The 69,998-nt window shown below is 47.9% G+C and overlaps 1 protein-coding gene across 2 annotated transcripts; it reads left to right on the forward strand.

The window, feature by feature from the left end:
• The first annotated feature begins 45,939 nt into the window (after positions 1–45,939).
• On the forward strand, positions 45,940–57,820 carry LPAR4 (lysophosphatidic acid receptor 4). Of its 2 annotated transcripts, none has more exons than XM_066559466.1 (2): positions 45,940–46,246; positions 56,145–57,820. In XM_066559466.1, exon 2 carries the CDS (start codon positions 56,298–56,300, stop codon positions 57,342–57,344), a length of 1,047 nt encoding a protein of 348 aa, XP_066415563.1. In that variant the 5' UTR covers positions 45,940–46,246; positions 56,145–56,297; the 3' UTR covers positions 57,345–57,820. The 2 variants fall into 2 exon arrangements, with proteins under 2 accessions (XP_066415563.1, XP_066415565.1); XM_066559468.1 differs by lacking the exon at positions 45,940–46,246 and adding an exon at positions 46,946–47,219.
• Positions 57,821–69,998: the final 12,178 nt, after the last annotated feature.

The raw sequence follows: 69,998 nt of genomic DNA on the forward strand, positions 1-69,998 counted from the left end.
AGAGGCGCTCCAGCTCTCGGAGCATCTCTGGCCCCAGTAGATTACACTCAATTTAATTACACACCCCAAAAGCACAAAGCCGCTGCTGCCGCTCGTTCCAAGCACAAACGCGAAGCATCCCCATCCCGAGGATCGCTCCGGGCTCTGCATTTCCCATTTGGGGAGGGACGGGAATGCCCCAAAACACCAAACTGCCCCTCACAAGCCCCAGATCCCCGCTGCGAGGGGACGGAGCGGGGACACAGGACGGGAACGGAGCTATCATCAATTAACGCCGCAGCTCATTAGCGGCGCGGCTGCGCTCCGGGGGGGTCCAGCCGCTCAAAGCGGGACACGGCACAAGCGGGGGGCACCGAGGCAAAGCCCCCAACCCTCACCCGGGACCGGGACCCCGGGACCGGGACCCCCGCCCCGGTGCAGCCCTTACCGGAGCGCTGCGGGGTCCGAGCGGGCGCGGATCTGTCCCAGGCGCGCCCTCGCCGCCCTTAAAGCGGGGCGCGCCCCCGCTCCCGCCCCCGGCCCCGCCCCGGCCCCACCGGGACCCCGAAACCTTCAGCTTTTCCAAGGTTTTCCCACCTTCCGAGGAAATAGCACTTGGGAGCTTCCAGGCATGCCCACGCCTCCCGGTCTGGTGGGAACTGCCGGGGTTCCCTCCCTGTGTTTGTTCTGTGAGTATTTTACTCCTGCTTGTAACTGGCAGGGAGCTCACCTCTGACATCAGTGTTAACAACCTTGTTTAGAAATGGCTTTTAGGAGACTCTTTGATGTTGGTGTCATCAAAGGGAAAACAGAATTCTCACGAATCTCCATTCTTCCAGCATCTCAAAATATTCTATATTTGTATATCTGTTTTTAAACAACTGTGGCTTTGTTGAGAAAAAGAAAAAAAAAACAAACCCAAATAAAAAATAAAATATATCCCCCAAACAAAACCAAACAAGCTCCGTGGCTATATCAAATGAAGTATTTTCTCAATTTTGAATATTTTAAGTGTGGGCTGTCCCACTCTGAATTTTCATTTTATTATATTGGCTTTCTTTTGAGGATGTATAATGTGGTGTTCCCACCTTTTTCTAAGGAGTTAAGGAATTCTTCTATTCTCCCATCCCCAGGTTTGACTGGAATGTGGATGGTCACAGGGGGCTGGGTAGTGGGACCCAGCAGCTCTTGGCTTCTCCAAGGCAGTGGGGAATCCTTTGGGGGAAGAAACCTTTATCCATTATGGAAACAGCTCTAAGCAGCACTGGAGCATCTGGAAGTGTCCAGGGCTGGGTTGGACAGGGCTTGGAGCAACCTGCTCCAGTAGAAGATGTCCCTGCCCATGGCAGGAGTGGGACTGGATGGGCTTTAAGGTCCCTTCCCACCCAAAACTATTCTATGATTAAAGCCAGCCCTGCTGAGCTCACCACGTGGGTCACTGTCTTCATGGACATCTCCCTGTCCTCATGGGCATCCTCGGTTCCCACCTTGTGCTGATGTCCCTGGGCTCAGCCTGTCCAGCTCTGTTCCAGGTGCTGGCAGCAGTGGCCCCACGTTTCTGTGAAGCTGAGAAGCCCCACCAGCACAGCTCTCCCACTGTGCTGCTGTTGTGTGACTTCCTGGGAGAATTCCCAGCCATTTTTCCTGCCCCAGCTCCATTTTCATGACTGCTTTTGGGGTTTCCAAAGCCATGGTGCTGTGGACATGGCAGTTTCTCTTTGACCTCACTCTCCATGAACAATGAAGGTGTGTGGGAAGGAACTGCACCTTTTCCCTGTGCCCTTCCCAAGAGCTTCCCACCCTTCCTCACCCACCCGTGCTCAGGAAGCCTGTCCAGCTCCCAAGAACTGCTTGGCAGCATATTGGGAACAGTCAAATGGCAGGATCATGGGATAATTCAGGCTGAAGGGGACCTCAGGAGATCTCCAGTGCAACTTGAGTTGATCCAGGCCAGGATTCTCAGGGCTTGTCCCACCTGAATTTGAAGATTTTCAAGGATGGAGGTCCAAGAGCCTCCAAGACTGGACAATTCCTTGCACTGCCTGCAATCTCCTGTGCTGGGAGCTGCCTCTCGAGTTTGTTTTAATTGTGGTGCACATTCTGCTGTTATTAAGCCATTCTTCTGGTTTTTTTGCTACCATTTCTGGCCATTCCTTCTGCTTTTTGCCACTCAGTTATTCCTTCTCATTTTCTTTTCCTTTTCTTTATATTTTTTTTCTGTTCCTTTTTCTTTTCTGGCTTTCACTCTCAAGAACAGGAAGATTTCTAGTTACAAAGTCAGACTGAGGTTGGTGTGGGATTGAGGAAGCTGCTGCTGCTCCAGATGTGCTGGGATTGCAGCCAGAGTTTTGGTGGGAAAGGTTTTCATGCTGAATCCAGGAGGAGCTCAGACTGCAGCTCTGACATGATGTGGCAAAGATGACATGTGGAATTTGGGGGGAAGGACAACATTACCTCCCTGATATATCAATATATGAGGAGATCCAGAGGACAGGAAGGGGAGGGGAGGACTCCTAAAAGGAGTCTTGGATGAATTCCCAGAGGAATGAGGGTGAAGAAGAGCCCAACAAAGTGATCTCCTTCAGGTCTGATAGGAGCAATTTGAAGCTGGGGCTGTAATTCCTCTGATTCCCTTTCCAAAGGACAATGGGATAAGGAATAAAGACACAAATGAGGCTTTGGAAATCTGTCTGGGACCATGTGGTTACTAATTGTTGAGGTGTTGTTGTGGGTCCCAGGATGAGGTGAGAGATCAGAATTGACTCCAAGTTCTTAGAAGGTTGATTTATTATATTATGATATTATATTAAAAGAAAATGATATACTAAAAGTATACTAAAGAAAGAGAAAGGAGACATCAGAAGGCTGGAAAGGAATGATAATAAAAACTCGTGACTGACCAGAGTCCCAACGCAGCTGGACTGGGATTGCATTAAGTTCACATGGAACCAATCAAAGATGCACCTGTTGGTAAACAATCTCCAGAGCACATTCCAAGCAATCAGATAGTTCTTGTTTACATTTCCTTTCTGAGGCTTCTCAGGAGAAAAATCCTGGCAAAGGGATTTTTCATAAAATATCACAGTGACAGGACCATCCAAATCTGGGAAAAGCCTGACCATGCTTTGGGGTTGTCACTTAGCACTGATTGATCCTCCATTGCCTTCTCCCCCTAGACCTCAAATTCCTGCAACTCCTGCCAGGAAGTTTCCAATGGCACCACGTTCCAAGTGTCCTGAATGCCACTGATCCAGCACACTGCTTATCTCTTTACTGCAGGATTTCCAGACAACTTCCTAAAAGCCTAAATACTTCCCAGAGAGAATGAAAAAGCCCTCTAGCACTGGCAACTTCTTCCACTCTGGCTGTTTAAGATGGGGAGAGCAGAAAGGTGGGGTTTCGTGAGGAAATAAGCATCTTAACAATGTTGCATTCTCTTTCCTCTCCTGTGACTTCCCAAAACAATTCCTTTCTCTTGGAATCTCATGGGAAAAGGATGGTGTCCCAGCTTCAGACTTGCCCCAAGATATTTGGAGTGGGCTGGGCTGTGTGACACTGGCAGGGAACTCCCAGGGGCAGTGTCAGCTGCAGGATTTCTCCAGAAAAGCAGAATTTTGGTGATGCCTGAAATCAGGCATGGAGACTTGGGAATTCTCTGCCTGCCCTGATCAGCTGGACTCAGCCAGCCACACCTGGAATGTGCATGGCTTCAGTCATCATCCCAGGAATGTCCCTCCTGGAAGTGAATGAAGCACAGGAGGAAGGCAGAAGGGGAAAAAATGTGAGGGAAGGAGGATGGAAAGCTCTTGGTAGGGGAGTGCACTGGAACAGAGCCCTGGAACAGACATGAGCTTCCACTGCTCAAGGGCGGGAAAGCAGAGGGAAGGGGAGGTTTGGAGGTGTCCCCCCAGTGTGAGTGGAGATGAAGAGCCTTTCAACGCAATAAATTCTGTGCCCTGAGGGCTGGCAGCCCACAGTCATTCTGAAAGAGGTGGGTTGTGCCCCTGGAAGTGCTGGGTCAGGGCCGTCCCTGAGCGGGGTCAGCCCCGGGCTGGCTGAGTCGCTGTTCGGGTGACACAAAACCACAGGAGGAACAGTGCTGTCAGCAGCTGCTGGGGGATGGCTTCAGCTCCCTCCTCCTCTGCTTCCTCTTGTTTGGAGAAGTCATTTCTGCTGCTTGCCAAGGGTGGGGAACCCCTTTGCTGTATCAGCTCCTTTCCCTCAATGGGAGCTGCATCTCCAGGGGATCACCCCCTATTCTCACCTGAACTTGGGTCTGTTTATTCCCTGGACTCAACACAGGGAATTCATAGAATCACAGAATATGCTGAGCTGTAAGGGACCCAAAAGGATCATCAAGTCCAACTTTCAAGGGAATGGCTTATCCAGGGGTCGGATCCTTGGTGTTATCAGCACCCAGCTCAAACAGAGGGAATCTGAGTTGTTGTCACACTTCCAACACTGCCTCCACCTCCCCTTGGTTTTTAGGGATTGATATTAATGAGTGACCTGCACTGGCAGCTGTAAGAAGCTGCTCCATCCCAAGCCATAAGGCCAACAAAGTTCCCATTCCCTGTTTTTTGTGGGAAACCAGAGCTGTGGAACCTCCTATGAAGGAAACTTCAGCCCTTATCACTCAGCCCATCAAATCCTACTGCAAATACAACTTTTTGAGTGGCTGCTGAGAAAAGAAGACTGAGGGAAGATGGGGAGATAGTTGGACACTTTCAGCATGGTCTCCAGTCAGCATTTTTTGGGATAAAGCACTTGCTCTGCTGAGATGAATAAAATAAATTACTGCCAGGACTGAGCACATGGACCACATTCAACCTTTGTTATCCCAAACATTTGGAGAATGATGCTGATCTCTCCCCAGAAAAAGAGGTGGAGATGGAGATGGATGACAAATCTAGGAAGGACCAGAGGCATCAGCCAGGGATAACTGATTGTTTCTGTTTTGCTGACAGGATTTCCTGTCAAAAACCCAACAGGGAGAGTTACGTGGCCTTTTCTGGGAAGTGGAGCTGCCATGGGGTGGGGACAGGGACAGGGCTGTCCCCACTGCCACAGCTCCTGGTGCTGCAGTTCTACTCCTCCCTAAAATGATCCACACTGGATTTGGAGGGATCTTTGGGACAGAGGACAGACATTTCAGGTTCTTCTGACAAAGAAAACTTCTGGAAAGGATGTTTCAATCAAAGGATGATTTGTGAGGCCAAACCTCCAGACAAGGACTCTGAGCCACCCTTCTGCTGTGGTTTGGTGGGTGAAAGACCCAGCAGGACCTGGCCCATGTGCAATCAGCTGGTCACACTCTGCATGTGGTTTTATGAAAGAGAGGGCTTGAACTTGTACGTTTCCAGAGTCATTATGGGGTGGGCTCCACCAGGCACTGAACATCCCCAAGTGCCAGGAAAGGCATTCTGAGTGCCTGAGGTGATCAAGCACCTCAGAAAAAAGTTAAAGCCATCATCATTAAAAACCATTGAACTGCTGACTTGAAAAGCTGCATTTCCTTGGTTGGGTTTTTTTTCACAGTTCCAACTTTCAACCTGTGAGAACAAAGAGCCACTCTGGCTGGAGATGCTGTTCTGATAGAGCCAATTGCTGCTTCCCCTTCCTGTTTTGTATGTGGAACATGAGGGCTGCAGCAGATGGGGCAGATAGGGCTGGGTTTGAGCTCTGCCTCTGGTATTTCACACGTCCCATCACAGAGAAAACACTCAGGGAATGTGCAACGTCCCTTTCAGATGAAACATTGTCAGGGAAAAACAGCCTGAAAACATTTCCCCATCCCTCATGGTTCACTTATGAGAAGCTGGGAATTCTATGAATTCTCCTGGTTTTGTAGAACCAATGGGAAATCTGTATTATAACCAAATCTCTCCACATGATCTTTTCATCCTAATATTTTTCCCAGAATGGGGCAGACCAGAAGGTGCATTATAGACCCTCAGGCTGGAACTGGATGTGAGGGTCCTTGCAAGCCACCAGTGACTTTAACCCTCCCAAGTGGGGCTATTGGGAGCCTTTCTCACCCACAAAACAAACATTTTAACTCTCTGATGATCATTTTTTGACAGCAGAGCTTTCTCACAACAAAATCCACCAGACTTCTTTCTTGCTGGAAGATGAGAAAACAAATTTCCCAGAAAACTCAACAGCACAAAGGCAAAAATTCCTCATGATTAAATTTTGCTCTAATCTTTTGGAAAGTAAACTGAAAAGCCAGAAATAGCCTGTGCAAATTGGCATTCTCTTTTGGGAAAGGGATTGGAATAAACAGCATGAAAATAAGTGGATTTTTGGCACCAATATTATTTTTAGGGCTTATAGCTCTTGGAAATTTGTTCAAATCTAAACAGAGGGGCAAATTCATGTGAATTAATGAATCATAAAATAACCAAGATTGGAAAAGAGTTCAAAGATCCCCCAGTTCAACTGTCATGGGTGGCAGCTGGAGCCTGAATTTATTGAGTGTATCTTGCGATGTTGAAGCGATGCTCAGGATTTGAGGATGGCTGGAGAATTATCTGGGACACAGCACACATTCAGTATTTTCCACAGAATCCCAGAGATCTTGTTCAGAATCTTGTGTTGGAATTAAGCTGCAGCCCCTGCCAGACACTTTTCTCAGGAAAAATCCATCAGGATGCAAAACCTGCTTTGCATTTGAACAGCTCCATTTTAATTGTGGAGTTACAGCCTTGTGAAAGTCAGATTTTACTTAAAAGCTATTAAGAAGAAATGCCAGGTCAATTAAACCTCCATAATTAATCTTTGATGATCAAACATACTTTGCCATGGGATTAACCTTTTAATTATTCCCATTTTATTTTATTTGCACCTGTGCTCTCTGTTCTCATTCACAGTTTTGCCCTGGGAAGACATGAGGAACACAAGGCCAAGATCAACTTCCCAGGAGAAACCTCATTTTGCAGGTGCTACACATTAACCACCAGGGGAACTGGAATCATTGGAATGATTTAGGTTGGAAAAGACCCTGAAGATCATTTATCCAACAATGACCCAGCACTGCCAAGCCAAGACCATGGGCCCAAGTACCATTTTACTTCTTTTTAGGATAATATTCCTGGATTTCTGAGCTATATTTGGGTGGTAAGGTGATCTGTACCAGGAGGATGATTCTGTTACTGAGTGACAGAGAAAGCCCCACATCCAAACTGAGATCACTTGGAGCAGCCTTGGAGCTCAGTCCTGGGCTTTTAATTCCCAAAGGAATACAACAGGGATCAGATGGACCCTGCATGAACAGGGAGAGAGGTAAGACCTTGGAGGGACATAATTAAAAACCAGCCAAAGTAACATGGGAAAAGCCTAATCAAGCTGTTAGAGAGAGGAAAAGGCCGGATGGAACCTGGGGTTGGACACGCCTGGGCTCTTCGGCCAAGGGAAACATCAGGGAGGCCAAGGCCAACCCAAAAATTCAACTGTGGAACAGAATAAATTGGAGCACACAGTGGAAAAAACACTCTGGTTCCTCTTCAAGGAATTCCTCATTCCCAGAGGAATCCTTGAGGATTCCCAGAGGAATCATTGAGGAACCCTCCCTTCTTCAAGAGCAAGGTTTGCAATTGCAGCACGAGAACTGGAGACAACAAGAACTGAGCCCTCCAGAGTGAGGGATCTGGAGCACCAGATATGCAAAGTGTTTGGTTAAAAACACCACAGGAAAGAGTGTCAGAAACTTCCTGTTCTTTGAGCACTCAGGTTCTCATCTTGAGAGCTTTTTTCTTTGTTTTCTTGTTGACTTGAAAGGAAAAATGCAAAGAGAAAGCCCCTGATAAGTGATGATTTAATCAGGCCCTTTGTGCAGAGTTGAGGGCAGATAAGGACACCCCAAGTACGAAGAATTTGTGAAAAGATGTTCCTACACCACCAGTGCCCATCTCCAGCCCTCCTGCAGCTCTGCTTCTACAGCAGATTGCAGCAGATATCACCAGAAATCTTTATGAAATCACAGTTTTGGTTTTAATCGTTACAACCTCTCATTTCCTGAATGTCACTGTTAGATCTGCCTGACAATAATTCACATTTTCCATCAGGGTGAGCAGTTGTGTGGTCTGTACCACCCTTCACCACCACTCTGGGCTGCTTTTGCTCCCACTGTTTGCATCAAAACCTCCCATCCTTTCTGCTTGGATTTGATGACATGTGCTCTCAGGCCAGGGCAGCTATCAGCTCCTGATCAGCCCAAAAATGCTTCCCCTGAGCTCTGAATCATCCCTCAATTATATAACTACCTGCTCTTATCTCATGTGCTGAGAATGGCTCTTTCAGGTTCTTTTAATGCTCACTGGAGAAGGTTTTTACTCTTTTTCTGCCATGATTCAGCTGCTCTGTGCAGCCCAGGCCCATAAAATGCCAGGAATTTGGTTTTAAATGGAATATTTACCTAGGTTGGGAAAGGACAGGGGAGCAGCCAAGGAAACCAGTGGGAAAGCTTTCTTCCTAAAAAAAATAATAAAAATTATTTCACAGAAAGATCACCTGCCTTGTGATCAGTGATGTCTCAGTGGTGCTCCAGGAGGTGATGGAGCCTGGGGACCATCCCAGGCCAGGCTGGTGGCCCTTGTCAATCCCTGCTGGGGACAGTCAGGACTGGGATCAACATTCCAAAAGTGATTTGTGAGTGTTGATCTCCAGCTCAAACCAGCTATTAAATGCATAACTTAATATTAATAACTCAAGTATTTCTATATAAATATATTATCTTAGAGACTTATGACCATATTGAGGCTGAGTTTGGGAAATTTCAAGGCCAAAGGAGACTTGGCTATTTCCATCCATCTGGACATCCCACAAAACACAAAAATACTGCTGGTAAAGAAAAACTCTGATGGGGGGATGAAAAATAGCTCTGATATCAGTGGAGATTTTGCAAAACTGGGACATGATTCTGTTGGAATTAATGACTTTTTCACCCTTTCCAATGGATTTCCAGGTGCTGAGAAGCAAGGAGGTGAAAGATTCCTGTAATTACCACCTGGTACAGCCTGAAGTTCATCACCTGTTGCAAAAAATCCCCTGAAACCCCTGTTTGTGCTGGTTCTGAGCCATCATTTTGTGAGTTAGAGAGGTGCAGCTCGCTCCAGTCAGTGTCACTGGTGGATTTGGGTCTTTTCCCAATTTTCTTTGAGCTCCCTGAAATAATTTCTGAGAGATTTTGTTCCCATTTTGTCACAGTCTGAGGAACCAGAGATATAAATCACCTCAGCACAGCTCTGTTTAGTCTGTGTTTGTCTGTGCATCAGACCCTGCTGCCTTTGCAAGGTCAGGCTTGGGAATGACCTTGAACTGACCCCAACCCCAGCCCCTTCTGGGCAGAACTGGGATTTCTGTGCAAACTCTCTCTGATCTCAGAGAATTCTGGCTGACTCCAGCTCCCTGCAGACCCTACATCATTAACATTGGCCCTTTTTTGGCCATCTGAGGCTCTCTGAGTCACATCAGCTCTGCTTCTGTTGAGCTTCCAGGCTGACAACTGATTTCTGCATTATCTTATAATTAATCCATCCACAATCAAGTCTCTCTATTGCTTCAAAAATCAAATTTCAGCCTCTCATCCCTGCCTTTAAATATTGGAACAGAATTATAAAAGCATCAGGCAGCTGTTTTCCCAGATCCCAACCTTTCCCTGCAGGAACCACAAGCCATTAGTTCAGCAGAGGCTTGCTTTGCCTCGTTATTTATTTAGTTGTGCTTTATTCCCATTATTCTTTCTATGCTCTGTTTTCCCTCTGATTTTTCCCAAAGTCCTTTTTCCTGAGGTGCAGCAGGACTCCATGGAAGAGGAGCAGCAGTATTTAGCTTTTATTTTTGTTTTCCAGACAGGTTTGGGAAGGCGTAGCTGGTCCACAGCAAATCCATTGGGCTGTGTGAGCACAAGCACCTGGCTCATCCCTTCCATGGACCAGCTCCAGAGCTTCTGGCTCTCCACAACCACTGCCAGGAACAGCAGGTGGCTCACAGGTCCTATTTTCCATGTCCCATTGCTCTCTTCAAAAGAGAGGGAAGAACAAATCCCAAAAAGCTACAGAAATCTGGGAATCCCTCAGCCTTCCCTGTGCAGGTTGTGGTGGTGACCACTTGCACTGTCCTGGGTTTGTGGGGACACAGGTGACACCTGTGGAGCTTCAGCTGCCAGGGAAAGGCAATTTCTTCTGAAAAACCCTCATGAGGCCCTAAAAAACCCCACCAAAATTTGTGGCAATGCTCCATTTATCAGATGTCTCCTCCCCCTGCCCCCAGATCTTTTATCAGCTTCAGCAGAGTTTGTGATCTGCCAAGTGATAAGGCCCGGAAATCCTGATAACAACTTGCACTGATGACCAGAATTTCTTTGAGCAGAAACCAAAATTTTCCTCTATCTCCTCCCATTCCCCTGGACCACAGGAGCTACAGCTGTCCCACCTCTTTGGGAGCTCTCCCAGCTGTCAACCCTAATTGGCCTTTGCCATAAAAAACCCAAACCCTAGTTGGCCTTTGCAGGGAATTGGGGATTTTCACAATCCAAAAGGATTTTCCCAGGCTGGCAGCTCAGATCTCCCAAAATTTTGCAGCAGCCCACTTGAGTCACTTTCTTAATTAGGTGATTTTCTATAGAAGTTATTTTTATCTATCTGTGTGGTCCCACTAGGAAACATTTTCCTAATTCCTGTCGTCTGTCCAAAGCAAACATATTTGCTGATACGGGAATTGCATGAACATAGCACAGAATTGGTTTCCTCTTTTATTCTCTTATGCAACAATAACACCCAAAATAGCTCCTAGAATTGTTTGTTAAAGAAATAATAAATTCTTCTTTCTGACAACTTTGCCCTTGCCAGCTGAAGACAACCAGTGTTCGTACAGGAGAGATTTCTGGGAGCAGTAATTCCTCAGGCACTGCTTTCCTCCTGTGGAGGAAGGGTTGCTTTGTGTGATGATCCAGGTGGAGATGGATCATGGCTTTGGAGCTGCCCCTGGTGGTTTGGGATTCCCAGCTGGGCTCTGAGGGAGCTCTCAGAGATCCCAGCTCAGCACAGGCTCCACCTGCTCCAATCCTGCCACGCTCCAGCCATTCCTTCACGGTCCTTTTCCAATCCCAAAAGCTCCTTTGGGCTTTTCCAATGACTTTACATTTACCCCTCGCCACTGCAATGAGTGTTTGCTCTGCTCTCACTTTACAACACGGTGTAAAAGTTGGAGAAACCCTACTCCAGGTAAATCTTCTTTGGAAGAGCCATGGGGTGACATCACTTCTGCTTGATCCCCTCTGGGCTGGTACCTCCTTGTGGAAGGTGTGGCCCTGGCACCATGTCCTGGATTAATCCCAGCACCACACTGCCTCTGCCTCCCTCCTGGTGGGATGGGGGAGAGCACTGGAATGGCAAAAGTGGCAAAATTTGTGGCTGAGGAAAACCCTGTATGGAAATAATTTCCTGCTATGGGTCCGTGGTGGGGATGGAGACAGCCCGGCCAGGATGGGGGGAGTATCAGGATGGGGAAGGTGGGTGAGTTCAGCAGAAAACAGAGGAAATCTGTGGCTTCCAGGGAAATTCCTGCCAGCCTCATCCCTGGGGATGAGCTGAGCAGTGGAATGTTGTGACTCAAAGGGAAGCACAGAGTTTAACTGGAACCAGACTGATCTGAGCAGACTGAGAGAAGCCCCGCAGAGGTCTGACCTGGCACAGCACAGGGGAAACCCAGCAGCTCCATGGATTTCCTGGGAGGCGCTGGAGCAGGCAGGGGCAGAGCTCTGCAGGATGAGGGCCCTGAGGAGCTGAGCAGGGCTGGGGAAGCTCAGCCCTCCCTGCACGATTCCTTAGAAGAGCTGAGAACTTCCAGACTTCTTCAAGCTATTCCCGAAATTTCAGCTAAGGGCAGCTGTGGGAATTTCCACCTCAGCTCCTGGAAGAAGGACGTGTCCCAAAGTGCTGTTCCACGATTATTTCTGCACTGGAAATGGGAATTAGTGAGGAAGGAAGGCAGAGCCCACTGAGATTTGCATTAAATGTCTTGCACCATGTCCTTCCTCCCAGTTCTATGAATCACCAGCACTTTATGCATTTTTTCTGTTATCTTGATCCATTCTACACCTTCACAAAAAAGGATTGTGCCATCAACCTGGTCCCTGTCTCCCTGTAAGGAAATCTTTCCTGCCAGCTCTTGAGAAGGGGCTGATGAAATCCTGTTTTTTGTCTGGAATTGCTGTCCACAAGGCACAAACATTCCATTAGTAATGCTTTATCCCTCATTTGCTCTCGTTAAAAGGTAATTTCCTTTTCTGCCCTGAAAATGGAGAATAATGGCAATAAAACAAGCAAGATGATGATTTCCTTTCTTGATGAGTTCTTTCAAAAGGTGAAAAAGGGAAATTCATGTTCTTGAGAGAGGACAGGGTACACCCAGGTCACACATTCACACCTGAACCAGCAGGGACAGTTGACCTTTGCCAATTCCTGCTTCTCCAGCATGAAGGATCTGCTGGTTTCCCATCAGGAAGGGCATGGAGGTCAGCTCAGCACTTTTGGGAGCCTCCTGCTGCTCTGCTGCCAGTGGAGCTCTGGCTCTGGCTGTGTGGCAGTGGGAGCTGTCACAGGTCACTCTTGTCCCCCAGACCCTGCCCTGTGACTCCCAACCCCTCCTCACACCTGCAAATACTTACCTGGCTTCTCCTTCTCCCTTTTCCAGCCAGAAGAGACAGTCATTCAGCTGGGCTTGACTTTGAAAAGGAGCTTCTTGAACTCTGCCAGGCGAGGGAGAGGCAGAATTGTGGAGAACTTCAAGGGGGAGTCACAAAAGGTGCTGAAGAAATGCACATTCCCTGAGGATAATAAAGATGGGAAATGATGTCAAGTCAGATGTCCAGGCAGGAGACCCTTCACGAGAGGAAAACCAGGATATCTTGGGTGAAAATCTGACAGGAGCTGTTCTGATTTCTCAAACAACCCAAGAGAAAATAAAACCAAGGGAAAGCATGAGAAGAGCAGCCCAGACTGTGAGTAGCAGAGCCATCAATCAGCCCAGGGATCAGGATGGAACCATCAGGACCAGATAACTGGATAAGCACCAAGGAACAAGAATCAGTTCCTGGTTTGTAGGACCAAACTGCAAAGTTATTTGCAAAGAAAATTGTCCTCCCTCAATTTCCTCGAAATCTTCAAGTGTATTAAAAAAAAGTCCTTAAAATACAAAATATTCCAATGATGTCATTTCCCTGATCCCAGATGAGCTATGGCTGCCAAAGTGAAACTCATGGAAACTCATGGATCAAAAGTGAAGTGCTTCAGACAGAGGAAAACTGAAATTTTCTTACATAGTGCTGAATTCTAATTAACTTCAGTAGCTGAGGGTGGAAAAAAAAAAAAAAAACCAGAAGAGAAAGTTCTCAGCTGCAAAGGGCACTGTAATCACTGTAGGGAGCTGGGCACGGCCATCAAACAAAGGTGTAGCACAAAATAAACAGGTTATGGAAAAATACTGGGAACCAGTTCCCAGCAAACAGAAATTCGTTGGGAAAGCTGTGTTTGTTCTGTTTGTGGAGGCACTGGGGGGGTTCAAGGAGGAGCCACCAGCCATGGGGGAGGTAAAGATGAAATGATGAAATTATAGGGTTGATTAAAGATTCCAGCACCTTCCCCATGGCTGGTGAAATTGGGCACAGGCCAGGGCCAGACCCCCCATCTCAGCCTCCCACCTCCCCCAAAAAGGGAGTTTCCTGCTGTTTTCATGGGGTGGGTGGCACAGGGGAAGACCTTATCTGTCCCCAAATCATTGTGAAATTTTGAGCTGCTGAGAAAAGTGTGGCCAGTTTGCAGAATTTGTGCTCTTGCAGCTGCTGGTTCTGTTGTATCATCGTGGCAGGCAAGGAAAAAAAAAAAGCAAACAGAACAGAAGTTGTGAAATAGAATAGGACTTGTAAAAGATAATATAAGTTGTGAAGTATAGCAGAAGTTTTAAAAGACAGAACTGCTATGGAGAGTCCCTGGCAAAATCCACTCCTTAGAATCAAATACAAAAATGAATAATTACACATGTAATCCAAGCACAAATTCTATTAATTGCCACCCAGCCCAGTCCCTATTTCCAAGGGTGCCTTTGGCAGATGTTTCCCCAGTGTCTCCAGGTGAGGAGGAGAGTGCTGGGCTTCCAAGCCTGCACCATCCTTTGCAGCACCTGGAATTTCCACTGCTTTATCCTTCCCCAGCTCCCCATGGCTTCAGGAAACGCTGAGGGAATGGCAGGGCTGGTGTGGGGCAGGCAGTGAACCCTCCAGGCTGATCAGAACCGAGGCGGAGTCGCTGCCTTTCAATTCCTGCTCCCATGTCCTGGTGCAGGTGTGGGATCAGCACCCGGAGCCTGGGAGCTGTGCTCCGTGTGTGGCTGGGCATGTGTCCTTGTGCTGCTCCCCACTGTGCCTGTGGGATGCTCCTCTGCTGCTCTGCTGCCCACCAATGCCTCGGGAGGAAATTTCCTGAAACAGGGAAGGACTCGGCTCCGACCCGGGAGAACAATGAGGAGCGGGAGTGCAGCGTCAGCAGCGCCAAACCTGGGTATCCCAGGCAACGCCAACACAAACACTGCCAGGATAGCCCAGTCCCGCCGTGCCAGGGACATCCCTCCTGTGCTCAGAGGGTTTTTCTCATGGATAACCTGTGCTGGCCCACGCAGCACCCAGACAAGCCCGGGATGGCTCCCTGTAATCTGCTCCAGCCTGTGTGTGAGGAAGTGTCTGGGACTCCTTTTCCACTCAGGCCATCAGTTTTTCCAGACAGCTGAAAGTTAATGGGCACCATGATTCCAGTGAGTAATCCTTGTGAAACCAGCTCTGGAGGAAGTTGCCCAGCAAAACAAATCCCGTGGCCCCAGCTCTGACGTGGAGCCGAACACGGGGTGCTCTGTATAAAAACCAGGAATCATTCCAAGGGAAACGGCACATTTCAGCTCTGCTGAGACATCATACAGTGTGCAGGGATGCAGAAAACTATCCCTGGCTGCTTCTTCCAGAAAATGTAAGTATTTTTCCTTTTCAAATAAGGAATAGCACCTCATTATTGTTGGGATATTCAGTGCTAATCTGCCTTTTTAATTTGTTCTCCTCTTCTCTCTATTCTTTGACATCATTCCAGGAGGAATTTCGAAAGAAATTACTTGTTTAAGAGCCAGAGGTATTTTTGGGTATCCCTTAGACTACAACAATGTATTTATGACAAATGGGCAGTTATTATTAACTGGAATTTGGGATGTGTGTCAGGAGAGATTTCTGTGGAAATAAAAAATAGCACACTGAAAACACCAAGTGCTGGTTCAGGAAACCTTCTGTGAGCTTGAACTTAGATTTCACCTGACCAAAAACTGTCCAAGTGTCCCTGCCCATGTGCAGGAATCCTCTTGTGGGTGACCTGAACCACAGGCCACAAGAGCTGCTTTGAAAACTGTAAATAAAAGGGTGAAGCTCAGGTTTCCTCCTCCACCGAGTGTGGCCATTCTGGAAACACTCAGGAAACAGCTCCTCACTCCTGTTCCCGTACCTGGTGTGATCCCACCTGCCCAGGTGCAGGCAGGGGGAAGGGTTTGCTCTCTCCTCACCAAATGTCTTTGTGGGCTGGTGGGATTTCCCAGCTGGAGGAAGCTGTGGATGGGATCCTGGCAGTGGGAGCTCAGGTGAGCCACACAGGAGGAGTTCGTGGCTTCAGCCCCTGCCTGTGCTCTCTTCATGCACCTGCTCTTCACCCAATTTTACCTTTCTCTTACCTGTGCAGAGGCTGTGTCTGACCAGTGCTATGCCCAGGGCACTCTCTGGCACTGATTTGGTGACAGAAGCAGGGTCTGTGCCCTCACAGCATCCTTGTGGGGTGGGCAGCATTCCCTGCCTCCTCCTGCCACAGCCCAGCCCCTGTCCCCATGGAGGGTGTGCATTGGCAGTGCCAAAACTCTGCCAGGGGCCTCTGGAGCTCTCCATGGACGGAGCTCCAGCTCCTGGGAACATCTCCCAGCTTTGCTTCATTCACAGGAGCAGATGGATCCAAACAGCAGTTGGAGCAAGTGCCAGGAACTGGGATGTCTTCTCCCTATCAGACATGTGCAAATGCCCTTGTGGTGACCCATGGGGCTGCTCCTGATCCCCGACCCTTGGCCTGGGGTGTCACCTGTTTTCTCACACTGTGCCCAGATTCCTTCAGCACGAGGACAATCCCTATCCACCCACAGGAGATAAACATCTCAAAGCCCTGAGGCGAAGGAGGAAATCAAACCTGGCTCTGCTGCATTCTGGATGACAGTTTTAACCCCTAAATTATAGTCTGGAAGAGGTGGAGGGAGCAGGAGGCAGCCCTGGAAGCAACCCTGCCTCAAGGGGCAGCCATGGAATGAGGGGACAGATACCTCTGGCTGTCACCAACAGAAAGCAGGAAGGCACCTTCCAGCCAGAAGCTCCAGTTCCTTCCCAAAGGACACTGTGGTGTTCAGAAAATGCCAGCAGCACTATGGAAAATGCTGAAGTTTCAAGAAGAGAGGATGGGAGAAACATTTTGAGCTCCTCAGGGTTCTGCCCTGGGCACCTCCCCTGGCTTCTCCGGCTGTTCCTGATTCCTAACGCTCCTCCTTGGACTCATCACCAAACCCTGGGGCGAGGTAGGAGCCAAAATCCAGAAGCTCTGAGTTCAAATGCTCCACATAGATAAGATCTGCTGTAAATCCAGCCCTAAAATGAGCAAAGATCTTTATCAAGGCATGTAATTTATCTCCTCAAAAATATAATTCATGAAAATGGACACAGAAATAGGTTGCAAGAAAAAAATAATGACAGGAGATCCTTAATGTACCTCTCAAAGGAGTAACTTGCTTGAAGATAAGAAGATAAATCAGGATTCAGCTGGACATGTCATGGCTTGGTTCTCCTCCTCTTGGAGCTGGGGACTTGCATGAGTTCCATGTAGTGGATTCAGGGTTTGTTCCATTAGATTGGAATTGCTTTGGTGCTCTGTATCAAAACAAAGGGTCAAACCAATAATGGAGTCATTAAGGTTGGAGAAGACCTCTAAGATCATTTGCTTTTGCCACAAAATGCAGAATTGTTTTTCCACTTAATCACTGTGGGAAGGGAGGGTAGGATGAGCTGACTCTGCTGAAATACAGGGAGAAGTCTTTTCCTACTTCTTCCCCAAAGTAATCCTTCAGCAATTTGGATCAGACACTTCAAAGACAAAGGAAAACAGGCACATGTGAATCTCAGATGAGTCGACCTGGTACCAGTCAAGTCTCTACAAGCAATGGGAATCCCAGTCTCAAAAACCTGGCTCTGTGCATTTCATGGGAATCACTTATCATCTTCCCATCGTCCCAGCAAAATTAAACCCCGGTGATGACTTAAGCAACCACCCAGACCTGCTGGGTAATGCACTGGAAAAGCTCTGTAACACCAGCTCCAAGGTGCTGACATTGGGAATTCTGGGAATTTACAAATGGAGATTGCTCAATAGGAGGGAAATAAAATTGTTACACTCGGCTCAGTCTCTGAGGATCAGCCTCCTTGAAACTTCTTCAGTGACACCTTTTTTGAGCTGTTGCTCTCAGAACTGTCACACACTTCAGTCAAGGCCTAAATTCTGCTGACTTCCTTCTTACAGTTCGTGAAAACCACAAAATGCGAGATCTCTGCAGAGCCCCACCTGACACATCATTCCTCAAATTCCTGAGAACAAGCCTTCCCTCAATATCCCATCCAGCTGTGTATGACTTAACCACAGCTTCACCTAGGCCACATTTCTTACCTTGCTCCTCCCTAAAAATTCCTCATGAAACAGTATTGAAACTCTTCAGAAAATTCAAGCTATGTGACACTGCCTGGTTCCCACCAGGATTGATCACCCTGATACAGCAGGAAGCTGGGCTCAATCAATGTGCTTTATCTGTGAGAAACCCACATTGTTCTTCCTTATCTCATCTCTCCCATTTAGATAACAATTTCCTTGTTTATTTTTTTTTTGTTAGAACTGAATTTGGAGATTATTTTAATATTTTCTAGGAACTGCAGCTTATCATTTTCTGGTTTTCCCCTTTCATAGACAAGGATAGTTCACACTTACACCCCTACGGTGCAAGATTACACAAATTATGCTGCTACCTAAAAATATCCAGGCACTTTACAAACTTCACTCCTATTTATGATAAGAGTGTGTAAATACAAGCTCAGATCCTGAGCTAGCATCATCTCCAAGCTGTTCTTGACACCAGAATGTGCCTGTACAAATGCAGGTCCATCATAATTTGCCTGGAATCCGTCCTATTAATTTTACCTTTAATCACTGGGGGGTTTTTTATATGTATTCCAGATATTCTTCCCTAACTGGCATTTCAATGGAGAGAGACCACATGAAAGATCTCAGAAGATACCTGGCACTGAAGTATATCCAATACCTCGTCCTGTCTTCCTCCAACGCTGTCAGCACCCTCCTGGGGCTGCTGGGCAGCACGTACACCATGATCCTCCTGCAGTCTGCCAAGGTCTCCTCCAAGTCCACTGCAGTCCTCATTTCCAGCCTGGCCCAGGCAGACATCCTGGTTTTGCTTAGCCTTGTTTCTGACGTGGTTTTGGGGAGTTTTGGTGCCAGTGTTTCTCCCACAGCCTCAGCCGTGGTGCGGATCCTCCTCACGGCCAACGCCCACGTGAGCTGCGTCCTGCTCAGCTGTGTGGCCTTCGAGGCCTACCTGATCACCTTCCTGCCCTCGGAGTCACGGCCCCTGCGCACGGTCAAGAACGCCAGGCTGCTCTCCAGGGTGATCTGGGCGCTGGTGGCTGCAGAGTGTGCCCTGTTCCTCCTGGATGAGCACCTGAGGGCCGGCGGGGCCTCCTCTCCCTCCCGCAGCCCTCTGGGGCTCCTGTTCCAGCTCTGCGGCGCGGCCGCGGCCCTGCTCAGGTCCCTCAGCTACATCCTGGGAATTCTGCTGAGGATTATCAATGTCTACATCTACTACAAGATATTTTTCAGCATGTCTCCCAGGTCTAGACTTAAATCCAAGTAGGGTGTTCCTTCTGGGAATGCTGGAGCGACACAAGGCCCTTCAATGCAATTCCAAACCATTTGGAAACTGTTCAATAACCAGGACCAAGCTCACCAGGGAGTTTAAAACCTTCCTGATTCCTGGTATGGTTCAGCTGTTATTGAGAAGAGTTTGGGGCTGAGGAGCCCCTTGGCATGAAGACACCACAGCTGGTGTGTGTTTATTTAGACTTTATTCACTGTAGAGGTGAAACCAGACATTTCATGGTTGTAAATCAACCCCACTATTTTTTATATAAAAAGGGTGCTTAAATGCTTCCTTGGGGATCTGTTGAGACAAGAGTTGTGTAGTTGTTTACTTAAGACAGGATCTATGTCCTAAAATATTCCTAACTCAGGTGACCTCCAGGCTCTGCAGGTGGGATGGAGAGACAAGGTGAGCACCAAGATGTCCAAGGTGGGCTCAGGGCATCAGCCCCACCTGGAGAGTTCCTGAGGCAGAGCTGGGCTGAGATACCACACTTTGGAACATTCCCGGAGCTGTTCTTGGGAGGTTGTCACAGCAAAGCAGGAAACAGCTTCTCTCACACTCTTCTTCAGAAATAAAAGGGTGGAAAACTGCAATGCAGCTGTTTGCTTCAGCTCTAGGAGAGAGAGTTTGAGAACCCCCCTGTGTGGAGGGTTCCATGTACTGCATCCAGAGCCATGGCTGTGAGTTTAGAGGCAGGGAGGGATTTGCTGGCATTAGCAGAGCTGTCCCACCTCCCGGGGCAGTGGTGTGGAAGATCACGGCCACCAATGTCCTTGTGACCATACTGGGGCTTGGGTGGATGTCTGAGAGCTGTTCCCAGCTGGTGAACCCTGGGATTTCCTCAACACTCTGGGATTTTATCAGCAAAGCACAAAGTGTTCCAGATACCTCTGACACTGCCCAACACACATGTAGCCATGGGCACTTCCAAATCCTCCTGACTTCACATGGGACCTCCAGGTACAGGCTGTGGTGAGGAGAGACTGAACTTCTGCCAGATGTTCTGCCATCCCCAGATCTTTCTGCCACTCCCAGATCATTCTGCCATTCCCAAATCCTTATGCCATTCCCAGATCATTCTGCCATCCCCAGATCTTTCTGCCATCCCCAGCTCTTGGCTGCAGCATCAGCAGCAAGTGCTGACCACTGACTTTACTTCTCAGGAGACTCAAAAGGAAGCTCTGCCAAGGGCTGGGGATCAGTGAAATCAGAGCAGAAATGTAATCAAGTCAATTAAACCCTTGGATGAACATTCCCAATCAAGGCTGATCCCATCAGGAGGAAGGATGTCCTAATAACTTGATGCACTGTGATAACCTGTTCTTGTTCCTGAAGCCTGAAGTGAGAGACTCCCAGGAGAGATGAAATGTTACTTGAAGTGCTGTAATTAATAAAAATGTATTTTGTTAAAGTCTGGACATTATTTATGTATTTTTGCTGAGGTTCTGCTAGAGAGATCTAGGGGAGATTATGATTTTGTTACAGCCCACGTTGGCAAGGTTTTTATAGTGAACATTTAGACCATGTTTGACTGCTTGATTGGCTAAGAGGGACAGAGAGAACCCAGTGACACCGGGGGTGTTCTATCTCCTGCCCCATCTCAGCAGAGTCACCGTTTTGCTGTGGTGCAGTTCCTGGCAGCTGGTACCCTTCAGCCCCACTTCTGATCACCTTTGCAGATGAAAAGGAAACAAAGCCCTGCACAGGATGATCAAACTGATAATTGGAAGAGTTCCCCCTGTCAGCAGAAAGCTACCAGGGAAGACCCAGGGGCTGCTGGTGGTTTTGCTGTGCTGCTGATGGCTGCTGTGTGGGGAAGGCCTTCCTGCTGTCCCCCAGGGCCAAGAGCTGCCCTGTGCACACCCCCAGAAGGGGAGGAAGTGATTTCCCAGGAGAATGAGCAGCTTTAGCTTTTCCCTTGGCTGGTGCCACCTCTGCACGTGGAACAGCTCAGGTTAGACTCGGTGATCTTGGAGAACCCTTCAACCTCAATGATTCTCTGATGGTCCAATGTCCCTCCTGAGAGCAGCTGGGGTTTGTGGCAGTGGCCAGGCTGAAAGGGAAGGAGATGCTCCACAAGGAAATTCTGGGGCAGAACACCAGGCTTGGAGAGATCTGCCTGGCTGGGACACCCAAAGCACTTTGCAGTCAAGGACAGACCCTCCATTACCCGTGTTCACATCCTCATCTGAAGATGCCAAATCCTTGAAATAAAGAGGCTTCTCTACAGTTCAGCTAAAGCAGATGAGCTATTTTTATTCTCCACTTGGATATGATTCCCTGAGTCGTTTTGGTGGCTCCTGGTGGTTGATGTAGCTGTGGGGTCAGGCCATCCTCTGCAGAAGAGCTCAGAATCTGCCTTTGCCAAGAGCTTGGGATCACAAAGTCATGGGATGGTTTTGGTAGGAAAGGGTGGATCTAATCCAGCCCCTGCCATGGGCAGGGACATATTCCACCATCCTGGGTTTTTCCAAGCCTTTTCCATCCATGGATGCTTCCAGGAATGGGGCAGCCACAGCTTCCCTGGACCACCTGTGTTTATCTTGGAGCTATTTCCTGCACCAAGCCCCCAATCCATCCTCTCCGGGACCACAAGAGCCTTTTCTGGGGTGCAGGGGGATGCATCCATTCCTGCAATAGGGAATTCCAGTGGAAGCACAGATGGGCACATCACAGCTGGCATGGGGCAGCTGAAGGAAGGTATTTCCTTCTCACAAGAGGTTCTTCCAGGACATTGGATTTGTATAAACTTTGCCTCTTGGAAGAAAAGTGGTTTAGATTTCACTGCTTGTAAGAGAATGTCAGCCAGGACTTGCATCACTGCAGCAGCACCATGAAAGCAGAAAGGTGAAATAAAAGAATTTTCGGAACAGATACATAAGGCTGCCCATGAAAGGGAAATTCCCATGTCATAGGAATGACCAAAATCCTAAAATTAGAGCTGAGGTTATGTAGCATGTTTACCTTAATGATTAAGGCAATAAGGGAACTTTTCTCCTACTTTTTCTGGGAAGCCTCTTTCAAAGAAAGTTTGATAATAGTCCAGGGAGAAGGAAAGACTCAGACAGGACGGTATTTTTCTACAATTTAGTCATTTTTTGAGATGCGTTTCCCGAAGCATCAATAATCCAAACACTTGGATTTAGACCTCACACCACCCACAGAGCCAATTGAATTGAGGAGATGGGTTTGCTCCCTGCAGTAAATCACGTTAAAAGACATTGAATGTTCTTGGGAAATGTTGCTCTCTCGAGATCAAAATTCCGGAAAATTAGGGGCAATTTGGTTTCTTCTAACAGACGCTCCATTTTCTTGCATTCACAGCCGTTTCTCTGAATGCCACTTAAAGGACCTCCGGGGGTGTTTAATAAAAAACCAAGTGCTCTCAACAGCGCAGGAAGGTGTTTGGCCTCGGCTGGGAGCAGTGAGTGGCCCTGGCCACCCCAACCACACGCCGTGTCCGACACGTCCCGTCTGAGTGAGAGCTTTTGGCTCTTGTTCCCGATTGCTGCATCATTCCTGAAATCGCTCCTTGCCAAGGATCACCTCTCTCGCTTGCACATCGTGCCCTCTGCTGGGAGAGGGGAATCAAGCCAGCCCGAAGGAAAACCCGGCTGTGCTCCGGCACTGCCTGGAGACCTGGGGCAAAAGCACAGGACAGGGGGAATGGCTTTAGGATGGAGCAGGGCAGGGTTAGATGGGGTATTGGGAAGGAATTCTTCCCTGTGAGGGTGGGCAGGCCCTGGCACAGAGTGCCCAGAGCAGCTGTGGCTGCCCCTGGATCCCTGGCAGTGCCCAAGGCCAGGCTGGACAGGGCTTGGAGCAGCCTGGGGCAGGGGAAGATGTCCCTGCCCATGGCAGGGGTGGAACTGGATGGGCTTCAAGGTCTCTTCCCAAGGGGCCAGTCTGTGATCCCACAAGGGGGCACAGGAGGCAGCAGGTCACAGCCAACTCCACATCTGGTTGCCAAACTCACTTTTGGATTGGCCACACAATTCCCCTTGATTCACACCTTGTTTTGGTACCTCTCCCTTGCACGGTGCAGTTGCCAGGTAAATCCTCCGGGGGCTGTTTATCCACTCCTTTGTGCCCAGGATGGTTTGAGTCAGGACAAGCCATTGCCACACTGAGAACCCTGTGCTGCTCTGCAACCCTCTGGCCCTGCAGGAGGCATCCTGGATGGATATCTTACAGCAGAATTAGGGAAAAGGGGATTGGGTGTGCTCTGGAGGCTGTTCCTGGAGAGCTGGCACACACGGATGGGAGGATGGGACAGGGAGAGACCAGGACTGTAACTGGGGGTGACACAGTCAATGTTTTGATTCCTTCCTTTCCCTCACACTGCCCCCCATGTTTTCCTGAAATTAGGCTGGACAGGCATCCAAACCAGAAGCATCTGCTTCTCCTTTTGGCGTCAGCAGTGTAAATAAATTGCATTTGTGATGTTTGGATTCCATAAATCTATTGCTCTTGGCTTTTCCCTGAGTGTGCTGAGGAGCAGAGGGATGGAGTCCCGGGCTCTGATCTGTCTCCAGGCACATGGAAGTTTGTTTACAGAGCCGGGTGACCATGGGGAAGTGTGGGACTGCCTGTCCCTCACAGGAACTGTCATTTCCCCCAGCCCAGTGCAGAAGCAGCTCCTGGAACAGCAGCTGGACCTCCCAGGGGCTGCGACTCGCAGTTGCCAGTGGCCACCACAGAATGGTTCTGTTGGAAAGGGCTTTAAATGCCATCTAATCCAACCCCCTGCATGGGCAGGATGCCTTCCACTAGAGCAGGCTGCTCCAAGCCCCATCCATCACCTTCCCGTGCAGCTCCAGCCTCACCACCCAGGGCTGCCTTCCCTGGCACATTCCCCAGCCCAGCTCGTGCTGCTGCCACGGTGGGGAGCCAGAATCCTTCGGGAAGGGTTTTGTCTGTCCAGCACAGCCCTGTCCCCAGAGTGGGCTAAATCCCTCCTGGAATTTAGAAATAATGACCTGGGGCACCCGACCTCTTGCCAGATCCGAGCCCTGGCAGGGCTGAGTTTGTTCCTGTTTGCTGCAAACGTGAGTTTGGGTGGAAAACCCAGCAACTCACTGGTTTAAAACTCAGAGCAGATGTGGCACCACAGGTGGTACCAAACAATTATGTAAGACTGATTTTAGTTAATTTCTTTTTTCTTCTATTTTTTAAAACAGTGGAGTAGGAATATTTATTCCCTCAAGTTCCCTGGGTGAGCCATGAAAACTCTCCAGCTTCTCCCCCAAGGATTTTTAATGGGCATGAGAACACCAACAAAAGGCATTTTCCTTGTAAACACCGTGGTTTGCTGGAATTCACCCCAGAACAGATCCCCCACTCAAGTGAAGAGGTCACACTATAAGCAGATACTTTACCATAGTTTACATTTTCAGATGGAGGAAGACACAGAAGCACAGGAGATTTTCCTCTGCCTGCTAAACAAAACCAGGGGATATGAATCCAGGTGGACACTGACCTCAGGGCTCCACTCAGGGCTGGTTTGGGGACCTCCAGGCCTTGGGGACCTTGATCCCACCTGGCCCCAATTCTGCTCCTTGTTACTTTTCTTAAAATCCTCTACACCTTTTAGACATCAGAGCCATAACCTGGCAGCTTTTTCCCTGTCTCCTTTCCTTATGAGGGGCTGTTTGCCCATCATAACTCTGAGGAAGAGGAGGAGGAGAAAAAACAGGAGAAGGAGAAGGAAGGGATGCAAACCCCAGTTTTCCTCTGGGCTGGAAGGTGGGTTATGCTTCAGACCAACTCCCGACCCTGGGAGTATTTTCTGTCCAATTTTCAGTCTTGGGGCTCCAAACCTCACTTTTGATCACCTACATGAGGAAATGCAGATTTGCCTGTTCTGTGGCTGATCCAAGATGCAGGAGAAGCTCAGCCCCAGGGACACCCAGATACTGCAGTGTGCAGGGGTGTTATTCCAAGGGCGAGCTCTGCCCAAGGAGATAAATAAAAAAGAATGGGAAAAACATCAATAGCAGAGGGATTTTCTGTGAAGAAAAAGGTTTTTCTCCAAGGAGGCTGCAGTGAAAATGAGAGAGAGGAGGCATCAGAAGATTAGTGGAGCTGCTGGCCTTGGATCCAGGCAAAATCTGCTCCTCAGTGAGGTCAAAAGTTGTATTTGCTTTTGAGAAAAGCCTCGGAGCTGCAGCTCCTTAATCCAAGAGCAACAACCCCGTGTGTCCTGGGGAGGAGGGAGGAAGGAGAGCATTTCAGGCTGAAAGTGAGCTGGAATAACAGCAAACCCCCACTAGGGCAACACCCCCCTCCCAGAGGGGTGAAGCTGCCAGGACCTGCCGTGCCAGGACTGAGACATTTTCATGCCAAGCGGTGCCAAAATCAGGGATTTCTGACACCAAGGTTGGATGCTTGGCCACAGGGAGCTGCTCTCCCAGGAATCCCAGTGCTCCAGAGGTGGATCCTGGACTCAAAGGCTGAACCACAGCTTGGGATCTGATGGCTCCAAGTGCTCAGAGGAAGGGTTGGAAAACAGCTTAAAATCCACCCAGTAGAAAGGTGGAGGAAAACTCCTGAAATTGGAACTACAGAATTGCTTCGGCCTCCTTTCAGATTCCTGAGAAATTTCAGGCTCATCCTGCTCTTTTTCCCCATCTTCCCTTGTGTAGAAGGCAGCTGACATTACTCCTTTAATAATTTGGTTGTAAAAGACTCAGTAACCTGTTTTAAAGTGATTTTTGAATTCAATTATCTGCATGTTTCATTGACAAGGCAGGAGGCACAGAAAGCAGCTGGAAGAAGGAAGGCATTTTTGAATGCCTACATGGACAGAGAGCAGAGATGAAAAGCAGATGTTGGAGGCAGCTGTGTAAAACAAATACTGAGGGGGCCAGAGAAGAGATCATAAAGAAATAATATCCCCTCTGACACCTCCCCAGAACTGTCTCTATTGCTAGTTAGAGCAGGTTTTTAGGCAGACAGGTTTTTGTCCTGTCAGGTTTTTATCCTGTCAGGTTTTTAGTCATCACCTCTTGCCTCTCTCCTAAAGCTGTGCCAGTTTGTAGCCACATCAATACCCCAAAACTGCCAAGAGGCCCAAAAAGCATCACTCCAACCTCCTCTGGGGCTCAGTGATGGTTTCCACCTGCTAAATCTTGGGAATCTCACCCTCTCCCCTCACTCTTCTCTCCTCACTCCATGGAATGTGCTCATGTGAATTATGATCTCCCTAAATTTTCATTAAGGACAAGGAAATTAAAGAAATTAATCCCAATTTTGACTGTCTTTTTTCCTGGGAAGGGGAAAAATGCCACAAAGGGGGAAAGAAGGGATTAATTAGTTGCAAAATAAAAGATCTTTGTTTTCTCTACAAAGCAAGCCATGTTTTGTAACCTTTTTCATTAAATCCCTCAAGATGATTGCTGTTGTTATTTAATTATGAACAGACACCTCCAGGCAGCCCTTTCCTGCCTCATCAGAGGCCGCTCTGCTGGTGACAGTGGCAGATGTCAGACCCACACCATGTCCTGCCCTTCTCCTCTGCTCAGTGCTCTTCTCACTGTCACAGACTCGACCAGAAATGTCCACACTTGGGACAAAATTGTCCCCACATTATCCCCACAGCCAGTGGCCCATTAGGATGCGGCATGTTGCCCTCTAAACCCCAGCCCAGACTCATGGAATCATTTAAGCTGGAAAAGCCCTCTGAGATAATGAAGTCCAAGCATTTCCTCAGTGCTGCCAAGCCAGCCCTGCCCCATGTCCCCAAGTGCCACATGCACAGCTGTGCCAGCTTTGTTCATGGAAAAACCAGGGGGAATGAAGCCCAGGGCAACCCTGTACCAGGGATAATGCCCAATGCTTCCAGAGGCTTTGGAGTTTCACTATAAATCACCTGAAGAAATCAAAATTGGGGCTTGGAAGGAAATAAAAATGACTGGTTTTTGTCAAGTTATTTTTTTTTCTGACTGATAATTCTCCCTTGCTTTCACAAAAGGAACACAAATGTGCTACCTGTTCATAATCTAGCTTTGGAAAGTTCTGTGTGCTCCTTCCTCTGAGCAAATCAGAATTCCCAATCAGACCAACCATAAATTCATCCTTCGAACATTTTTGATCAATCTCCACACTCACTCCAGAGCACAGGCCTGGGGCAAACTCCAACCTCATTTAAGCTCTCTCAGTTCCTTCCTCAAGGAAAGGATGGTGAAAGGGTGTCACAGAAAGATCTTAATTCCTTTTTTCCCAGGATAAAATTGAGAAAAGATAAAACCAAGCTGTGGCAAGACCCAGGCTTGCTCAGGCATTATTATTCCAGTGTAGATTAAGGCCTGACCCAAACAACCAAGGAGTTCTTGCCCTGCCTGGAGAGGCTTCCACTGCAAAATGATTTCCCACAACTGGATGTGAAGAAAGAAAAAATCCACTTTTCTCTCAATTTGTCCCATTTGCCTTCCCCAGCCCTGGGGATGTTCCTCCAGAGGAAATGTGCCCTAAGCAGGAGGGGCCATCAGGCCTTCCCCTGCTTCATCCAGGCCCATCTAAAGTCTGCTGATGGTTTCAGCCCAGATTTAATACAAAGCACAGCAATAAAACCATTTTCCCCTAATAAATAAAACCTATAATAACCACAGTCCTGCTGCAGAGATTAAATCCATAAAATTAAATTAAATTAAATACTGCTGCTGGTGATTAAATACATGCCAAGATACTTGGTCCTACTCAATATAAATAAAACTTTATATAATATAAATATTGAGCCCTACTCAATATAAATAAAACAAGTTCCTGAGTCACAAAAATGCTTGTCAAGGCAGGTTTCTCTTTGACACAACTGCTGAAGATGACACATTTCCTTGTCTGCAAGCATTCTCCAAGGAGAAAACTTCAGGCAATGAAAATAGTTTGGCATTTCACCAAGTATTTAAAATATTTAACAATGACCTTGAGAATTAGACAAGGATCCAGTTAAAGCCCCGGTTTAGGGGGAAAAAAAGGACAAAAATATGTTTCCTTGCAGAATGTGATCCTGATGTGTGTTTACTGCAGAGCTTATCTCAGCTATGCTCTGGACACAATGAAAATGAGCTTAAAAACAAGGGAAAAGGAAACAAGTTTAACTCCTTGTCTTAGGACTACCCTGTGACCCAGGGAATTAATTGAATTTCCAGAATACCTGATCACTTCCTTCCAAACAGTCCAAGAGTCACTCAGAACAAGGAGAGGGACTAAATCTTATGCTGATATAGAATTGGGATTTTTTTTTATTCATGGAAAGGATCTTTGTGGCTTATTGCTGGCCAAGCAAATGAGCCATGGGTCTGCCTTGGAAAAGAGCACTCCAGGCAATCCCAAGGGAATATTCCAAAGGCATTAGCTCCTGTACTTTGTGGATGTGGGCAGACCATGTGGAAGAGCCCAAAGATCAGATCAGAGTGACTCTCTGGTGAGTGCATTTCTCTGCCATTTATTATTTCTAAACAAAAGTACAACTTCAGCCCATTTTAAGGCTGATTTTACTCAAGGAGTGGAACTGAAGATGTGTGTGCTGACCTGACTGCTGCTGGGCTGTGTTGTCTTCATGGTACAACTGCTCCTTTCCTGTTTTATCAACCTGAAAAACAGCCCTGGAGCACCAGGTGTTTCTGCTGCCTGGGTTTTGTGGTCCAACAGACAGGAAAAGGGGTTTTTGGTGGGGAGATCCCATTAGTCCTCACACACCTGTATTTCTCTTTGTACAACGTGTGTCCCCCTTTTGTGCTGAGAAGCTGAGTCACCTCTTCTTCCCATACTATGGGGTCCTACCAGATTTCCTTGTGTTTCTTAGCAGGTGCATCCCTGGAGGGAGAACCCCTAATACATTCCCAGGAGGTGAAGCTGTGTTTGGTTGAACTCCAAGGAAATGGGAGTGGAAATGAGGGTGGAAATGGGGGTGGAAACAAATGGGGGTGGAAATGAGGAGTTTCCACCCCTCCAAGGTGGAAAGCCCAGAAGAGGGAGAGAGGATGGATGTGATGGCCCCGGGTACTCTGTGATTTAATCTCTGCTACCATTTTTAAGGATTATTGACTGACAATTCCTCACTTCTTTCCCAGAAATGCAGGAATTAGAAAGGAAAGCAGAACCATTTCATTTTACCAGCACATGAACATTTGGTTCAGTCTCTGCATTTAGGTTTGGCTTTTCATAGAGAGGATTTTCCCCAGCTCCCAATCACTCAGTGGTGCTCTTCCCATAAATTAATGGATTTAGGAAATGTCCAAAAGCTCCCAGACTTCCTGCCACAAAGAAAGATTAACCAAATCATTTAAGTTATAATTGCCACAAAATGCCCTTTGTGTGTTTAGAAGACGTGTGGCACTTGGAGACACAGTTTAGTGGTGGCTTTGGCAGCACTGGGTTAAAGACAGAAATTAAAGAATTAATTAAAGAAACCCCTAAACCTAACAATATCTTTTTTTATTATCTTGTACCTCTTTGGAGGCTGTAGGAAACCATGTCATGGATCAACACTCCAAGTATTATTCAAACAAAGATCAAAACAAGCACTCCAGACCTAAAAAGCACATCCAAAGTTGTGCAAACAAGCCCAAGAAAATCCAGCCATGCCAGAAGCCCTTCCAGGGGGCTGTTCTTCAGCTGAGAAGGGCTTGGAGCGAGTTGGGTCAAAAGAAGGTAGAAAAGAAACCGTGTGAGTTCCACCCAAGCTCCTGGCAGGACTCCTCACCATCTTCATAATTCCATATTTCCAGTCTTACAAGGCCAGACTGGACAGGGCTTGGAACAGCCTGGGATAGTGGAAGGTGTCCCTGCCCATGGCAGGGGGTGGAACAAGATGAGCTTCAAGTTCCCTTCCAACCCAAACCATTCTGTGATTCCATGATTCTTAATTTCCTTTAATTTTCGCAAAACAGACGCATGCCCTGCATTTATTTTCACTCATATGTGCATTATTTTTTAGCTCATTGGGTGTGTTAATGTTTACTGTTGTCAATAACAGGGTTTCCAAACAAATTCTGGATGACTTTGTGAAGTGGCTGCCAGCTGGACAGAACGTGGAGCCGAGCTCCAACTTTCTAGTAAATGAGATTTCTTAACAGACATGGAAAGTTTTTCTAAGATTTTCATTGATTTTCCCCCTCTATCCTCAATTTTGGCATTTGACATGGATCCACCAGGACTTGCTGATGGATGGCTGGACACGGAGGGTCACCACAAGAACGTGCTCAAGATGAAACCCACGCAGGCATTGCTCAGCAAAGGAGAAGCGACACAAAGACTGCACAGAGCAGGCAAAGACTGAGCTTATCTTGCTTATTAAAATCACACATTTATCACCAAGAGAAAATCAGAAATTCCCTGCTCCAGGGGCGTGGGGAGGAGCTGGTGCTGTCCATGCAGCTGGCAAAGCTGGCAGGTCCAACGTGCCAAACACATCCCCCTCGTGCTGGAAGATAAAGCTCACGTTGAGGGAGCACAAACAACAAGGAACAGCCACACGAGGCTCTGTTAATCACTTCCATGTGCCCATTATTAGCTGGGAAGGCTGAAAGGGAGGGAGGGATCAAGCAGGACTCGACTGATTCAGACTTTTCAGCAGCAACACTGTGGATCTTTATTAAATCCGGAGTGCGTGAGCTGGGTTGGCACCTGCTCTGCTGAGCATCCATGTGCCAGAGGAAGATGTATGGAATCATCCCCAGGCTTGGAGTACATCCATGGGGGGAGACCTACAGCCACCCAAAATCTGAGAGCTCTCTGTCCCCAGAGGGCTGTCCCTTGTCCCAGCCAAGCTGATGTGTTCCGGCACGGCTCCACAACATCCGTCATTCCTACAGGGACCCAACACCAGGACAACAACAACTGACTGGGAACAGCTCAGTGAGGCCAGAGCACCCCATTGGTGGTTGTCAGTGCAGCTCTGCCCTGCACAGTGCTCCCTTCAAGCTATTCCAGCCATTTATCCCTTAGGACAAACGTGTCACCCGAAAACCACCCGTGTTTGCTGCAGCTGCGGGGCTGGCTCTGGGAAGTGCTTTATGGCTCTGCCTAAATATTTGGGTTTCTGTTCTCTCCATGTTTCCATCAGCCTGCTAATCACCCTGTGAAAATAGGAATTCCTCCTTTAAGGAGATAAATGACCTCACCCCGAGCAGCTGCAGGGAATCAAAGATGGCAAAGGCACCCAGTGCCCAGAGGCAGCTGCCCAATGTTCTTGCCTTCCGCCGAGGTCTTTCCTCCAAGTGAGGCAGAGGAAAAGGTAAATAAAGATCTAAAGCAAGCAATGTCCATTTGCTGTTTCCCCATTTAATTTCACATAGGCCTGGCAAGCCCAGCTTGTCTAGGGGATTTAGGTGAGGTCCTCAATTTGTACTTTCTCTGCTGGGAAGTGATTGGTTCCCATGTTTCAGGTAAAAAACTCCTGTGGCAGCATGGCACATGTGAGGTTATGGAATCATGGAATAGTTTGGATGTGGAGTGACCTGAAAGATTTTTCATTTCAAACCCCCTGCCATGGGCAGGGATAAATTCCATTATCCCAGGTTGCTCCAAGCCCCATCCAGCCTGGCCTTGGACACTTCCAGGGATCCAGGGGCAGTCACAGCTTCTCTGTGCCAAGGTCTCTCCATCTGCACAGCCTAGAATTTCTTCCCAATATCCAACTTAAATCTCACTTTCTTCATCCTAAAGCCATTCCCCCAAGTCCTGTCCCTGCAGGGAAAGTCACTCTCCAGCTCTCCTGGAGCCCCTTCAGGCCCAGAAAGGAGGGTTGTTCATAATTCATTTATTTAGGGGGAGATAAATCTGTGACACCAAGATACACATTTGCATTAGAGAAGCCTCCAAGCTAAAATTGCAGGAATAGTTAAAGAGTTGCACAACCACATTGTATGAAAAGCAGGAGAACACATTTGCAGTGACCCTCAGGAGACAGAGTTTGGCAATGCACTCAGTGCTCTTGGTGAAATAAAACATGCCCTGCAATCCTTTTTACTGATGATATCAAGTGTAATATTCAATGGTCTTCAGAGGCTGAAAGCTGCTCTGCTGCTTTTGGATTGAAATGAATTGATTTGACTTTAAATTAACAGCAGATGACTTGTGGGAATGTTTATTCCCATATATTCAGCTTTAGACTATTTGTTGTTCTTTTAAAGTGTTAGAGCTGAAGGCAGCATTCCCTGGAGCTCTAGGTAGTCAACAAAACCCATCAGAGCCGACATCCAGCTTGGCCATCCCATGGCAGCACCACTCCAGCCCCCAAAATTTAGAAGTGCAGGCTTGAAAATAAGCAGATGCTCACCTTCTGCCAAGGGTTGGGTGTGAGTGAGCACGTGCTGGAATGTTTTGCTGACTCTGAGCCCAAGTGCTGCTCTGGCAGAGGACAGCTATTTATAGCTCAGGTGAGTCCCACCCACAGCTGATCCAGCACTTCCCAAAGTCCTGGTGAGCCTGGGAGCTGCCAAGAGCAGCAGGAGCTCCTCAGGCTGGGATGAGGGAGCCAGGGCTGTGTCCTGCTCCTCCACACCCTGCTGCAGGTCCCCAGGCTTGGAAGGGACCTTCCAGACCATCTCACCCCAGCTCCCTGCAATGGGCGGGGAATCTTCAACCACACCAGGCTGATTTAAACTCCATGGCTTGGGTTTTCACTGGAGCAAGGTCAGGGCAGGGTTGTCCCCCACCCTTCCATCACCTCCTGCCTCAGTCATTCCCAAATTTCCCACATGGCTGCAGAGCTGCACCTGCCAGAGCCCCTCAGGCTGCTCTGAATCCCATCCCAGCAGCACCAGGCTTAGGGATGCTCCTGTGGTGCCACAGCTACACCTGGATCCAGCTCTTCCTTAGCCAAACTCCTGCCTGACCCTGTCCAAGGACTGAAATAACCCAGCAGAACTCCCTGGCAGCTCTGCAGGGAGGGTTTTACTCTCCTTCCACTGCCTGTTGTGCAAGCTGGAGCTTCGACACTTGCAGGGATGAGCAGGTGACACCTCCTGCTGCCCCTGGCCCCAGAGAGCAGGAATTTACTGAGCATCCACATGACATTGTGGGCCCAATCCAACTTTCACAGAATCAGTGGGGTTGGAAAAGCCCTCCAGGATCACTGAGGCCAAGCTGTGCCCAATGCCCACCTTGTCACCAGCCTGGAGCACTGAGTGCCACCTCCAGGCCTTCCTTGGACACCTCCAGGGATGGGGACTCTGCCACCTCCCTGGGCAGCCCCTTCCAATTCCTGACCACCATTTCCATTGAGAAATCCAATTCTGATGTCCAACCTGACCCTCGCCTTTTTCTCAAGCAACAGCAATTTATGGAATTGAAGGCAGGTAGCACCTCTTGGCTCCCCTGCATGTCCTGCTCATCCACAGGCTCCAGGCTGCTCCTGAGACACCTGTACACCCCCACCACGAAGCCAGGAAAGCCACCAAGGGCTGTTTATCATCACAAAGGCACCTGTGGGCTGTAGGTGGGTGATGGCACTGCTGGTTGAGGACAGCAGCACAGCCTGTTCTCTCCCCAGCCATTCCGTGCCTCCCTGCACAGTTTGTGCTCCCTGCCCTTGGCACAGTGGCTGGAAAGGCAGCCAGAGGCAAGGCAGGAAGAGCTCCTGCTCTCCATGGCAACACCCAACAAACTCTGGGAGCTGGGGAGGCTGCCAGGGCTCTGTGGGCTCCAACGGTTTGCAGGACGTGACTTGGGCTCCTGGGTGAGTTCCAGGGGTGCTCACAGTTTGTGCTGCCTGTGCAGGGACACCTGGGCTGGACAGAGTCCCTCAGAGTGGGAACAGAGAGGGGCTGGCACAGGACAGCCTCCCCTGTTTCTTTCCCATCAGTTAATTAGCACAGGATGAGCTGCCTCGGCAGCAGCAGCTCCAGCCAGGGGACACAGGAACACCTGGCAGGGCCAGGACCCCACCATGGCACTGGGAATATCTGGAGTGTTTGTTTCTAGCACAAGGCTGTTTGCAAATGCAAACATGCAAACGAACACAAATCCCCCAGGAATCAGAGAATCATGGGATCACTAAGGTTGGAAAAGATCATTCAGTCCACTTGTTAATCTAAAACTGTCACTTTGCTACTAAACCATGTCCCAAAGTGACACACCCACACATTTTTTGAACTCTTCCAGGGATGGTGACTATTCCAATACCTGACCACCCTTTCCAAGAAGAAATTTCCCAAATATCCAAATTAAATTTTCCCTGACACAGCCTGAGGCCGTTCCCTCTCCTCCTGTCCCTGTTCCCTGCGAGCACAGCCCGGCACCCCTGGCTGTCCCCTCCTGTCAGGAGTTGTGCAGAGCCACAAGGTCCCCCCTGAGCCTCCTTTTCTCCAGGCTCAGCCCCTGCCCAGCTCCCTCAGCTGCTCCTGGTGCTCCAGCCCCTTCCCAGCTCCATTCCCTGCCCTGGACACACTCCAGCCCCTCAGTGTCTTTCTCATCATGAGCAGCCCTGACACTGCTGTGAGCCTGTAAAAATGTGTTAAGTTACCTGCCTTCCACTAATATAAAAAGCCAGGAAAAAAGCTCCTGGAGAAGTCTAAGTTTACCTGAAAATCAAGCCAAACAGGTTTTTCTCCCTTTTTCTGTGTGCTGCTGTCATGAAAGGAGTTTGAATGTGGAGGTATCAAGTTCGCAGCAGTTTAAAAGTTAAACGTGGCCTGGAAAAGCAGAGCTTTCTAAAAGCTTTCATTGAGCCTTGTTCTCCCCTCCCCTCTTGTGGCACAGGAGGCCTTCCACAAGTGCTCTATTCATGGGCACCCTGGCCACCAGAGCCCCTAAAATTGTTGGGCCAGCCCCAGTGGCTCGACCTCATTAAAGGGTTTGTGTTTGGGGACGTGCTGTGGGTGCTTTCATCTCCCAGACTCTGCTCAGGTTATTTTTACCCATCAGGTTGGAGGGCTGAGCCTTTGCCCAGCCACTTCTCCATGCCCTGGGTGTTTGTGGAGCCCAGCCCAGAGCCAGAGCAGCCTCAATGCTCAATGCAGCTCCAGAGCCCTGCCAGATTAAGGAAAACTCACCCAAAAGAAATGAACCCAAAGGGGCATGGGCTGAGGGAAAGCCTGGGGACAAAGGGCAGCGACCAGCCCATCTGCTCCTGGTGGGCAAAGATTTTGCTGTATTTGTGTTCCATGGCTCATTCTGTAGGGTTTTTATCTCATTTGTACTGGTTTGTGTAGGATTCCCTTCTGGTTCTTCCCCAGGAATTTCTCCCTGGGAGAAAAGGGAGCAGAAACTTCCTTTCTCCATTCCCAGTTTCCAACCTCCCTCAGAAAACAGGGACACAGGCATTGTTCCCTGTGCCTCTGCCAGGCTGAGGCAGCTCTGCCTGGAGCTCACTCCCCCAGAGACTCCTCTTTCCAGCTCTGTTCCCTGAAGATGCTTTTCCCTGGATTCTGGCCCTGAGGCTATATCAGGCTTGGTGCCAGATGAATTTATTTTTTGCCTGTGGATCTCTGGAACAAAGACAAGCCACGTGCCAGCAACACAGGTTGAGGTTTTCCAGGTGAGGAGCTGGGTTCAGCCAGGCTGCTCCCAATGCTTCCCTGGGGCTCCAGGGATTCTGAATGTGCTCCTTGTTTTTAAAGTGTTCAAATATCTCCAGGAGTGACACAAACAGGCATTGAAATCAGCAGGGAGAGCTGGGACCCACATCTCAAACCTCTTTTTCTTGGCAGTCTAAAGTCACTGATAACAGCTCCCAAATTTCATTCAAAATGTCATTTTCTCAACTTGACCCAAGAATCAGCATTGATGTCACTTGAGGAACCTTTTGACACCTGGCAAGTTATAAAAACCTCTGAACTGGAGAAACTCTTTCTTTACAAAGACTTAGCAAGGTTTTCAAGCTCTGTTTTTTTCATCCTGTGCACCCAAATAGAGTGGCAGCTTGTGGAGAAAACTAGATGAAGAAAATATAGAGAAAATATACAAAAAATACATTTTTTTGGTGCAAAACTCCAGCAGACAACCAAAACTGTGCCATTTCTGAGCTTTGGAGGGCTCTGTTTGCAGCCTAAACCAATTCCACTGCTCTCTCAGACACCGGGTAGAACACCAATTGTAAATGACTCTGTGTGAAATCATTGCCATTGGTAGAAGCAACTTGTACAAGCCAAGAAAATGGTCTCAAACCCTCATTTGTGTCAAGGCAGCTCTGTAAAACACAATTGTTTTTTATAAAACCTTCCTCATCCTTTACCAAGGGCATCCTACCACACCTGATCTCTTGCTCAGGCTGTGCAAATCGGAAAATCGAGGCTCAAACCCCAATTTTCAGTGTAAGGTGTGTGGGGATCTGTTGGTTTGAATCCCAAACAGCACAAAGAGCTCCAGTTGTCCTTATCCAGTGTAGCCAATCCATGGATGTGGGTGTGGATAAAGTGACCCCATCCCCTGGCAGGGACAAGGGACACACAGCAAGCCAGGGAGCCTTTGGGAGTTATCCCAAACTTTGGGAATACAAATGTCCACCTGTCAATGACAAGGTTCAAGCTGTGGTGGTGACAGCTCCAGGATGTGCTTCTTGTGTGAAGCTTTCCCTCAAAACAGAACAAAATTAATCCCAAGGAATAGTCAGGTGCCTCACAAGGGAAAATACACACTTCTACAGTCAGTTTTTTCCTTGTTTTCTCTAATCCAACACAGATATCTCAAAGGAAATAAATTTCTCAGAGCAAACATTTCAGAAAAATGAATATAAAATATCCAACAGTTCTTCCAGGATCCCCTGGCATTTTCCACAGCTTCTATTAAGATTTCTGCAAGCCTTTTTCTGGGGGCTGAGTGTGTAAAACTCTGCTTGTACCTGTTCCCCTCACAGTAAATTTGGTCCAAATAGTAAACTTGGATTCCCTGCTGGATCCCTGGGTGGAGGAGAGGCCTGGTGGGATACCTGGCTGCCTCCTGCACGTGGGATGACAAACCCAGCAATGACGTCTGGATTGGGAAAAAGAAAACCTCAGGGAATGTCAGAGAGCAGCAGCTGGTAAATCCATACGTAGGAAAACAAACAGGGCTGAGCTTTGATGGTCCAAGTTCACAGCAGAGGTTACTTTACCTTGGCAGAGCCACATCCACGACTTTCGGCTCGGAATTCCTTCGGCACAGCTAAGCAAAACCATGTGTTCTCCTGGAACCAGGGGAAAGTTTAACTCCAGAGCTGGGCAAAGGCAGGGCTGGAGAAAAGGAGGCTCAGGGGGGACCTTGTGGCTCTGCACAGCTCCTGACAGGAGGGGGGAACCAAGGGAGGCTCTGATCCCGGGGAACAAGGACAGGAGGAGAGGGAATGGCCTCAGGCTGGGCCAAGTGAGGTGCAGGCTGGATATCAGCAGGAATTTCTCCATGGAAAGGGTTATGAAGCATTGGAAGGGAGGTCTGGAGTCCCCATCCCTGGAGGTGTCCAAGGAATCCCTGAAGTTGGCACTCAGTGCTCTGGGCTGGTGACAAGTGGGGATCAGGCACAGGTTGGATTCCATGACCTTGGAGGGCTTTTCCAACCTCAGAGATTCTGGGAATTTGTGAGAGGCTCAGGAGGATTTTGGACAATGGCAGGAGGGGTGTTTTGGGAAAGCTGAAGAGAGCAGAAAGAGGGAAAAGAATGTTTACAGAAGAGGTGTAACAATGACTTGACAGAGAAGGGAGAGGCTCTGGCAATTCCTGCTGGTCAGAAAAATGTGGGATCAAAGCAGACTTAAGGGAGGATCTGCTCCTTTACAAAGTGCTCCAAGGGAAGCTGACAGTGGTGAACTCTCTGCCCAGGGACCTGCCATGTGTCCATGCTATTTAAAGATGTGTCCGGGTTAGGATAAATATAGGAACCGCTCAGAATGGTCCGAAAAGTCACCTTGAGTTCTCATGGGAACATTGATTGGGAGCTACAGCTGAGTGCAGCCACTGCCAGAGCTACCAAGGGAAAACTTCTCTGTCCCACTGTGGAAAACTGCCCTGCACGGGCTGGAGCAGGAGCTGGGGCTGGCCCAGCACCCAGGAACGCCTCAAGCACTGGTCCCAGTTCCCTGCACCTCTCCCAGGGACACAGCGCTGGGACAAAGGCCACTCATGGTCCTTTGGCAGGAGATGGGGTGACAATCCCAAGGACCTGGACAAATTCCAGGCTGGTTTTCTGTCCCCCTGAATTCCTCTGGTGCTTCCCTTTGGGTGTGCTGGTTTGTGGTTCCTGTCCTGGATCCCAGAGCAGCCAGAGCTGGATGTCCCCAGGCATGGAGTGGGAGCTGCCGGAAGGTGCTGGCTTGACTGGGATCTCATTGTATTCCAGCCCTGAGAGGAAACTCCATCTGCAGCTCCTGGGAAGCTCCTGGGCTGGGATCTGCCTTCAGTTCTGCCCTCAGCACTGACAGGACTCAGCACATCCTGGCAGCCTCCACATCCCATCCTGCTCCAAACCCACCTTGAGTCCAACTGGGGACCAGACACAGCCTTTTGGAGCCCACCAGGCACTTCCCAGACCTTCCCAACCCTCCCCAGGACAGGCAGGCCCAGGGTGGAGGGGTTGGAATTGGGGCATTTGGCTTTTTGGCTGCCTGAGGTTAATCCAAGCCCTTTCCAACAGATCCAGAGTAGCTCCATCAAAGCCTCAGCAAACCTTTGCCCATGGCTGTGTCACTGTCCAGCTGAAAACGGGGACAATCCTCCCAGATTTCTTCTTGCTGAGCAGATCTGTGTCTGTGACAGGGCAGGGATAGGAAAGGGATGGATGAAAGGATATCCAAGCCCAGAGGACCCACTCCAGGGCAGCAGGTCCCATGGAACTTGGGCTGCAGGTGCTGTTATTAATAAGAAAAGCATCCTATTATCTCCCATTCCACAGCCAGTTTGGCTTGGGGGAGTCCAGCATGATTAATAATTCATGAAATTGCATTGCCAGAAACAAGAAACCAGCAGGAAAGACTTCAATCAGACTCTGTAAAATTAGAGGGGTTGATTTGCTTCAGTCTATTCACTTCATTCGATACAACCATTATTAAATGTTGAGTAAAATCCTTGCTTTAGGTAAATCCTTTCCCAGAGGAAAAGCAAAGCAGCCAAGGAGGGAAGACAAGAACCCAGGAGAAAAATCCTGTATTGGCTCCAAGTCACAGGAGGTGCAGTTGTCCTTCCCTGGTCACTTAGGGGTGATAAATGGGAAGCTCATAAATTATGAGTGAGGGTCTCACATTTCATGGAGAGCTGTTCCCCAGAGTGGGGATGTGGGGGAAATAAGAATAAGGATCTTTTTCACTGTTGTTCGCCAGAAAGCACTCTGGGAAGGATTCAGTTGTGAGCTGGAGAGTTGGCTGATGGTTGCCTTGTGCATTGGTTGGGGTGATGCCTTTTTGGGGCTACCTAAAAGCAGAAGCCAGGCAAAATTAAGGGAATAAAAAGTGGTTATATTTATTGATGGGCCTTCAAAAGGCACATTTTGGGCAGACAAAGCCCCTGAGGGGCTACACCCAAAAATGGACCATGGGTCAGGGGTTTTCACACTTTTAAAAGTTTGGTCCATTTGCATATTGGGGATTAATGTTCCAATTACAGCTTCAGGTAATGAAGTCATTGACCCCAGGTTTGCTCCCCCTCAACTCATTTTTGTTGTACATTTCTTGGGGCCTGAGGCAGGGAGGTGTCCTTGACTCCCAGACCTGGAGAGGAATTGTTGTGTCTGCCCAAAATGGGAGAACGGTAGCTAACACTGTTTAGAAGTTTAGAGTTATACGCTAAAGAATTGAAGGATTACAAATACATGAAAAATATAAAAGCAAAAATCCTGAGGCATCATGGGAGACCTGTGGACACCACATGAGCAGAGATCTGAGTGGATAAAGGGGCACACCAACAACGACACCACAGTGGCAGACAGCCAGTGAGTGCTTGTTTCAGTTAAATTTGTTTAAGTTTGGTTAAATTTGGTTAAATTTGGTTAAGTTTAGGGTATAAAAAGACTCAGTTTGTTTCAATAAATGATCTTCTTTGGAGTAACAAGGAGGTCTGTGTGTCTTTGCTCCCCATTGCTGCAGGGGTGTGCCGGGGCAGCCGCGCCTTCTCCAGGCTTGAAAGGACATCAGGAGGAAAGGTAAAAGGACAAAAATAGAGGCACTGCCCTGTTGGGGTTGCTTTCCTCTTTAAAACAAAGCTGTGGTAACAAAGGGAAAGGTTATACAAGGAATTCCATCCTTATCTAGGGAGCTCCTGGACAGGGAGGTTTTTCCCTGGCATGGTGAAGCACTTCTTCCCTCAGGAGTCAAAATATTTTTAGCAAAGCAGCTTTTATTTGGTTTATCTCCTGGATTTCTTTGCTTGGTTCTCCCTTTCCAACCTGGTGGTCCTGAAGAAATGCTCACCTCCTGTCAAGAGATCCTGTGGGACAGCATTCAGCCTGGGCAGGAATTCTGGGTCATGAACTATGAGCTTTGGGATGAATCTGAACTTCAGGCTGGACTTCCAGTGGATGCCAAGTGTTTATTACAGGCTGGAGAAGGGAGGGTTGGGAGGAAGAAGGTCAGGTCCTGGAGTACCAGGGCTAGGGGCTGTGAGGACTCCCTGATGGGCACTTTGGAGGCATTTTGGGGCCATTCCCAAGGAAATACATATCTGCATCTTTCAGGGATATGAAGCAAACCCAGAGCAGACAGCCTTGACTGCTTTGGCAAAAGCTTAATTGCAATTAGTGAGGCTGAGGGGAGGCCAAAGTCCCAGCAACAACTGGAGAGCGGGAGTGAAACATAACACAAATAAACCTGCTTGGATTTGCATAACACTGGGAGCTTGTGCACCAGCAAAGCTCAGGCTGGGCAAGATTAGCTCTGCTAATGAGCTTTGCTAATCCAAATCCTACAAGTGAGGCACAATTTGGGCATTTGACCCTGGCTGGGCACAATCACAGAGCTCCCTATGAGCCCTGGGCTCCAAACTACCTCATTTTTGGGGTTAAGAGACAGAATCCCAGACTGGTTTGGGTGGGAAGGACCTTAAAGCTCATCCATCCCCACCCCTTGCCATCAGCAGGGACACCTGCCACTGTCCCAGGGTGCTCCAACCTGGCCTTGGACATTCCAGGGATGGGCAGCCTCAGCTTCTCTGAGCAATCTGTGCCAGGGCCTCCCCACCTCCCTCCTCTGCAAGGAATCTTCAATCTGTGACTAAAACCTGGTCACTTAAAGACATCATTAACACAACAGCAATGCTGTGCTCCCTGACAATTGACAATTCCCCAGGCCTGTGCTGAAGGATTTCTCTCCATGACATACACACCATGGTTTTGTCTGGTTTTCCATTATTCAGCCCTTGTGGCTTTTACCACTTCCCTTGGGAGCCTCCAGCGAAGCCCAATCTCTGCATTGTTCCAAACATTTCCTGATATTCAGCTGCTTCTTCCTTCTATTCATGCCCAGCAGAATTGTGCTCCTGCCTGGCTGTGCCCTCGATTGTTTGGGGTGCTCCCAGCCCTTCAAAACTGGGAGTTGTTGCTGTCAGAACACAGAATAAAGTCCCTGATTTCTCCTGTCCTTGGGATTTGTTGAAATTTAACCTCCCTCCATGCTTCTGACTAGGAACAGCAGCCAGCCCTGGGCAAGTCCTCTGTTGGTGTCTTCTCCCTTCATTTCTGCCCTGTGGTGGCTCTTCTCACCAGGCTGGCTCTCCACACTTTCCAGTTTTTGTTTTTTTTTTTTGGTGAAACACATTTTCTTCTAGGAAAACAGCAGCACTTGCTGAAGTCACTTTCCAGCTAGAGCCATCGCACAGCCTCAGCCCAGGGGAGCTGTGAGGGATGAAATGTGGATATGGAACCTCCTGCTGGCACTGACAGCTTGGGTTGGGAGGGACCCCAAGGATAATCCAGTTCAACCCCTCTGCCATGGGCAGCATCACCTTCCAGTCCACTCTCCCTGCCTAAAACCCTGGCTCCACCATGTCTGGAATAGGAGCAGTCACCAGGATTCAGAAAAAACCCAATAAACCAACTCTACTTCTCTGGATTTTCATTAAAACCCTGCTCTGCAGGCGGGGAAGAAAAAGGGAAGGGTTTTGGTGTCCCTTTGGGCACTGTCAGGCAGGAGTGATGTCACAGCCTGGGAATCAGGCTCTGGCCAGCTGGAGCAGGGGGCTCTGCTGGGAAACACCTGCTCCCTTTGCCAGGGATAAGATTTCGGAGTGGCTGGATCCTCCTGTCAAAACAACAGTGTCCATTCCCACCGGGATCTGTCCCAGCAGAACTGGGGAAGAGGAGCCAGCAAACCCAGACCCCACAGAAAATATAGACATGGTGAGCTTCTGAACTCTTTCTGGAGAAGAAAATAACCAGGAATTTCTTTCCTAGAGGTCATTTCTGCAGGGAGACACCGTGGGCTTGATGTGGTCGTGCTTGGAAATGGCTCCATGTTATGGGAAAGATGAGGAATGAGAGGGAAGTCTGCAGAATGAATCCCTTCTCCATCAACAAGAGAAATTAAAGGCTCTGAAACTACTTAGACAACCTTGAAAGAGCCAGATGAAATTCCTGCAGGACATGGAAAGCAAAGGAGCAAGGAGTGCTGGAGACAGGGAGAGAACTGCGTCTGGAGAGATTACTTCCCTGGCTTATTGGGGATAAAATAAAAACAAAGGCTGAGGACAAAATGGGAGGTTTGGAGGGATATTCAAGTCCAGGCCTTGGTGCCACCAGAGGTTTGGATTTATCTGACCCAGCAAACAGCACAAATTTTTATTTTACCTTTTCCCCAATTTCAGCAGCTCATGATCCTGCCTTTGCTTAAGTGCATTAAGTACAGAAAGGTCTAAACATTTGGAGAAGAAATATCCTGGCATCTATTGGCAAAAAGTTCTGTTGGATAGGAAAGTAATGGAACATTAAGTGCTGATAAATAAACAAACCGAGATTTTTAAATGAGGCCTTTTTAAAATTGCAAGGGGACGGCTTCAAATGAGCACTTCCCTTTTGTTTTTCTTCTCTGACATCTCTCTCCAGCACTTAAAATTATTTAAAAATTCTTCTAAATGCTTATTAAAAAAACCCCAAAATTGAAAAGATGATGCTTTGCACTTCCATTTGATTCCAAAGAGATTTTTGGTTGCTGTGTTATAAAACTTTTCAAAAAAGGTTTCAAATGGAAGCCCTGACAAACCATAGAACATTAGGAATTCTGCAGCATTAATGAGCTCTTGAAAGGTTAGAGAATCACAGAATCATGGAGTGATTGGGGCTGAAGAGAACTTTCCCACCCCTGCCATGGGAAGGGATGCCTTCCACTATCCCAGGTTGCTCCAAGCCCCATCCAGCCTGGTTATGTTCAGGATTTTTCCTTTAAAATCTTCTCCAGCACCAACCTTGGTTTCTGCAAAGTGATGATTTTTCTCTTTTCCCCCAGGAAAATGCCACTATTACTGATCTTTTCCTTTAGTTTTCCTGGAAAACCCTCAATGAAACACCCCATTCAAACACAATAAAACCTGCTGGTTTAATCACCCCAATAATGATCCTTTGGGGTCACCCAGACACTAAACATTATTCCACAGGAGTTGTGGTCCTAAAGCTGATGCTTTAAAAGTGAGAGACCTTTAGAGGCTGTGGCACAGGATGAGAGAATGAGACAGGACATCATGAATGCATTGCAGACAGGCAAAATTTCCAAATTTGAGGCACAAAGTCGATGTCTGGGGCTCATGGGGATATTCCCTTCCCCAGGCAGGGTTCCTAAACCACTCAGATGCCACCAAGCCACCCCTGGATGCTCCATTTGTGCCACAGCAGCCTGTTCATGGATTCTGTGGATGGAAGGCTCCATGGTATCCTCCAAAGCCATGCAATATTTAAGGCCCAAATGACAAACGAGTTCTGCTGGGGCAGGAAAGAAGAAAGGGAAGGAGCAATAAAGGAACAAAGTTAATGCCTTGGTCATGTATATTCCAGTTACCTTCAAATGCCAGCTGGATTTGGGTTCTGCTCTTTGGCTCCTTGGAGGGCTCCTAAGTGCCCTGAGTAGGAAAATTGGCACAAGAAAGCCTCAATTGACTGAAAATACTCAGCAGGTTTGACAGCAGAAGAATTAAGTGTTAATCACCAGGAAATGCAATACGCTCGTTTTCCAGGCAAAATTATCCCATAAATTCAGGTGTTCCTGGCTGCCTGAAATCAATGGGAATTGCACATTCCAAAGCCACTCCAGCATTGACACAACCAGAGACAGCCCAGAAGTGTCATTTCCATGGGGTTTCTGTGCACAGGCAGCAAATTCTGCAAAGAGGGGGTAAAACTTCTTCTTCCAAACATTGTGCCTTCTCAGCAGCCACACTTTCCAATAAGATAACAGCCCAGTTTCCCTTGTTTTCCAAAATAACTCCAGATTATTGATGTCCTGCCAATGTTTTAACAAGGAGAGTTCACTAAATCCCACCCGGTCCCAAGTCTAGGACGAACACCATGGGATCAGGGTGGGGACACCAAATGGGTTGTGCAGAGATGAAGAGCCCAGGAGTCTGTTCCTTGTTTTTCCATTTTAAAGCAAACACTCTTCTGTAACTGGAACCAAGAAGAGAGCAGCCTCCTCCTTTCTTCATGTTTGGCAAATAAACCTCTCTTAAGGGCACTGTGTTGGAAATGTTTGTACTTTATTTATTTAAATAAAAAATACACAGAGTGGGTTGATAGCATAACATTTGGCCTATTTAGGAGGAGAAGGATAAAGGCATCCATGGATTACTTTGAGTGCCTTGGAGGGTAGCAGGAATATATTGCTCTGGGGATGTTTTCTTTCTCATCAATACCAAAAAAATTATGTTCCTTAGGGACAAAATTGGAGTTTTTGGGTTTTTATGTGATCTCTACAGGTTAGAGAACACCATTATGGCTCAACCTACAGACTGCACTTTTCCAGCTTCTAGTTCTGGCTGTAGCAGAAAAAATGCTCCTTATAAAAGAAAAAAAATCTAAACCAAGTGGTGACTGAATAACCTTCTCACTACATCTTCTGGATTTAATGGCAACCACGGATGGATACAAAGCTGGAATCACCACGGTGGTTTAGAAGGATGAACTCTACAAAGGGCATAAATCCCATTCCCAATCTCCTGTAACATTTTAAGGAGTTGTTCTCCCAGGCCTTGACATTCCCAACAGCTGAAGACTTTTGTCAGGAGAGTTTAATTAAACCAATAACTCTGGAGAGAAAGCAAACATCCCAGCCAGGCACAGCTGCCTGGGTCCGTTCCAGCAGCAGCAAAGTTGGCACAATCACCATATTCTGCCGAAATTCTCGAAGAGGCACAGAAGTTTTGGGTTAAGATTTATGCTGCATTTAATCTTTAAGGGGCCATCACCCTCCTCTCTAATAGGTTTGCCCAGCCCGGGCAGTTTTGAAGCTCAGACTCAAGATGTTAATCTGAGAAAAGGTTTCAGTGAGCTCATCCTAATCTGTGTCAGAGCACCCAGCTCCCCATATCCTTCTTTCCCTAAAAAAAGCTTTCGAATGCGGCGGTGTTGGTCAATGGGCTCCCACTGAGAGGTCTCATCCTCGCATGAGAATGGGTGTGAAAAGCAGCCCCATCTCCCCAGGGATCAGCATTTCCATGCAGCCGCCTGAAAATGCCCACAAGCCACGAAAATGGGTTTCTGTGCAAATTTACTGGTGATGCTGGCTGGGTTTTCCATCCTGAGCCCTCTGCCAGCCCCACACTCAGGGACAGCGATGCCTTTGGCCACGCCGCCACCATTCCCCCACATTTTCTGCCTCTATTTTTACCGAACAAATAAAATGGACCTTTGCCCATCGGGAGCAGGAAACATCTGCACCGCCGCCGCTCTCACTCCGAATCCACGCTCCTGTTTTTGTGCTTCGTTGCGCCGGGGGCTCGCAGAGGCTGGGGCTGAGCAGCCCGGAGCTGCTGGGCTGTTACATGAGATATTCAGGAAGTTATTTGCATGCAGGGATAAAAGCCCGTGCCAGCAGCCGGGCGCGCTGCAGAGGCGACTCAGCCACGGTGGCCACCGGCCCAAGGAATTACATCCCTCGCAGCTTCACAATGAGTTGTTTACTGGCCTTGGCTGCCTGTGGGGAGAGCCAAGGAGAGCGGAGGAAGAGGAGAGACAAACACAATGCGAGCGAGACGCGTTAGGGGGGAGGCTGGGCTTTAGCAGCAGCCCCGGCGTTTCAGCCCGATGGAAGCAGAGAGGGCTGAAAAGGGAATAAAATGAACCATCCGCCGCCTTGCTGCTGCTGCTGCCACAAGAGCCTCGTCCCTACCTGAAGGGCTGATACCGAAGGTAAGAGGGGGGGAAAAAGAAGCAGTTTTTAGGCAGAGGGCAGATTCACCGCGGGGCAGCTCCCAGGCAGACGCAGCCACGCTTCTCTGAGTAATTGTAATTATGGCCCGGAGAAGGAAAGCTGACCGGCTTTCCAGCAGGAATCCAGCGATTCCGGCAAGAGCTCAGACTGTTCCAGTCAGCTCCTCTGAGAAGATTTAAAACAAAACAACAACCCCCAGCCTAACAAACAGCGCCTTTCTAAATCTGCCCAGGGAAATATTTGCTATTTTATTTCCACGGCCAACTTTGCTCTACAGCTTCCTAATCTTACCCAGTGTTCTCCTGATTCGCAGCTCCCCCCTCTGCTCCTCACTTTTTCTTTTTCTTTTTTTTTTTTTTTTAATTTTTTAATTGGAAGGCAAAACAATTACGACCGCGGGAAGGAAAATCCGAGCTTTGAGGAGCTTTTCCCTGCTCGTTCCCATCGGGCACGCTCTCCCAGGCTGGGTCCCCCGGCTAATTGCTCAGGAAATCCGCGCTGCTCATTGTCGGGCTGTCCTTAAGCTGCTAATTCCGAGCTGGGAGAGGCTCTGGACGGGAATCCATGGATAGAGCCCCGCGAGAGGGACCCAGCGGAGACCCGGGGCGGGGCGGGCTGCGGCGCTAATAACACACCCCTGCCCAATGGAAAGCGTTTCCTATGGAGACCCCCAGGAGTTCCCCCTGCCCACAGCCCCTGCCCAGACATTGGGCCCATTCTTGCGTCCCGTTTTCCCAAGACGCGATGGCAGCAGCGCTCGGCAGCCCCGATCCCGCTCGGAACAAAGGCCGGGCAGCTGCCGCCCAGCGCGGAGTTTGAGGATGAGCGGCTGAACTTGGACAAAGTGGGATTCCCGCGTGGGAATTACGCGGTTCGTGTCCCGGGGACACAAAGGACTGTCAGGGAGGGATCCCCTGGAAACCCCGAGCCGTGGGAATGGTGGCGGTCCCGGTAAGTTCCCCCCTTCCCGAGGCAGGAAAAGCGGCCGGATTTCATGGCAGCTCCGGGCGGGGGTTCTGGAGGCTGGGATGGATGTGGGGGATGAATCCCGCCGGGTTTCACTGGAGATCTGCGGTGTTTTCCCCTTCCTCCTGCTCCAGCCCTGCCGTGGCTGGGGCTGCTTAAAGGCAGAAAGATGAGCTCCAAGTTTTGGGAAAGCAATTCCTGTGCGGGCTGCTCCTCCAGATTGCATGGAAATGGTTCTGACTCCCAGCGCAATTCTCCATTGCCATCGAGATTCTCGTTGTGGCACTGCAGGTGACAAGTTTAGGAGTTTTCTGACCTGTTGTTTGTTGTGTGTTTGTGAAAAGGATCCCTTGGTTACAGCTTCCTTTTGTACTTGAAGTCGGTGTCATAAAGACACTTTAGGTTTATATTGGGTTGGATAGAAGTGTGGCATTCACCTTCGTTTAATGGAGGGCTGGTTCTCACAAACTATACAAAAAATTGGGAATTAAGTTATAAATATTATACTGAAAACTTTAAAAATTTTATTTATCGCTTTGGCTTCCATTCATGGCTAAAATCTATTCCTTTAAAGCTGCAAAATTCAATGAGAAAAATTCAAAGACAGCTCTGGAAAAACCGGGTGTCTGAAGTAAAATTAACAATGAACAACATCATTTAAAGATTTGGCTGTTTGGAGGAGAGAGGGTTTAACACAGTATAAGCACATGGCAGAAAAATTTGCAGGAAAAGTTTGGAGGTTTTAATGACATTCCCAAATCATTGTTTGAGAGGAGACAATTGTGTGTGGTTTTTGTATTGCTGCCCTATAGGAACAGAACAGTCAAATCCAGAGGATGGGAAGTGCAAAGTTCACAGCTCGGTGATAAGGACATTCCCCCCTTGTAGTACTTTTCCATCTTCTTGCCCTTAGGAGCATTCCCTAAAAACAAAACAGGCAGGAAACCCTGGTACTTTGGGGGGTTCAAAGCCTCTGCATTTTAGAAGAAAGTCCTGAAACACAGAGGAGGCAGGAAGGGGGTGGGAGAGGAGACTGAACAAACATTTCACTGGAATCCTTTGAGGCTAAAAATGAGAATCCTCCTCAACTGATAAAAATCGATGTCTTCCAAATTCCAGGGTCAAGAGCTCAGCTCCACGTAGACAAACACAATAAATGCCCCAGTTCTGCCCTCACCTTCATTTAGAGCATTGCAACGAGGCCCAAAACTGCAAAGCTGCACCTGGGGTTGCTGAGGAGGAGGGATGGAAACACTCCCTGGGCAGGGAGAGGATGCTCTCCCAGCTGGAAGATGGACCAGTCCTCCAGCAGTGACCTCATGGCTGGAGCACAGGAGCAGGAATTAAAGCAGTTTTATCCAGAGCTTGGGCCAGATCCTGGGCACAGAGTGCACTTTTGGAGGGGACATTTGGGATTCTGTCACTGTGGCACTCGGAGCCATCTGGGTGGATGATCCATCCGTGCCACTGTCCCTCGCCCTGTTACGGCATACTTGGGATTTTGATATTTCCAGATGTCTGGGTGTTACTGGTCAGGGCTGTGTGGCTGGAGTGGTGCTCCAGGATCCCAAAGGAGCCGGCAGGGCAGGGTGGGAATGGCTCCTGGAGCACTCAGCCACCCTCAGCAGGTCTTTCCAGGTCAAGCGTGCGTGCAGAGCCTCACTCTGCTCCTCCACACGTTGCTCCTCCTCCCTAAATAAGGATCCGATTTAGTCCCGGGGAAGGGGAGCCACCACTTTCCACAGAAGGGAAATTCTCTCCCTGAAAAGAGGAGCTCTTTATTCCCAGAGCAGACAGTGGCTCTGCAAGGCTTCCTCCTGCACCAGCTCCCAGTTCAGCCCCATAAAAGGGGTAAAGATCCACCCTGCTCCAGAGCCAGACCAGCCTGAGCTGACCCTGGCTGCAGGAAAATTTGCTGGATTATTTGTGATGTGTTTGGTTGGTAGGAAGAGGAAGAGCTCTTTATCTTGGCAAGTGAAATTAAGGGACATTCATCAGCCCCTGAGCCCTGAGACAAAGGTGTGTTCTGGCAGCAGAGCAGATCCTTTCTCTGGGCAAAACATGAGCTCATCAGGCTGTGAGACCCTGTGATGCTGTAAATACACAGCCACAGCAGACCTCTTCTTTTCCTCTCATAATATTCTCATTTTCCTTTCTTGAACCTGCAGACAACTCATTCTCTTCCTCCCCAGCATGTTTTACAGATGGATATAACCCTATTTAGCAGGAAAAGCAGCGTCCAGCCCTTGCACAATGCCAAAATGTCATTGCCTTGCCCTCATCTTATAATTAGAAATCTGATTTCTAAGAAGCTTCACTGCAGAAGCCTTGCTGGCTAGCTGAGATTGGATATTTCTGCATTGTGGAATAATTTCTTAGTTATTTTACCATTTTACAGAAAAATCCAGGTTGGACAAGGCTTGGAGGTAGAAGGTGTCTCTGCCCATGGCAGGCATTGAACAGGATGGGCCTTTAGTTCCCTTCCAACCCGAACCATCCTGGGATTCTACAATCCTCAAAAATTTCCCCTTTTCCCCTCAGGATAAAGCCATTAAAGAGAAAAAAGCCCCGTTAGATCAAGCCCCTGCAGTAAATAAATGCAGGGCACAGATCCCTCAAGGTCCCAAGCACAGTTTTTGTCCAGCCCCATGGATGGACTGGCCCAGCACTCAAAGGAATCCAGACAGCCCCTCCAGCCAGGCCATCCTGCCAAGGTGAAATTGGTGTTTGTGCTGCTGTGCTGGAACCTTCCTGGTGCAAGGCAAGGCAAGAAAATCCATAATTTCTGATAATAGAAGTTCAGCTTTCCCATTTCAGCAAAGGGAGTGCAGAGGATCCAGCCCAACTGGATGAGGAGATGAGGATGGGGTGGCAGGAGGGCTCCACGTGGCTCAAGAGGAGCTGAGGAAAGGCAACAAGGAGCCAAAAAGCCAAGGAATGGCCGAGGAACCACTGGAAATTGTGTCAGGGGAAGCAAAGAAAGGCAGCTTGTTGGGCAGGCTGCTGACTGGGAACCTTTTGGAGCTGTGAGCAAATAAACCCAGGCCTGTTGTTGGAGTCCCCAGTGGCTCAGGGAAACAGGAGTCTCTTTTTTTTTTTTTTTTTTTTTTTTCTTAGCCACACTTTGTAATAAACCAGAGCGACATCAAGGACACGGCAACCTCTACCACAAACATTATTCCTGGGTGAAAACAACCTGGTCAGACAGGGTAACTTTGCTTTTCAGCACTTCATCAGCTTTTCTTTGCATCTAAATCTTCTCTATTGAATCCAGCACTGCCATTATCCAGCAATCCCTGGGGCTCCAAACAAGCAGCATTCCCTCACTCCTCCAGCACCAAAGGCCGTGCAAAAAGCCGCTCTTACAAGTGTTAAATAATGCAAACTTCGCCGAGAAGTTTGGGGTGAATCCCATCGTTTCCTGGCGGCGGCCCAGCCCCTCTGGAGGCTGCTGGGGATGGGGAGAGGCAGAGCACGCCAAGGGTTAAAGGGTGATGTAAATGCAGAGAGACATTCCCAGTGCAAACAAAAGGAGAGTCATGCCCTGAGGATCAGTGGCTGAATATGGGCTAAGGCAGTTCGCGAATCTCTTCTGAAGGAAACATTTTAATTAGCTCAATCCAAAACAGATACAGCCCAGAGAAGGCACCACGAGCAGGAAATGCTTTGTAAGTCTCAGAGGACAGTGAGGAGACAACGGCGGGGCTCAGCAATTAAAAACAAAAAAAAAAACAAAAAAAAAAAAAAAGGAAGAAAAAAGGAGAGCGCCTTTAGGGTTCGGGCTGAGAGGCTCAGGTTTCGTTAGGGTTCGGGCTGAGAGGCTCAGGTTTCGTTCCCTGCTCCATCCTGGAGAAGAATTGAATCGGGGTCCTGCTGCATTGGTGCACAGCAGAAAGGAGATGCTGAGCTTGGAGGGGGTGTGAAGGTCCCCAGGAGCCAAGGCCAGCCCAGACCAGGGGACAGCAGCGGCTCCCACCCCATCCCTGCGCTCACTCCCGGCCCAGTGAGAGGCGATGCCTCCCCAAGCCCCCCATGTTTCGGGTTTTTCTCTGAAAAAGCATCTGCTGAAACCTGGCTGCAGCGAGCCCCTCCCAGCGCCAGCTTCCCACAGGTACAGGAGGCGATGTCGCACCCGCACCAAGGGCTGGGGACTGCCAGGTCCGGGGACACTGAGCACAATAAGTGTCAAAGCCATGAATAAGAGCCTTCCTGCCCTGGTTTTTAGGCTGATCACCCGCAAACGTCCCCATTCCCCGGCATACCGGCCGGGCATTCACTCCGATAAACCGGGCAAGAATGGCCCTTTGAAGCTCCACAAACCTCCGTGGACTTCAAAGTCCCACTTGTGTCTGCTCTTTCCCCACTGTTCTCCAATACATCACTTAGGATTAGGAAATGAAAGAGATTAAAGCGTTTCTCCTTCCCAGCGCTCGGGATCGTCAATGGAGCTTTGTTTACAGGCAGCTGCTCCGCTTCCCACCCTCTAATCCCGGCCTTCCCCTGCTCCCGCCACACCGGGGAAGAGAACTGGGAATCTGCCAGGATGGAGCGCTCACAGACACTCAGCGAGCTGAGCCCAACCCCAAAACTGGTGTCCCAAGCTATTTCCCATCCCTACACCTTCCTCTGGAGGAACCAGATCCAGCATCACCTGCTCCAGCCGGTCCAGCTTTCCATAAACCCACACTGCTGGGAAAACAGGGGCAGCATCGCTGTGCAGCACCAGCTCCTGCCCCGGCAGCCTCCAACAGGGAAAAATCAGCCACCAGATTGCCCCAGACTGGAGGTTTGTCCTTAAAGCTGCTGCCAGTTCACATTCTCAGAGCTCTCCCTGAACAAAACCAGCTTTTACTGACAAAAGAAAATAGAAGTGAGTGGAAATTCCATTGCAGGAACTGAGATGTTCAGTTTTTCAGATAGAAGAAGGTTTTGGGTTTTTGAAAATATATAATAGTTTTGATTTTATCTATTCGAAAATTGCAGTTTAATCTTATCTATAGTCACCAGTCTTAAAGAACCCTACAGACTTACACAGAATTATCATCTCTGCAAAAATCTGCCCAAACCCCAAACATCTCCCCACAAAAAGCCCCCTTATTTGTACCTTCTGCCTAATTAAAGTGGAGCAAAGGAAGGAAATAAACTCCAAGAAGCTGCAGAACTGAGTTTGTTGTAAAGCTGTAACCCTGGGCTCCATGGTGGGAGTAAGTTACACATCCCACAGGCCTTGTAGCAATGGGGTGAGGAGCAGGGACATGCAAACCCTGGAGTGAATGGAATTTTTGCAGGAGAAGGCAGAAATAAAGCTCTTGCTGTGCCCCAGGAAAATCCCTATTTATTTCCATGCCAGGAGCTGAGATCCTATCAAAGCACAAGGAGTGGTGCCATAACCTGGGAGAAAACCCACAGAAACCTCCCCAAACCCCACTGTCCTGCAGGTTTTGGCTTCTCTACCTATAAACCTTTGTTTCTCAAGATTTAAGAGATAACCTGAGTACACACCATGATAATCCAGCAAAGATCCTTCAGCTCTGGGAGCTTTTCCCATCAGGGCTGCGCCAGACCTCCCAAAGCCAGAGCTCAAATGAACACTCAGGGTGTCCTTCACATCCAGACTGATAAAGTTCCACTCATCTGACATCTCACATGACTAAAAGAAAATGTGATGATGCCAAAAATGCCAGCCCCAAACTTCATGCTGGTGTTTTCCTGACCTCAGCTTGCTGCACATGTGGAGAACGGGATCAGTGTGGAGCAGGAACAATGGGACAATGGAATGACAGGGCTGGTTTTAAATTTGTTTTTTCCCTGCAGTAATTCCTGTTCTAACAAACAGCTCCTCTGGATGGAGCTGCAGTCTGGCAGTTTGGAGGTGTCTTGGGGTGCTGGGAGGAGGAAATACAGGAATTGTAAACAGGATACTCAGGCACCATAGGAAGTAACACCAAGTTTTCCTCTCTTTTCAGTCCATGGAGAATGGGATATTTCTACTATAAAAGAGCTAAGCCTGGAGCTTCTCTGCTGAACCTCACTCTGAATTACAGGGTTTTGTGAGGGATGGCTGCTGGAGGTTTGCTGGTACCATCCCTGCTAGGAGAGAGAATATTCTGGATTTTATCACACTAAAGAGTGGGTTTATTCCATTACATTCATTCCCTCCTGGACTGGCCCCCATTTGAAATATAGGATTTAAAGCTTTGCCCTGCCTGAAATATAAAAAAACCTACTTTGTCATCCTGTATTTACTCAGTTTTTTAAAAATATATTGCTTTTTTCCCAGCAAGGCAACAGCAGTGGTGACCATGGTGTCCATGAAGAGCATCCCACTGCTTTAATCCATAGTGGAAAGGAAGGAAAGAGAATTTTACACTGGGAAAACTCAATCTGTGGACTCATCCTACAGAATTTAAAGCACATGGCTGGGTTTCAAAGCCACTTGTCAGCTTGTTTAAACACCTCAGGGTTCCATAGGTAAACAAGGCAGGCTGTATTTTAAAGCCCATAAGTTAACTAGACAATTGCTGGCAGGCAATTCCCAGAGATTAGACACTGGAAAAAAACGGGATGTGACCTTGGGGCTGTCTGGAGCAGAGCAGGGAGAAAAGAGTCAGGTGATGGAGCATCATTTTTCTTGTGTGAGGAGTATCTGGGTCAGGCTGCTGGTAGCACTTGGTCAGCAGCAAAGGTGAGAGTTCCAAAGGCACCTTTGAAACCTGGGTCTCGAGGACCTGCCCAAATCCAGGTTGGAAAGTGGGGTTTCCACTGGGCTCCCAGGCTGTGTGAGGTTCCCAAGGACACCCAATCCCTCTGAGGGGACCCTGGACCAGGAGAGTGTGGAACACCTGGGGTTCACACACCCAGGGAGCATAAACACAAACTGCTGATGGAGTTAACAGGAATGTCTGCACTGGGAGGGAGCTCCAAGAAAAGGATTTAATGCTTTAGGCTGAAGGTTAAGTCAAGGCTCAGCTATTCCTGTTGGATCTCATGTGAGCTTTCCAATCCAACTTAGCTTGTGTTTAAAGGCATTTGAACTTTCAGGGAAGACCTTTCCTTTTTTCCTTTTACCACAGATCCAAAGAAAGTGAGTTCAATTTCACATTTGAGATTCTACTCCTGTCCTTCCCATAAATTTAAATATTTTATATCAGTTTTTTACCTTGTTTTCCAGTAAGTTCATTTAACCATGAATTTAGTAGGAAAAACATTTCCACAGGAGAGACCTCCAGGTTCCAATTCATCTTTTTGGATGTCCAAAGGATGAAGTCATTTGGGAAGGCAGATCTGGGCATCCTTCTTTCTTGCTACTTTGCCAGGTGCAAAGGTGAGGTGCTGCCTGCTCCCAGGGTCCCAGCACCAGATTTTGGGAAGCCTGTGGTTCTCCAGGCATTCCCAGGTGAGGAACTTGCCCTTTCCCCCCAGCAAAGCTGTGGCTATCCCAGCTTTCCCAACACTTGCCATTTTACCAGCAAGGCTGACAGCTCGCATGCAAGAACTCCCAGGAGGAAAACGCATGGAAAACATCTGATTTTGATCATTGGCATCCCAAATTGTCTCCAAACCATGATTTGTTTTCCATTTTATTTGTTTATATGTTGCCATTGCAACCTTTAACAGAACTCACTGACAGGTTTGGAGCTGAAACTCCTCTGTCAGGGGTTCACTCTGGAAAGGATCCCACTCTTCGCAAGGGTTTCGCCTCCAAATTACTCCCGGTTGTAGCTCCTAAATTTCTTAGATTACAAGGAGATTCCAAACTAGTTCTTATTTGGTTGGCTGGAGTAAGGTCTTTCCCTTCGTGACCCAGCTTTGCTCCACATTTCCAAGAAGTGTTGAGCTCATGATCCAACTCACAAACCCTCCTTGCTCCAGAATGACTTTTCTTGAGGAGGCTTTCCAAGGGATTATTCTCACGGGCATTAAAAATACTTAAAATAGCTAGGAGAGATGATCCAGGGAGTTCAGGAAGCACCTATGTCCAAGTAAAAACATGCTCACTTTATGTGTCTCCTAAGCTTGTTGAGTTGGGACAAAGTCTTACAAGAATGTAGTCCTTGAGATTTCCCAAATTTCACATTCCAAACCTCGACAAAGAGTAGGAATGAAAAGCAGCTGTTGGTACAGCTTAGAGAAATCTTTCTTGGGAAAGTTTTACACTTGCAAAAAAATTCCTTTTAGAAGTAATACCATATTTGCAGACATTTTTAAGCAAGAAAAAAAGGGGAAACATGGATTTAGGAAGTGTTTTTGGTAAATATTTCTGAGCTACAACAGTTTTCCACTTTGGAAAACATGCGTAAGGATGCTCCTATTTTCAATTAGACAAAAAGGCCAAGCAGCTCTTCTTTATCATAGATTTTGGTGGGATTTTTTAATACTTTTGCATCAAAAAAGGTTGAAAATCCATAGAACTCACCTTTGTGCACAGTTTAAATCAAACACTACAACTTTCAGCTTTTTTCCTCCTGTTACAGGTTTAGGGCAAAATTTCAGATGTTTTATTCTGTTCAATTTCTTTCCAAACATACTGGGCCAATTCCATCTCAAATTTTAAAGAAAAACCTTTCCAAGGGGAATGTTGAAATTATCATAGAACAGTTTGGGTTGGAAAGGACCCTAAAGCCTCTCTTGTTCCAACCCCTGCCATGGACAGGGACACCTTCCATAGACCTGGTTGCTCAGAACAATCACTCTCCTTCAAACAGGAGGATGAGGGAGGTATGAAAGAAAAGGAAAGGCCAAATTCAGTAAATTCCATCTCCAACTGAAAAACCCCAATAATAGTGGAATTTATAAAGACTTCTTTGAAAACTAATTCCTGTTGTTGTTTGCACATCCATTAACTTGGGAATTTCTCTTGCACAGCCACTTTGGTTCAAGACTGATGGCAGTTCTCTCTCTCTCCTTTAGGATGAAAGGATCCATGAGGGAGATGCAGTAGGAAGGGGTCCAGCCACCTCCCTGGAATGTGTTCCTTCGGGAAGGGACGAGCTCCCTGCCTTATTTTATGGATGTCACTGAAGTAGACTTTGAAGGCCTTTGGAAGCCCATCCCAGACTTGGCATGGGAAACCACAGCAACAACCATACCTGCCTGACAGATGATTCCTTCAAGTACAACCTGTACGGAGCCGTGTACAGTGTGGTCTTCATCCTTGGCTTGATCACAAACTGCGCCTCCCTCTTCGTCTTCCTCTTCCGGATGAAGATGCGGAGCGAGACAGCCATTTTCATGACCAACCTGGCGGTTTCAGACTTGCTTTTTGTCTTCACTTTGCCCTTTAAGATTTTCTACAACTTCAACAGGCACTGGCCCTTCGGGGACAGCCTGTGCAAGATCTCAGGCACAGCGTTCCTCACCAACATCTATGGGAGCATGCTGTTCCTGACCTGCATCAGCGTGGATCGCTTCCTGGCCATCGTGTATCCCTTCCGCTCCCGCACCATCCGCACCCGGAGGAATTCCGCCATCGTCTGCGCCGGCGTTTGGATCCTGGTGCTCAGCGGCGGAATTTCGGCCTCGCTCTTCTCCACCACCAACGTGTCCAACACCAGCACCACCTGTTTCGAAGGGTTCTCCAAAAGGATCTGGAAAACCTACCTGTCCAAGATCACCATATTTATTGAGGTGGTGGGATTCATCATCCCTCTGCTGCTAAACCTCACGTGCTCCTCGCTGGTTCTCCGGACTTTACGGAAGCCGGCTACCCTGTCCCAGATTGGGACGAACAAGGAGAAGGTGCTGAAGATGATCATCGTGCACGTGGCCATTTTCGTTGTGTGCTTCGTCCCCTACAACTCCATCCTGTTCCTGTACGCGCTCGTGCGCTCCCAGGCCATCGCCAACTGCTCCCTGGAGAGGTTTGCCAGGACCATGTATCCCATCACGTTGTGCATTGCCACCCTCAACTGCTGCTTCGACCCCTTCATCTACTACTTCACTTCCGAGTCCTTCCAGAAGTCCTTCAACATTAAAACCCAGATCAAAATGGATTCTCTCTTCAAGACAGAGATGCCGCTCACAAAGACGGCGCTGCCGGCGCCGCAGGATGAGATCAGTGACCAGGCCATCACCAACGGAGGAGATCCCACATCTGAATCCCATTTCTAGGGAGATGTTTACACAGGGAGTTACCCCCCATTAACTCCTGATTAACACCACGTGGCAAAGAGCAGCTCCAGAAAACGGGGGCTCACACGTGGGGTTAATGAAGAAAAGCTGCTGGGGGACGACAGATCCTCGCACTGGGATGGTCCCATCATGTTCCACAGGTGAACACAAAGTGTGAAAATCCCAATGGATCTCCCTTTGGAGATTATGGATAGGCTACAACACATGCATCAACTCGGGAGGGAAGAGAACAGCTTCTTTAACCAGAAGATGCCAACATTTGGCATTTTTCCCCCTCTGCAGTTGGCATGGGACCAGTTGGGAAATAGAAAATTTCATTTTTTTAGAGATTCCTGCCAATATTTCTGCCTTCTGCAGGTGCATCCTCATTCTCATATGTTAACTCAGTAACTTCCCACAATATGTATGTTTGCTTACAAAGGCATAATAAAAGCTTGTGGCTTTTCCTGACTCCACTGCCAGAGTGCAGAGCCTGGTTTTCCTAGAGACTGGAATTTATAGAGAGGTTTGAAATGTAAATAATTGTTTAGCAATTAGGCAAAAAGAGTTGCTTGGTGACAGAAAAGATAATAAGAAAAAAAAGATAATTATTACTACAGTTTTGAAAGATGAAGTTTCATTTTTATCAGATTAAGCTGTCATTTAATTTATTTGATTATTTTTAATGCCACCTCTGGGAAGGAGTAAAGAGCTCATTAATGATCTGTTGCACCTGGGCTTTTATATCCCAGGGGATTTTATGACTATTTCTGGGAAGGGCTGGACTGGAAAGCCAGCTGTAGAAGGGCCTGAAACCTCAGAGTTCTTCCAAGGGCAAAGCTCCCATACAGAAGCTGAGGCAGCTGAAGGCCCAGGAGTGCTGATCCCACTGAAATATGGACAAGTGGTGTCACAGCACCCAATTAAGGGAGGATCTGTGATTGTTTAATGGGTATTTAGGGCCTCAAGGTAACTCAAAACCCAATTTGCTGCACTCTTTTCTTAGCTGGTTACAGCAATATTGTCTTGTTTTCCAATTAATTTATTACCTTTCTTTTTATAGATTACAGAAATATATGGAAAATTAATTATTTGTATGTGTTGCATTTTACCACCTGGTTCCTTTCTCCAGCTCTTGGCTCATGTTTGAAGCTCTACAGCCCTTCCCAGGCTGGTTCATTCTTAAGTGTAAGAAACAGAAATGAGGAGAACAATTTCATTTGAAAAAATATAAAGTTACAACTTGTTAGCTCAGCAATCTACATTACCATGGCAAAGCTACTTCTAGGGAATTACTGCCAAAAAAAGAGACAAATTATTAATTGAGCAGATGTTTTCCACTCAACTCTATTTTAAGTCTCTCTGATGAAGCCTCATGAGATACAAGAGCAACACCTCAAATGTGATCATTTAAAGCAACAGAGGTTTAAGTGTGAGAAGAATTCAGCTGTAAAATGTTAATGCTTCCAAGGGAATATTTATTTAGCACTGCATTCACTTTGAATAAAGAATTCAGTGGCTAACCAAGGTTGAGAGACCCCAAAAATGATTCTATTTCAGCCCTAAAATGTCAGTTATTGGAAAAAAGTATATGATCAACTCATTATACACAGAGAGCATGAGAGCAGCCAAAAATATTCTATTTCAGCTCTGAGTTACAGCAATATTTACTGGAAACTTGCACACAGGACTGGCCTGGGAGGCTTTTCTGGAGATTAAACCCACAGACAATTGCACTTTGCAGCAGAAGAATGTGAAAACAGGGAGAGATCATTGAAAAAAGTTGGTGGAATGAGGTCAGTGTGGCAGGACAAGGGATAGGCAGTGACAGGGAATTTGTCAGCAACTGGGAAAGGTTTACCTCCAGCCCAAGGGATGAGTTGGGCTTTAGGAAGCAGCAATATTTGCCATTTAACCAGTGCCTTGTCACTTTTCCTGCCTGTGCCCCTTTCCCACTGCACCCAAACTCTTAACAGGGAATTTTAAAATCCATATTTCCTTTGGCTGATCAGCCCATCTCAACCCTTGCCATGAAATCTGTGCATTTCAGAGAAGTTGTTCCCTTCAGATCAAAAGGCAAAGAGAGGGCAGAGTTCTCCCTAAGGAGCAAATCCTTCATCCCATGGCAGAGAGGAGGGCTGGGGAACCATCAGCAGCTCTGACACATCCCAAACTTGATGTGAGAAATGGAGCACCCCATCCCAAACCCTGCCAGGAATTGGCAGGAACTTAATGAGACACAAGCTGCATTTTTAGGGATGAGAGAGGGAAGGAAAAAGAGCAAGGATAATTCATTAACAAACTTCATTTCTAGAGGTGGGAGAGAGAAGGGACAAGAGTGAGAAGGATTCACTAAAAAACTGAGTGGTGCATTTAGAACCACAGAATGTCCTGAGCTGGAAGTGACCCACAACGATCATGGAAGTCCAGCTCCAGGCCCTGCACAGGACAGCCCCAAGAATCCCACCCTGTGCCTAAAAACTTCTTCCTACTTGCAAGAAAAATATTTGGAACATAAGAAAATGCTCTTCTCTGAGGCAAAGCCCTGCTTAATTCAGATTTACAGAAATGAGAAACCTGTTTACACTTAGCTTGTTCTCAGTAGGCAACATCCAACTGCCAGCTTGGAAATCTTATTTTAAAGCTGCTGCTTTACTCTTGTAAAGCAAGAAGAGATTCCAGAGGTTGTGGGGTTTGGGAGCTTTGTGGGACAGGGCTGTTCTCATGTCTGGTGGCTGCAGAACCTCTCATTTCCAGAATCCTGAGACACCTTCTGCTCTGGGTGTGCTCCACAGACCTTCCTCTGGTAAAATCCAAGGGAAGAAAGAAAAATCCAGGCTAGAAACCACTGTCTGGGCTTCTGAAGGAAATGGTAAAAGAGAGGAGGGAAAGAACTGCCTGGGACTGGACAAGCTCCAGGCCCCACATCCATGGCCTGCCTGTAATCCCAGCATAATGGGTGTCTTTTTGGGAACCAAACCAGTGCCAATGCTTACAAATTTCTGTTTGCAGTTTTATGGGGCAAGAGCTGTGGTGGATATTCTCACATAAAATGTAATCCTATCATCCTGTGCCAAAATGCCAACTGAAAAGATCCATTATTTTGTAATTTAAGACCTCATAAATTATATGGAGATCACATGATGACTGACACTCACATCTGCTGGGACAGGTCTTGACTAATCTGGTTTTTTCTAGGTCAGGTACACTGAGTACACACGCCATGGTTTGTGGATAAATAACCAATTATGCATTCAGAGAGGGGAAAAGTCATTTTTCAGATGTCAGCAAAGCCAAGCTGGGAGGAGAGGGTGGCAGAAAAGTGGATTCCCAGTTTTCTGGCTGAGGGGCAGCTGAATGTTCCTCCCTGTCAAAGGGCTGCTGCCAGCAAAGACAACACCACAACTTCAGGTTTAAAAACAAAATCAAATGAATTAAAAGTCACTGCCTTTAGAAACTCAGACAGGACCCAGAGATCCTAAACAAACATTAATCATGGATTTCCTTGCTCCCAGCCAGCTCCCTGTTCCTATTTCCCAGTCCTCCTACAACATTCATTCACCAGCTTTGCAACCCATTGCCCAGCTGGAAAAGCTGCAGCTCCAACAGGCTCCTGGGCCCTCTGCCCAGCCCAAACCCAGCCTGGGGTGCCCACACCCACCTGGTGAAATTCTGTGCCAATCCACAGGGGGAAGCAGGGCTTTGTTCTACAGTCCCAGGGAAGCTCCTCTTGGTGCCACCACAGGCCCTACGATGGGTGAAAGGTGCCAGGTCTTGGGTAAATCTTGTGAAAATCTCCACCAGCTTTGCACAATCAGTGCAAACTACCCAGAGCCACATCTATGAACCACAAGGGCGAAGAGACAGCACAAGTCATGTATAAAAGTCATGGATTAGCTCTTGGATGAGCCAAAGGGAGGGAAAGTTCCTGTGTTGCACATGCCCATCATCCAGCCAGGCTCTGCTCCTATCCCTGCTCCCTGCATGGATCCAGCCTTGAAATCCCTCTAAAACTAACCCTGGGAAGTTTTTTTGGTGGCTCTCCCTGAAGTTCTCTGTGGATGAGGGAGGGAGGCTCCACTCCTGACCCAGCAGAAACACATGGATGGCCCAGAAGGAATTCCCCTGTGCCAGGGGGACACAGCACCTCTGACAGCCTTCTCTAGAGCTGTGGCCCTGCAGAGCTCCCCATGACATTCCCAGTGGGAAGGTTTGCTGTCCACAGGCAGGAAATTGTCCTGTGGTGTGACCTGCTGGCCACAGGGAGCCCTCAGCACCCCAAAGCTTTGCTGTGTCCACAGAGCTCTTGGGGCAGGATTTGGGGCCAGGAACAAAGCAGCCCTCACTTCACTAAGCAGGTTTTGGTGCTCAGCATTAATTGAAGAAAGAGGCAGAGTTGTTCTCCATGGATTAGCAGCCCAAGCTTTGTTTTTGCTGTAATTCCAGGAAAGCTGTCATTTTTATTTCTGAATGCTGCCCCCAGGCTGACCCCCGAGCCCAGGCTGGTCTGAGCTCTGTGTGTGCCCTCTGACACTCCAAGGACCGTAAATCACCCCTAGAATTGTGGAATTAAGGTTGAAAGACCTCCAAGATCATCAAGTCCAACCATCAACCCAGCCCTACCACGTTCACCACAAACCCATGTCCCCAGGTGCCACATCCAGACATTTTCTGAGCACTTCCAGGGATGGACACTCCACTACTTGGCTGTTTCAATGTTTGACAACCCTTTCTGTGAAAGAATTTTTCCTGATATCCAATCTAAACCTCCCCTGGCACAACTTGGGGCCATTCCCTCTCATCCTGCTGTGACATTTGTACACATCTCCTGCATCTCCCTGAAATTCTGTGCCATGGAGATGCCACCTGGAGAAAATCAGGTTTGTGGGAGGTTCAAACAAGTGAGGAAGATGTACCCAAAACATCTTTGCCTCCCACAAGAGTGGTCAAAGCTCCTTTTCTCTGGGTACAGATTCCAGTCATGGGAAAATTCTCCCTTTCCTGTTTGTTCTGTCAGGACCTGGGTGTGTTTAAAGGCTCGTTCTGCCCAATGTGAAATCCATGAAGTGTCCAAGGCCAGGCCGGATGGGGCTTGGAGCAACCTGGGATAGTGGGAGGTGTCCCTGCCCATGGTCTTTAGGACCAATTCCAACCCAAACCATTCCATGATTTAAGACAGTGATTTTAAGCCCTATAAAATGTTCACATTTCACAGCAAAACATGGAGCTTTTCCTGTTTTTTTCCTCTGGAAAGCATCACTTCAAACTAACACTTAGCATCACTTCAAACTAACATTTAACACTGCTGGCTGTCCTTGATTTTAATTCTTAAATTTAATTTCCATGCAAAACACCAGGACCTTCACACCCCTAAACCACTGGGACAAGCAAGGAGTGGGGTGGTTTCTTTTTGGGATCACTTGGCATATGTTTTCCAAGAAAACTGTCCAGTTCCTAAGAAAATCCAGGGCTGGCTTTTCCCTGCCTGAGGGATTTGAGCAATGTAAATATTGTATAGAAGTGACCAACGCCCATGTTTTGCACTGTTTGCTCTTTTCTGTATCTCTGTGGATGTGTGTGGATAATGAAAAAGGAAAGTTTTTTCTGCAAAAACAGAACGTGTGAGTGTTCTCATTTACCCTGACCTACATAAATACACAGTGTTAGCTGGAATAATATTTAAATTTCACTTTCTCTGTAGCCTTCTCAAATCCTGGGTACATCAAGCACACACAGAGATTTTCCTGGAAACCCTCAGCATGGAAACTGGTCCTTCCTTTTTCTTGGTCTGTACAAATCCCCCCATTTCTTCCATCATTAACCCAAATCACCTCTGCAGCCATGGAGTACTTTTTTGGAACTCATTCCCTAGATCACTTCTAAGACCACAACACACAGAAAAAACCAAAGCAGTTGCACTGAACCTGTTTTAATTTATATTTCCCCAAGTTCTGCACAGGATGACACATTGCTAGCAGAATGAAATTAACCTTAAAAATATCTTTTGAGCACTGGAATGGCTGTGCTGCTTCCAAAGCTGCCCTTGTGTGTTATCCCAGGAAGTGCCATGGAATAAAAGCCCTCTCAGCACCAGGGAGGGTCGAAATCTTACTCAGGGAGAACCTCATGGATGACACTGAATTAGCAGCTGATCCCCAGGGGAGAATTTTATGTTATTTTATATCCTAAATCAATATTAGCTCCATTAGGGAGCTGAGGGAAGTGCTGTGAAAGAGGTGTCTCACATCTCCTGCTGCCAGATGAAGAGTCTTGGGAAATCATTTACAGATTTTACATAGGTCTCACAAAGAAAAAAATTAACCTGTTTGAGTAGTGGCACTGTGGCATTATTAACATGATAAATTCTGGCTGCTCTGTAACTGCCCATTACACACTGAAAGCCTGGACTAAAGAAAACCCCTCAAGATAAGACCTGGGATAAACCCAGGCCATAACCCAGCAGGGCCAGGTGTTGATTGTGCAGCTCCAGGGAATATTTTGTTATTTATAACATGATCAGCACCACTCAGAGCTCGAGGTCACAGTGGAGCTGAGATTTGCTCACACAACCACGGAGCCATCAGAACCCAAATTTCCAGCACATGGGCAAAAATTCCTCTTAAAACCAGGATTAAGCCTGGCCTGGAACAACCTGACAGGCCCAGGAAGGGATTTGAGACCTTGCCTCATTTTCAGGTTTTGGGCAGGAAAAAGGTTCAGGTTTATTAAAGGACAAATTTCAGTCCTAAGTCCAACAATCACATCCTGGAATACCTGGAGGAGGAATTTTCTCTTTCTGGCTTAGGGTTGCTGTTTTCCCCCTGGCACAGGGACAGCTGGAGGCCACAGACAGGGGCCCAAAGGATCCCACTGAAATTCCTGCACTCACCTCCAGATTTTGCATTGCAAATGATTTCATTTGAAAAGCTCCTTCCCTCAGGGTTACTCAGGAGAATAATTTGGCATTTTCCAGCCCCATTCCCGCTTGTGAGAGGTGACATGGATGTTGGAACAATCCTGATCCAAGGGAAAGGAGAATATTGGGGAAATTTGTCATAATTTAGGCATAAAAGCAACTTTTTGGCAGTTCAGATCCCTGTATTTTCCCATCCATTACCTCATCATTCCAAATTGGCAGAGCAGTGAGGGATCACAGGCAGGATTGAGGATGGGGAGACACCTGTAAAACACTGTCCTGCCACAGCCACTCCTTCCCAAATATTTATCCTCCAATTCCCCCTTTAAACACAACTCCTTCATTGATACTTTCTAAAGCCAGGGCTCACAGGACATTTGTCTTTCTGTTTTTTGAGGGGGGGAGGACAATGACATTGATTTGGGAGGCTGCCTCATTTTCTCCTCTCCATATTGCCTTGAGCTGTACAACACCTGCTTGGGAGGGCACATTGTCCCTCAGATCTTTGCAAAATAAATTAAAATTCAACAGAATTCTAATTTCCAGCCCCTCCCCCAAAATGAGGGAGTTTTTTAATCCTGGATCTTTTAACCAGGCTCCTGGGAACAGCTTTATCCCATCCATCCCTGTGCTGGCACAGAGAAGGTGCCCATGGAGGGAGGACAAGGGGAATTTCTAAGCCAACTTTGCAGCCCCACAGAGCCCCTCTCCAGGACAAACAGCAGGGGGGTGCTGAAGGTGGACTTTTATTTCCACATGAAATCTTAAATACAGCTCCTGAACATCGAAACTGCCTGGCTGACACCACCAGCCCTTCAAAGCCACCTCAACCTTGGAGACTTGTGGTTTAAATCAGAATTAAAGGGTGAGTCCCACATGATTTCACTCCTTACTCCCATGTTTGTTTCATCAGCAGAACCTGTTTGGGTTTGCACTCCAGCTCTCACAACAGCAGAGTCTTTCCACTAATAGAGCACCATGCCCTTGGGAAAGAAATGAAAAAAACTGCTAAAAACATCCTTTAGTTATTGGGAGCCAGCAGCTGAGGAGGGACAGTTATCTCTGGATTTCTGGTAGACATAGCAGGGCAGATTGTGGGCATCAGTCACAAGGCAAAAAGGGAAAAAAATAATCAGGATAACCCCTGTCCAGCAGTGAGAAAAAGTGCCTGAATTCCTGAGAAGTCCTTGACTTGCCACAGCCTTGAGCCAGACTGGGACTGATGTTAAAGCTGCAGAGCACTTTGGGTGTTTAGGGATTTTAAACCACACCTGCATTTGTCTCTTCCCAAAACTTCCCCAGAAATGCTGTAAGGTTTTCCCATCCCTATGGATGACGGCCTGGAATCACATCCTTGCTGCATCCCAGCCTGTGCTGGTCCCACACAGTGCTGGAAGAGCCACAAGGGCAGAAAGGGAAGCAGGAAGGAGTCCAGGATAACTCCATGAGCATTTCCAGGAGCTAACTCATGGGATTCTAGAAAGAGTAGCTTGTCCTACAAAGGAAGGTGAGGATTTGGGACCATGCTTTATGGCCGTGCTGGGTGAATGGCTGGACTCCATCTCAGGTGTCCTTTCCAACCTAAACAAGTCCATGATTTGGAAGGATGAAGGCTGAGGGAGAGGAGGAAGGCTGTGTGTCAGAATTAGATCATAAATTTCCCCAAATAACTCAGGGACCTGAATCTTCCACAGGGGTCACCTCCCCTTGCCAAGCTGGCCAGGTGCCCAGCAGCTCACACCTGAACCTGATCCTGCCTCAGCACAGCTCCAGGTTTAATAAATCCAGCAGTTCTGGCCAGGGAGCAGGGCTGAGCTCACACAGCCCTGTTGTTTCCATTCAGGGCTTGGCTCACACCTGGCCAGCCTCAAACAGAGCAGCCCCAGCATCTGCAGGAGCCCCCAGCCCCAAAACTTCAGGTGCTTTTCAAACACTGCTAGAGGGGTTTTGATTACAAACAGGACTTTTTTTAATCAGAAAAAGCTGGGAACTTGTTCTGCAAACAAGTTTTATTGTCTTAAACTGGAGGTTTTATCGTCAACATCTGAGACTGGGGGAGGGAAAAAAAAAATCCCAAGAGGTTTGCAAAGCCATTCCCCCTCTGCTGTGAGTCACAGGTTTGACCCAGCCTGGTGGGACAGGAGCCATCTGACAACAATGGGAGTCTGGCACTTTGCATCCCGAAGTTCAACCCCTAAAAATAAACCCTGCTAAGCTGCTGAAGCTGCATTTTCCTACCAAATTTCCTGCTGAGCTGATCCAACCATGGTTTGACCACATGGATAGACCTCCTTGGTCATAGGCAGGGAGATTTAATTAGGAAGGGAGGAAGCAGGGAATTCCTGTTTGGGTTTTTTTGTTTTTTTTTTTTTTTTGGAGGGAGGAGTAGGAGGGAAGAACAAATGAGACAAAAAGAATTATGAGCAATGGACATGTATTCCTGGAATTGGAGTTGCTGCAGAGTAAAGGATGCTGTGAAACATCTCCTTCCTCCTCAGGGGTCTCTTTCTCCTTCCTTCCCTTCATCCAGCACGGTTTAAATAAAGAAACATCTGCAGAAACTCCCCAACAGATGAGCCCTAATCAGGGAAAGATAAATCTGAGTATCTGGGATGTGTTTGGAGGTGTAGGATGCCAAGGGGCTTTGTGGGAATTGGGTGCCAAGTCACTTGAGCTGCAGATTAGAGTTGGCAGGGATCCCATGGAGCCTGGCCCCAGAAAATGTGCTGCAGGACATGGGAATACTCACAGGAAAGGACACACTGAAGCACCACAGCTCAAAAAGGACACCCTGGTACAAGAGGAGTGCTACAATTGGATCTAAATTGCAGAGAGATGGAAAAAATCCTGATTAGGCAGAGAAACCTGTGGTGCATGGTGTGGGCAAGAGCTGGAATTACCCTTGAGCTCAGGATCTCATTTTGCACGTGGGAGCTCTGTGCAATCCTCACATCTCTGTCTGCTTTTAGGGACAATGCAAGGGTTTCCACTCTGACAGGAGTTGTTTGGGAACTGAGAGCTGCTGAAACCCCAATCCCAGCCAAAGGTGCTCCCTGGATGCTCCCAGGCTGGACAGGCCTTGGAGCAGCCTGGGCTGTGGAACAGGGTGGGCTTTAAGGCCCCATTGATCCCCTGGGATCCTATAAGGGAACACATCGTCTGCTCCACGGGCATGTGCCTAATGCTTCCCCACCAGGGAAGCAGCAGCCTGTGCACTCCCCTGAGTCCTGCAGAGCTCCCTGAGTGCTGCCTCACCCTCAGAGATGAGAGCAGAGCCTTTATCTGGGACCAGGGATCACCCCAGAGCTCTGTCCCTGCCCCAAACAGGAAATCCCAGTCAGCACCACGAGGGCTCAGAGCAAGCAGGGACTTTTCCAGCAGCAGGATTCTCACACCTTCTCTGAGCTGCTCTTTCCCTTTGCTCTTCTGCTCAGTATTTCAGGAGGAAAATGGATAACATGGGAGATTTAAAGCACTTCCCCATAAAACCAGCTCAGTTTCACAGCTCCAGCAGGAAAATCTCCTCTGCTGAGGCTGAACAGGCACTTGCAGCTGGAGCAGGGGGAGACCAATGGCTTCAACAGGATCTATTTTTCCTGGCTTTGTCTCACTTGACTGCTCCAGAAAGCAACCTAAGGGCTCTAGGCAAGGAGCAGAGATCAAATTTACTTCCTTTCCTTGCAGGGTTTGAAGTGAAAGATCCTATTCCACAGTGCTCTCTTAGGAAAACATAACAAGCATATTTTTACTCCTTTTTTTTCCCCCTCTCTTTTTTCCTTTTTGCAATAAGCTCTGGATAAAGCCCAGAGCCAGAGCCTGGTGTCTGTCTGGATCAGTCACAATGCACTGGACGAGCTGAGCCTGTCCCAGTTTGAAGGATGCATTCCCAGGAAGAATTCAGCTCATTTTTTGGGCTCTGGGAGAAGCCTGCAGGCACCTCCAGGAGCTGGTGAAAGCTGTGGCTCAGCTTTGTAACACCCTCTAAGCCCCCTAAGGGGGGTTTATCACATCCAGGAAGGTTGCACAGCTCAAGGTCACATCTTGCTCTGCATGGAGCAGCAGAGTCCAGCTGCAGTCTCACACCAGGGGAAAAGAAAAATCCTCCCTCCTCAGTTATTACACTGGTTTTTTTCATCATTTTGTTCTTCCCAAACCTCCTCCTGCCCAGGTATTTTTGTAACACTGGAGCTCAGCATCCCAACATTCCACAGTGGCTAAAGACAAGTGGGCTCAGAGGCTGCCACTTAATTCCTCAGGGAAAAAAACAAAAAAAGCTGGTGGCAAGTGCAGATTTCTGCTCCTGAAAAAGGAAGGAAGCTCCATCCCCACATGAAAATCAACATTTTAATTAAGGAAACCCAGGATGAATTGAAACACAAAGGGATGCAAATAATTCAGGGGTTGAGCTGTGTGTTAGCCAGCAAGACCCAGTGGTGTTTTGGAGGCCATCCTAAGAAATAAAGCTGTTTATTCCCAGCTCCATAGCGACCAAAAATCACTTCTGTGAGCTCTGCTTGTCCTGCAGCCAGCCTGGTGTCTCCAGCAGGAAATCAGGCAGGAATTTCGATTACAAGTGATCACTGCTGAAGATGTGTATTCAGATAAAAAAGACTTTTCATCCAGTTCCCTTTGTTTCTTGATTCATAGTCAAACTCTAATCCTATGGCAAGTTGGAATTCCCATAGCAACTCTTTTTAAGCAGGAAAAGCTGGCAAAGGGGAAAGGGCATTATTTAAATAGCTGATTACTGACTTCTGCAGCAAAGCTGCTGCCAAACACCCAAGAACAACTTCTTTTTAAGCTTGGGCTAAAAGTAAAAACCCTTCTAAGGTGAAAATCCAATGTGAAAATCCTTCCTTTTAGGAGCTGCAAATTCTTGGTCTGCTCCCACTGCCTGCAGATCCACACATCACTTAACACTTGTGCTTCCTAATGCAAGAGGAGAAATGGAAATCTTTCTGGTGAAGATGCAGGGCAAGAGAGCAAATGAGGATTTATTTCCTAGGGAATCTTGCAGAAATACTTTTAACTAATCTTTGCTGCTGTAGTCCCTGATATTAAAGCAGTTATTGTTTGTGGTCACATTGATGAATGGAGGAAAGGCCAGGGCAAATTGCTGACAAAAACCTGATTTCCCTTTAAATAATCTAGATTTTGTTAATTGGAGGACTGGAATTTGTACTGATTGTTTAGAAAAGGAGAAAAGAAATACACAGTAAAGGAGAAAACCAACCCAGCCGGCTGCCCAAATTGATTTGGTTTGAACACAGCCCAGCAGTGGCCTCAGAGCTGTGCCACGGGACAGATGTGGCCCCAGCAGAGCCTTCAGGGGCTGTGCAGACCCCCCTGCAGCCATCCCCAAATCCAGAGGGATGGAGCAGCCTCGGGGGCTCTGCTGAGGGGCCCTGAGCTGTCACAAGTTCAGGCTCAGGGCTCACCCCAGCCCTTCCCCACATTCCAGGTTTCCCCCAAACCATGGAAATGATCCATAGAATTTTCCTTAGAACAACACCAACCCCCCAGACACGGAGCAGTACAACCAAACCGAACCCCAGAGCCTGCAGATTTCTGCATTTTGGACACCTGGAGTGCCAAACCACCCCTGCACCTGCACAGGGGTTCTCATGGACACAGTGGTGACAGTGCTGTTCTTCCCCTCCAAAAACCCAGCTCAAAACCCCAGCAGTGGGAGGAGGCTGTGAACTCCCAGCTGTGCCCTTGGTCACTTTGGGTGGCCA

Source organism: Molothrus aeneus, chromosome 14, assembly GCF_037042795.1.
Source record: "Molothrus aeneus isolate 106 chromosome 14, BPBGC_Maene_1.0, whole genome shotgun sequence".
Taxonomy (NCBI): Eukaryota; Metazoa; Chordata; class Aves; order Passeriformes; family Icteridae; genus Molothrus; species Molothrus aeneus.

What these genes read in the sequence shown, in the direction of transcription:
- LPAR4 (XM_066559466.1), top strand. Translation starts at nt 56,298, where the DNA reads ATGGGAAACCACAGCAACAACCATACCTGCCTGACAGATGATTCCTTC.